The 70,911-nt window shown below is 39.5% G+C and overlaps 2 long non-coding RNA genes and 1 pseudogene across 2 annotated transcripts; 2 read left to right on the plus strand and 1 right to left on the minus strand.

The window, feature by feature from the left end:
- The first annotated feature begins 14,296 nt into the window (after positions 1 to 14,296).
- On the plus strand, positions 14,297 to 20,642 carry LOC146385878 (uncharacterized; annotated as a pseudogene).
- A 3,476-nt stretch (positions 20,643 to 24,118) lies between these two features.
- LOC146385879 (uncharacterized) lies at positions 24,119 to 25,399 on the minus strand. The gene is made up of 3 exons (XR_014800534.1): positions 25,046 to 25,399; positions 24,750 to 24,890; positions 24,119 to 24,614 (listed from the first exon to the last, which is right to left on the minus strand). It is a non-coding gene; the product is annotated as an uncharacterized LOC146385879 (long non-coding RNA).
- Positions 25,400 to 25,636: 237 nt separating this feature from the next.
- Positions 25,637 to 37,417, plus strand: LOC146385880 (uncharacterized). Its single transcript, XR_014800533.1, has 2 exons — positions 25,637 to 26,166; positions 27,251 to 37,417. It is a non-coding gene; the product is annotated as an uncharacterized LOC146385880 (long non-coding RNA).
- The last annotated feature ends 33,494 nt before the right edge of the window (positions 37,418 to 70,911 follow it).

Here is a 70,911-nt window from a genome sequence, read left to right on the forward strand (position 1 = left end):
TGCCTGCGTGTCACAAAGTCTACTTCTGCATGCGTGTCACAAAGTCTTTTTCTGCCTGCGTGTCACAAAGTCTACTTCTGCATGCGTGTCACAAAGTCTTGTTCTGCATGCGTGTCACAAAGTCTAGTTCTGCATGCGTGTCACAAAGTCTTTTTCTGCATGCGTGTCACAAAGTCTAGTTCTGCCTGCGTGTCACAAAGTCTTTTTCCCACGCGCGTGTCACAAAGTCTTTGTTGTGCCTCCCTGTCACAAAGTCTTTTTCCCACGCGCGTGTCACAAAGTCTAGTTCTGCCTGCGTGTCACAAAGTCTTTTTCCCACGCGCGTGTCACAAAGTCTAGTTCTGCCTGCGTGTCACAAAGTATTGTTCTGCCTGCGTGTCACAAAGTCTTTTTCCCACGCGCGTGTCACAAAGTCTAGTTCTGCCTGCGTGTCACAAAGTATTGTTCTGCATGCGTGTCACAAAGTCTAGTTCTGCCTGCGTGTCACAAAGCCTTTTTCGGCCTGCCTGTCACAAAGTCTAGTTCTGCATGCGTGTCACAAAGGCTGTTCTGCCTGCGTGTCACAAAGTCTTTTTCCCACGCGCGTGTCACAAAGTCTAGTTCTGCCTGCGTGTCACAAAGTATTGTTCTGCCTGCGTGTCACAAAGTCTTTTTCCCACGCGCGTGTCACAAAGTCTATTTCTATGGAACGCCAGGACTGCCATAATGAATTAATTAAATGTGTCAATAATTAATTAATTAATTAAATGTGTCAATAATTAATTAATTAAATGTGTCAATAATTAATTAAAATGTGAAATACATAAATAATTAAATAAATGTGGCAATAATTAATTAATTACATGTGTCATAACTATTTATTTCATTAATTAATTCCAATTTTAATTAATTATTGCCACATTTAATTAATTATTTAATGGTGTATTTAATTAATTCATTATGGCAATCCTGGCGTTCCATATATTTCTGCCTGCGTGTCACAAAGTCTAGTTCTGCCTGCGTGTCACAAAGTCTAGTTCTGCATACGTGTCACAAAGTCTTGTTCTGCCTGTGTGTCACAAAGTCTTTTTCTGCCTGCCTGTCACAAAGTCTAGTTCTGCATGCGTGTCACAAAGTCTTGTTCTGCATGCGTGTCACAAAGTCTTTTTCTGCCTTCGTGTCACAAAGTCTTTTTCTACCTGCCTGTCACAAAGTCTAGTTCTGCATGCGTGTCACAAAGTCTTGTTCTGCATGCGTGTCACAAAGTCTTTTTCTGCCTGCGTGTCACAAAGTGTTTTTCTATCTGCGTGTCACAGAGTCTTTTTCTGCCTGCGTGTCACAAAGTCTTGTTCTGCCTGCGTGTCACAAAGTCTAGTTCTGCCTGCGTGTCACAAAGTCTTTTTCTTCCTGTGTGTCATAAAGTCTTTTTCTGCCTGCGTGTCACAAAGTCTTGTTCTGCCTGCGTGTCACAAAGTCTAGTTCTGCCTGCGTGTCACAAAGTCTTTTTCTTCCTGCGTGTCACAAAGTCTTTTTCTGCCTGCGTGTCACAAAGTCTTTTTCTGCCTGCGTGTCACAAACTCTTTTTCCCACGCGCGTGTCACAAAGTCTTTTTCTGCCTGCGTGTCACAAAGTCTTTTTCTGCCTGCGTGTCACAAAGTCTACTCCTGCATGCGTGTCACAAAGTCTTGTTCTGCATGCGTGTCACAAAGTCTAGTTCTGCATGCGTGTCACAAAGTCTTTTTCTGCATGCGTGTCACAAAGTCTAGTTCTGCCTGCGTGTCACAAAGTCTTTTTCCCACGCGCGTGTCACAAAGTCTTTGTTGTGCCTCCCTGTCACAAAGTCTTTTTCCCACGCGCGTGTCACAAAGTCTTTGTTGTGCCTGCATGTCACAAAGTCTTGTTCTGCCTGCGTGTCACAAAGTCTTTTTCTGCCTCCGTGTCACAAAGTCTTTGTTGTGCCTGCGTGTCACAAAGTCTTTTTCCCGCGCCCGTGTCACAAAGTCTTTGTTGTGCCTGCGTGTCACAAAGTCTTGTTCTGCCTGCGTGTCACAAAGTCTTGTTCTGCCTGCGTGTCACAAAGTCTTGTTCTGCCTGCGTGTCACAAAGTCTTGTTCTGCCTGCGTGTCACAAAGTCTTTGTTGTGCCTGCGTGTCACAAAGTCTTTTTCCCACGCGCGTGTCACAAAGTCTTTGTTGTGCCTGCGTGTCACAAAGTCTTTGTTGTGCCTGCGTGTCACAAAGTCTTGTTCTGCCTGCATGTCACAAAGTCTCGTTCTGCCTGCGTGTCACAAAGTCTTTGTTGTGCCTGCGTGTCACAAAGTCTTTTTCCCACGCGCGTGTCACAAAGTCTTTGTTGTGCCTGCGTGTCACAAAGTCTTGTTCTGCCTGCGTGTCACAAAGTCTTGTTCTGCCTGCGTGTCACAAAGTCTTTGTTGTGCCTGCGTGTCACAAAGTCTTTTTCCCACGCGCGTGTCACAAAGTCTTTGTTGTGCCTGCGTGTCACAAAGTCTTTGTTGTGCCTGCGTGTCACAAAGTCTTGTTCTGCCTGAGTGTTACAAAGTCTTGTTCTGCCTGCGTGTCACAAAGTCTTGTTCTGCCTGCGTGTCACAAAGTCTTTGTTGTGCCTGCGTGTCACAAAGTCTTTTTCCCACGCGCGTGTCACAAAGTCTTTGTTGTGCCTGCGTGTCACAAAGTCTTTGTTGTGCCTGCGTGTCACAAAGTCTTGTTCTGCCTGCGTGTCACAAAGTCTAGTTCTGCATGCGTGTCACAAAGTCTTGTTCTGCCTGCGTGTCACAAAGTCTAGTTCTGCATGCGTGTCACAAAGTCTTTTTCTGCATGCGTGTCACAAAGTCTTTTTCTGCCTGCGTGTCACAGTCTACTACTGCCTGCGTGTCACAAAGTGTTTTTCTGCCTGCATGTCACAGAGTCTTTTTCTGCCTGCGTGTCACAAAGTCTTTTTCTGCCTGCGTGTCACAAAGTCTTTTTCTGCCTGCGTGTCACAAACTCTTTTTCCCACGCGCGTGTCACAAAGTCTGTTCTGCCTGCGTGTCACAGAGTCTTTTTCTGCCTGCGTGTCACAAAGTCTTTTTCTGCCTGCGTGTCACAAAGTCTTTTTCGCACGCGCGTGTCACAAAGTCTAGTTCTGCCTGCGTGTCACAAAGTCTTTTTCCCACGCGCGTATCACAAAGTCTGTTCTGCCTGCGTGTCACAAAGTCTATTTCTATGGAACGCCAGGACTGCCATAATGAATTAATTAAATACACCATTAAATAATTAATTAAATGTGTCAATAATTAATTAAATAAATGTGTCAATAATTAATTAAAATGTGAAATACATAAATAATTAAATAAATGTGGCAATAATTAATTAAAATTGGAATTAATCTTAGATGAACCTTGGATAGATGTAGAACAGGCACTATGTAATAACCTAGAAATTTCAGACCTCCCATTTATCAGCTCAAACATCAAACGACATGAATGCTTTAAAAGCATCAATATTAGCTCTTCTCTGACAGCATGGTGGGAGTTTCTAAAAATGACAGAGTCTTCATTAATCCCATGCAAACGTACACCTATCTGGAACAACCCGGACATATTACAAAACAATAATATGATAAACTTTTCAGATTGGAGTTGCAAAGGAATTAAATACTTGGAACATATATTGGAAGGAACAGACTTTATTTCGTTTGACAGACTAGTTATACAATATGGGATCAACAAGAAACGATTTTTGGAATATCAACAAATTAAATCCATAGTAAAAAAGAAATTTAATCCCAGTGAAGCTGAATTACAAACACCACCAAGTGTGGTACAATTTCTTAGTCTAAAACTCCCCAAATTATTGTCTAAAATATACAGAACACTTTCTAAAATAGATGAATCAATATCCCTTCCTATTGCAAAATGGGAAGCAGATTTATCAATCAACTTAGACCCAAACCTTTGGTCTCAGATATGCTTAAAAACCTTTCAATGGATCAGAAATCCCAGTTTGCAATTAATACAATACAAAATATTACACAGAGTGCACTATACTGGTCATAGGATGTTCAAGATGGGCTATACGCCTTCCAACAACTGCTCACACTGCACAGCAAATACACCGGACAATTACATCCACGCTCTTTGGTTCTGTCCACCAGTTCAGAAATTTTGGCGTGAGATATGTGAAGACTTATCAAAGTGTCTGAAATGTAACATTCCAGCCTCCCCTTTAGTATGCTTGCTGGGCAACTTGGATGAGGTCACTGCAGAAATAAACACAGCCCACGTTGTTTTTACGGCCCTATGCATTGCCAAGAAAATGGTCCTCATTAACTGGAAAAATAAAAATAATCTTAATTCTAACCAATATAAAAACCATCTAATAGATCACATTAGTCTTGATACAACCTCTGCCATCACATTTGATCAATCCCTTTGGGCTCCTTTGATCGGCTTCATCACCTAGTGGGGGTGGGGGGTCATGGTTTGGTCCTGCCTTCGCTATTGTGGTTGATGTGGGGGTAGGGACGGCCTTAGGGCGTCTGGGGAGTCCCTAGGGACGTTTCCCTGGAGGGCCTAACCTGGGGGCTGTGGCCATGACCTGGTTAGAAGCTCTGGGGCTCTTGGATGGTGTTTTCCTTGTGGCTGTGTACAGCGGAGATGGGGGAGGGTCTGTGCTGGCGGACGTTGGTTACTGGCCTGGTAGCCTGGCTGCCCCTGGGAGGGTCCAGGACGGGCATGGAGGCTTGGGGGTCTGGGGGTGCTCCGTCCCCCGGTCTGGGGTGCTGGCCGGGCCTTGGGGGCTTGGGTCCTGGCTGTTGTGTCGCCGGAGCAGTGGGCGGGTGGGTGCAGGGGGGCTCAGCCCCAGTGCAGGGGACCTCTGGTGCATCGGCCCAACTAGGGGGCTCTCTAACTGGTGGGGAGGTTGTTACATCTTTGCAGGTGGTCTCCTCACTACAGGAGCTCACTCTGCAGGTGGGGGGAGAGATATAGGAGAGGGGGAGAATGAACTCAACCTGGGTGTCTATTGTCTTGTGTAGTTTGGGAGATGATTGGATGATGGGGTGGGTGCAGTTTTCTCTGGGGTGGAGTCGGGTGGGCTGCCCCGGACTCTGTGGGGCTGGGCAGTGCTGCTGCTGCGGGCCCCGGTCCGGATGGGCCTGGGCCTCCTTGCCCTGGTGGGTTCCAGAGCGTGGGGGTGCCTACTGGGGTCAGCGGGGGAGCTGGCCCCAGGGAGGGGCCGCTTGCCCCTCCCTTTCTTCCCTCCCCATCCTCAGCTGCCTCCCTATTCCCGCTCTACCACACACGCAGGGCTTGGGGTGCAGGTATGTCACCAGGGTGCAGGGGAGGCACTCCCCCTCTGTCCCCTTCTGGCCGCCTGTGCCTCAATTTTATTCTGCAACCTAGACATCCACATTACTCACACTCTCACATAACACATACATATAGGGCCTTGGGGGTGGGCACGTTTTACAGCATCCAGAGGATGGTCGTTGTACTCCAACCCACCTCTGGCGCTGGTGCCCTACCCTCAATTTTAAATGCATTTAGACACTGAGGGTTTTCGGGAGGAGCCGTGCTGCTCTCTGAGAGGAAGCTAGTACCATGCTCTCCTGAGTTTTAAATGCACTTTAGAACAGCACACAACAACATTACATATGAGCGGGCGTAGGGAGGTTTGAGGTCTTCACTCACCCCGGTTCTGTTAGCCGTCAGGGCTGGGGGGCTGGGAGGAGGTGCTGGCCGTCAGACTGGGGTCTGGGATGCGGGGCCTCCCTGCTACTGCAGATAAGGAGGTGGTCCGCTTGCCTCCACCCCAGAGAGAAGGGTTACATCTCCTGGGTCTAGGTGCGGCTTGCCCCTCTGGGGGTGGGGGTACCTGGACCTGGGATATAGAGTATGTTTGGGGAGTGCGACTGTCTGTGCAGTGTCTATTTGTGTCTGTCTACACGTTGGGTGAGTGCCGAGTATTTGGTTGTGCATATGGGGGTGGGAATGCACGTCTGTGTCCGCGTGTGCCTGTTTGTCTGTGTCTATATGTCAGGTTGGGTCTTAGACTCAACCTCTCTGGGTACATCTCAGGCCCTCTAAAGTACGGAGGCCTATCTCCCCTCACCACACTCCCTGCCGGTGGCTGATGCCCTTAGACGTTGGTGTGTTGGTGGTCCTTGTCATCTGGGGCTGGGCGCTCATGCATGTACCGGCTCACTCCTGGTGGCCAATTGGCGGGGCCGGGCGCCTGTGGCCCGGCTGGGCTCCTTCCGGGGGGTGGGATGCCCTCAGGCCTCTGGCCTCTGGGCCTGAAGCTCGGTCCTCTCTGGCACAGCTGGCTGCCGGCGGAGCCCGCGGGCACGCCACTGCAACCCCCTCTGGCCTCTGCTCCGTAGCTGCGGGGTGACCTCTCGTTTGGGGCTCTACTCAGCTCTTCCCAGGAGGGTGGCACGGTTCCCCCCCCCTTTGGTGGTCCTCCTCGGGTCCTTGTACTCTGGGGCCTCTGGATATCTGGGGCCTGGATCTCCTCCATACCTGCTTCATACCCTGGTGGACGGGGCTATGGCTCCCCACACTCCCTAGCAGATCGTTACATGGAGAAACCTTTGGAATACAAGCATGCTGATCCACACAGGTATGCACACAGGTGTACACACGGGTGTTCACAGACGCGGACTACACCTTTCTTGGCTGCTGCCTCAAAGCACATTGTGCGCTGTCTATCTTGCGTGCTGCACAATATCGTTTATTATTTAGTATCTACTGTTATCTACTGCTAGCTAGTTTATTGTGATGGTGCTGTTTTTATTATGTTGCTCTTTGTTGTTTGCTTTCTCTTCTGTTTTTTTGCTCCATACAGGTGATCCAGGCGTTTTGTTTGTTTGTTTGTTTTTTCCTTTCTTCCCCCCCTTCTCACAGTCTCTTCTCCCCTTTGGTTTTCTTTCTCTCCCTCTCTTTCTTTCATTCTTTCTCCCTGTCCTATCCCCCAGTCACGTCTGTCCCGTTTGTAGCAACCGAAAATAAAATAAATACATAATTATAATAAAGGTCAATCAAATGGACCAATATGGCAAGGCCATGATGATCCACTTGGTAAAATAAATCCGCTTGGCATCTTTCTTGGCCTTAAGACAACAATTCTGATGGCTAAAGATCCAAACGGGACACAAAAAAAAAAAAAAAAAAAAAATTGGAATTAATTAATGAAATAAATGGTTATGACACATGTAATTAATTAATTATTAATTAATTAAAATTGGAATTAATTAATGAAATAAATAGTTATGACACATGTAATTAATTAATTATTGCCACATTTAATTAATTATTTAATGGTGTATTTAATTAATTCATTATGGCAATGCTGGCGTTCCTTATAATTCTGCCTGCGTGTCACAAAGTCTTTTTCTGCCTGCGTGTCACAAAGTCTTTTTCTGCCTGCGTGTCACAAAGTCTAGTTCTGCCTGCGTGTCACAAAGTCTTTTTCTGCCTGCGTGTCACAAAGTCTTTTTCTGCCTGCGTGTCACAAAGTCTTTTTCTGCCTGCGTGTCACAAAGTCTTGTTCTGCCTGCGTGTCACAGTCTTTTTCTGCCTGCGTGTCACAAAGTCTGTTCTGCCTGCGTGTCACAAAGTCTATTTCTATGGAACGCCAGGACTGCCATAATGAATTAATTAAATACACCATTAAATAATTAATTAAATGTGTCAATAATTAATTAATTAAATGTGTCAATAATTAATTAAAATTTGAAATACATAAATAATTAATTAAATGTGGCAATAATTAATTAATTACATGTGTCATAACTATTTATTTCATTAATTAATTCCAATTTTAATTAATTATTGCCACATTTAATTAATTATTTAATGGTGTATTTAATTAATTCATTATGGCAATCCTGGCGTTCCATATATTTCTGCCTGCGTGTCACAAAGTCTTTTTCTGCCTGCGAGTCACAAAGTCTTTTTCTGCCTGCGTGTCACAAAGTCTTTTTCTGCCTGCGTGTCACAAAGTCTAGTTCTGCCTGCGAGTCACAAAGTCTTGTTCTGCATGCGTGTCACAAAGTCTTTTTCTGCCTGCGTGTCACAAAGTCTTGTTCTGCCTGCGTGTCACAAAGTCTTTTTCTGCATGCGTGTCAAAAAGTCTTGTTATGCATGCGTGTCACAAAGTCTTGTTCTGCCTGCGTGTCACAAAGTCTTGTTCTGCATGCGTGTCACAAAGTCTTTTTCTGCCTGCGTGTCACAAAGTCTTTTTCTGCTTGCGTGTCACAGTCTAGTTCTGCCTGCGTGTCACAAAGTGTTTTTCTGCCTGCGTGTCACAGAGTCTTTTTCTGCCTGCCTGTCACAAAGTCTAGTTCTGCATGCGTGTCACAAAGTCTAGTTCTGCCTGCGTGTCACAAAGTATTGTTCTGCCTGCGTGTCACAAAGTCTTGTTCTGCCTGCGTGTCACAAAGTCTTTTTCTGCCTGCGTGTCACAAAGTCTTTTTCTGCATGCGTGTCACAAAGTCTTTTTCTGCCTGCGTGTCACAAAGTCTTGTTCTGCATGCGTGTCAAAAAATCTTGTTCTGCCTGCGTGTCACAAAGTCTATTTCTATGGAACGCCAGGACTGCCATAATGAATTGATTAAATACACCATTAAATAATTAATTAAATGTGTCAATAATTAATTAATTGAATGTGTCAATAAGTTATTAATTAAATATGTCAATAAGTAATTAAAATGTGAAATACATAAATAATTAATTAAATGTGTCAATAATTAATTAATTACATGTGTCATAAGTATTTATTTAATTAATTAATTCCAATTTTAATTAATTATTGCCACATTTAATTAATTATTTAATGGTGTATTTAATTAATTCATAATGGCAATCCTGGCGTTCCCTATATTTCTGCCTGCGTGTCACAAAGTCTTTTTCTGCCTGCGTGTCACAAAGTCTAGTTCTGCCTGCGTGTCACAAAGTCTTGTTCTGCATGCGTGTCACAAAGTCTTTTTCTGCCTGCGTGTCACAAAGTCTAGTTCTGCCTGCCTGTCACAAAGTCTTGTTCTGCATGCGTGTCACAAAGTCTTTTTCCCACGCGCGTGTCACAAAGTCTAGTTCTGCCTGCATGTCACAAAGTCTTTTTCTGCCTGCGTGTCACAAAGTCTATATCTATGGAACGCCAGGACTGCCATAATGAATTAATTAAATACACCATTAAATAATTAATTAAATGTGTCAATAATTAATTGATTAAATGTGTCAATAATTAATTAATTAAATATGTCAATAAGTAATTAAAATGTGAAATACATAAACAATTAATTAAATGTGTCAATAATTATTTAATTACATGTGTCATAAGTATTTATTTAATTAATTAATTCCAATTTTAATTAATTATTGCCACATATAATTAATTATCTAATGGTGTATTTAATTAATTTATTATGGCAGTCCTGGCGTTCCATATATTTCTGCCTGCGTGTCACAAAGTCTTTTTCTGCCTGCGTGTCACAAAGTCTTTCTTCTGCCTGCGTGTCACAAAGTCTTTTTCCCGCCCGCGTGTCACAAAGTCTTTTTCCCACGCGCGTGTCACAAAGTGTTTGTTCAGCATCAGCCAGCAACACAAGCCCTTGTGAAATGTGGATGGTATCAACGAGTAGCACAGGCCCTGGTGTAATGTGGATGGCCTCAGCCAGCACCACAGGCCCTGGTGTGGTGATGATGGCCTCACAGGAAGCACTGGCAGTGGTGTAATGTGTATGGCCTCAGCCAACACCACTGGCCCTGGTGTAATGTGGATGGCATCAGCCAGTATCACAGATACAGACGTGAGTTTACCGACCAAAAAACCCCCCAGGACTACATTCTGTCTTTACCTTAACCTCCTAAGACCCGAACTCTTCCATGGCAGCATTTTTAATTTCTCTTTGATATTTGGTCACATTGGGGCCCGATGAATGTAAAAACAAAGAATTGCCAGATTTTTTTTTACCTTATTTTTGTTTTTAAGAAAAATAAGAGCCACATATGAGGATATTCGTTTAAAATTTCGATAGAACAGTAGCAGTATAATGTCCTCGTAAGTGGATATCAGGCCCTTGTAGACCAAAATTGAGTATTTTGGTCTAAATAACCCAAAATGTGATGTCCACATATGTGGACGCCAGGTCCTAGGAGGTTAAGGGAGTTATTTACAGTCAAAGGCTTGGATTTAAACACTACCCTTTTTTGCCCTAGCATTAATTAACATGCTATCCACGATATACTTTGCACCTCCTGTTTAGTTTCAATATTATAGGGCTTCGCGGTTTGAGTTGATTTATTCAGTTGTGCTACTTTTGAGAATACGACAATCTGCTTGGTAGAGAAGCTCACTAAGATTATTAAATTCCTCTTTTAGTAATTCAGTTGTCATAGGGACAGTTCTAACCAGCCTGCATAGAGGTGTGTTCAGGTAGCTAAGTCCCAGAATGACTGCTCTCCTCATATAACATTGACTTGTTATGCTGCTGCTGCTGGTGACGGGTCCTGTTTATGACTGTTCGACTGGTCACTGAGTCACGGACTATAAACTTTATGTTTTCTTTCTGGGGCTCATAGCCCACCTGAGGGTGACTAGTGTTCTTGGTCACCCCAGACGTATTTGTTTAAATGTTTATCGGCTGTTATTTTTATTTACTTCCATACTCCCCTATTTTACTTACAGCCAGCCTTCCAAATATTGTCCACTCGGTATTGAACTCCTGGTTTTAATAATAAGTTACCCCACTGTTATATGTCTGATACATACTGCATGATGGCGAATAAGTACCAAAGGGCCCTTACCTTAATGACCTGGAACGTAAAGGGCCTTAATTATCCAATTAAAAAGAAGAAGATCATGACATTTATCAAATCAAAAAAAGCTGACATTGTCTTTCTTCAAGAGACTCACTTGTCTCCCCAAGAGTCAGAAATACTTTGCCGTGATTGGGTGGGTCAGGTATTTTTTCTGTGTGGCAGCAGTCAGAGTAGGGGTGTAACAATTTTAATTCATAAGCAGCTACAGTTTAAATGCATCCGGATGGTTAAGGACGAAGATGGGCGGACATTCACTCAATCTTTATTTATAACGCACTTTTCATACAAAAATGTAGCACAAAGTGCTTTACATGGTTAAAAGCAGCCCACCCGACCCCGCCCTCCAACTCACTCCCCACACTCTCATTAACATAAACGATCATGGATACATACCCCCCCCCCGCACACACACACACTTAAAGAGTAAAATTGGGCTGGGCACACATGAGCCAGGTGAGGAAACACTATCACAGGGAGCCGTCTGCACCGGGAGCCGGTCACAGACCGCAGCCACCAGGCTGGGCACACAGCAGGAGGGAGGCAAAGAAGTCCCCCCCCCACATTGCTACTCTTGGCTGAGATTCAAGGCCATAGGATGATTTTAAGCAACATCTATGCACCAAACATTGACGACCCCCCCTTTTTTGGAAACTTGGAATGCAAAATTAGTGATATTGGCGACTACCCAATCCTGATAGTGTCATGGTTCTGGATCGGTTCGACCCAGCATTTTGAGTTCCTTATGTTTTGGTTTATTTTTGAATGATGGATTGTTCTTTATGTTTCTCTGGTGCTTTGATTTTTATTATTATGAATCTGTGTTTCTGTATTAGGATTAATGTTCGGGTTGTATTTCGTTGTTATTGCAGGTTTAGTTCAGTGTCTTGTCTGTCTCACTCTGTCGAGTCCGTGTCCTAGTAAAGTGTGTCTGGTTTCCTGCTTTACTTTGGAGGTTCATGTTCCTGTCTTATGTCTGTGTGTCTAGCTTTGCTCCCCGTGTCTCGTTAAGTGTAATTTCTCCCGGCTGTGTTCCCACATGTTCCTCGTTCCCTCTTATTCCTGCCTCAGTATTTATAGTGCGTGTCCTCCAGTGTTCAGCGTCGCGTCGTTAACGTCTTCTGCCCTCACTCCCTCTGTGTGTTCTGTTTGCCAGCCTGCCAACCTGTCTAGTTATTCGGTACTCCCAGTTTAGTTAGTGTTTTTCTGTTCTGCTTCATCCCAGCAATAAAGCTGTGTATTTTGAGTTTCTTCCACCTCCTTGAGTCCTGTATTTTGGGTCCTCTCTTCCTGCCTACCTACACGCAGGCATGACAGAATGACGCGACCACAAAATGGATCCAGCGGACTCAGTGAGGAGGCGCCGCTCGGCTTTTGATGGGACCCGGCTGGTTCTTGGGGGTCCTCCGTGTAGCCGGTCGCCTTCATTTGCCACTAACCCTTCTACTCACTCTTCCGTTTCCTCCCCACTGTCGACGCCTGCAACCCGGACCCAAGGAAAGCGCCCGAGGCGGCACCGGGAGGAATACTATGAACCTGCGAGCAGCTCACACCAGCACAGGCGTTTTATAAGATGCTGGGGATTATCATTGTTCCCCCCAGTGTATCCAACATTTCCACACTGCAGCAGGAGCAACCGCAGCAGAGTTTGTCCACGCCACCGCAGCAGCCGGGTTTTTTCACATCACCTTCAGCCTGCCCTGCTCCCTCTTCAACAGGGAAGCGGCAGACGCCCCGCCAGCATTCACAGCTCCAGCGGGAGCCTGGATTTCTTTCTGTACAGCCGGCTAGGGTGAGTGGTGGGGCTACTCTTTTGGCTCCTGCTGAAATAAAAACTATTAATTCCGGGCCGGCTTGTTGTGTAAGCGGCACTGGAGATGAAAGGACTGCTTGTTATAAGGACAATTATACCGACTCATTGAGCCATACAAACTGTGTCACTCCTGCTCCTTTTGAGCCTATCAATGAAACCAGGAAGATGGGTGTCTCTGTGCTCAATAACTCCAAAGATCCAAAGACTGTTTTTGTATCAGATGATTGTGAGCTACTAACTGAAACGAAGGGTCCTGAGGGTTCTGTTAAAAATGAACTGTGTTCCCCAGCCCTCAGCTCAGTCAGCAACCCAGTTAGCTACTCAGCCACCATCAGCCCAGTTAGCCGCCCAGCCTGAAGCCCAGTCGCCACCTCCACCACATTCAGCCTCACTACCCATAGCTCAGTCACTACCACAGCCAGACTTACTACAAACTTTGTTACAGTCCATGGCCCAGGCAGTAGCTCAGTTTGTAGAAGAATCATTAACTTTATCATCAGTTCAGCCTCCAGTGTCCTCATTACCTGTAGCTCAACCATCTTCTCCACCACCAGTTTCATTCTCACTTCAACCGCCACCTCAGTCTTTAGCAGCTCCGTCTCTTGTTGAGCCGCCCCCTTTTCTCACTCATGTTAAACAGGAAGACACACTCATAAAGACTGCTACTCTCTCCAGGGCCTCCCCAGAGGCTGAGCTCCAACCCTCAGCTGACTCTGGACCCCTGGAAACCAAGAAGCTGGCAAATCTCATGTTACCTGAAAACTCTGAGACCTCTCAGCCATCATTCTCCGCTGAGAGCCTGGGAGAGTTAATCCTGCCAGAGGTCTGTGCACCTGCTGGTTCTGTTCTGTCCCTGCCAGGGCCCCCCGTGCCTGCTGATTCAGCCCTGTGTGTGCCAGGGGCCCTGGTGCCCACTGGTTCTGTGACTGTTTTCGCTGGGGGGCCTGAGGAGCCTGAGGAGCCTGAGGAGCCCGTCCAGCAACCTTCCTCGTCAGCTGGGGGGCCCGAGGAGCCCGTCCAGCCACCAGCTGCTCCACCACCTGCATCATCCACGCCGCCTGCAGCAGCAGCAGCTTCATCCACGCCGCCTGCAGCAGCTTCTGCATCGGCTTTAGCTTCGCCTGGTCCAGCCTCTGCATCGGCTTCAGCGTTGCCTGCAGCAACCTGGTCAGCCTCACCTGCATCGGCTTCAGCTTCGCCTGGCCCAACCTCTGCTTCGTCTGTCCAAGCCTCTGCCTCGCCTGGTGCTGCGGGGGCCACGCCGTCTTCAGGTCCCAAACTGCCACCTCAGCGTCGCCGGCCACTTTCCGGGCCGTCCGCACGGTCGGCCCCCGGAACTGTTTCCACGCCGCCGCCGTTGCCGTCTGCACGGTCGGCCTCCGGAACTGAACTGTTTTGGCCCCGTGCTGTCTACCTTCGGGTCGACCCCCCGAACTTTTTCGTGGACTCATGGTTTGGCCCAGTCTAGTTTTGTTTTGTATATCTGGACTTGTGCTCCTGGTGTTTTGTTTTGTTTCGCCAGCCTGCCAACCTGTCTAGTTATTCGGTACTCCCAGTTTAGTTAGTGTTTTTCTGTTCTGCTTCATCCCAGCTAAAAAGCTGTGTATTTTGAGTTTCTTCCACCTCCTTGAGTCCTGCATTTTGGGTCCTCGCTTCCTGCCTACCTACACACAGCCATGACAGCTATCATGGTCAGGTTAAGAAACAATTAAATCTTGCCATGTCTCCATGTTTGCTTTCGTTCACAAGTGGTCTCTGCTGGTGTGGGCAGGCCAGGAGTAATTGTTGGCACCAGTGGTGAGTATTACATCCTGTCCTCACGACTCTGCTGCAGGGCTTGTCGCAGGAACTGGTTTGCTGACAATCCACGATGGCTGGAGAAACTGCCCAAAAGGTTTACCAACCTTCTCCCTGCTTTTCTTACATACAAAAAGGCCATCTGCAAGTCTGTTATAAATGAGCTCAGGAGGACTGGCAAATCTCCAGCAGACATGGCAAACCAAATAAATGAACTCATGCACCTCAAGTACGAGCGAGCTCCCCTGGCGTACCTCCATGCCACAGAATCGGTCTGGGAATCTGAGGCAGGAGCCCATGGACAGAGGACCATTGGGAAGTTCCTGAGGAAGGAAAATAAGCCACCGGATTTCAGGTCTTAGGAAGACCCACATGCCTGGTGTGGCATCTCTGTGTCCAGCCATTACTTGACTGACTGCCTGCTCGACGAATTCCGACGTCAACATCCAGCCATATCCAAACTCCTCCAAGGCACTTTTGGGCACATCCACAGGTCTGACCACACCAGGAAGGTGGCACGAAAAGTCATGCTGGCATCTGGGGTCATGTCCAGATTTTCCATAATGAATGAAAACTGGCTGATTGTTTCATGGGTCATGGTTCAGTCTGAGACGGAAAGGTCCTTGGAGCCCATGTACCAGGGAATGGCCAAGAGGTACAGTGATGCAGGAGTGGAAAAGGTCGGCTACATGTATGTATGTATGTATGTGTGTGTATGTTTGTATGGGTGTATCGCTGATTGGTTATGTCACAGACACAAACTGAAAATGGCGATCGCTCAAAAGACATATCACAGACACGACCTGAGATACCTGATTCGTCATGTCACACACACACCCTGCGATTCATGTCTTTTGATCGGTGATCACTCATATGTCACATTAAACCCACGCCCTGCTGTCACTAATACGTCACGTCAAACCCACGCCCAGCGATCGGCGATCGCTGATAAGTTACGTCACAGAAACGCCTTGCAATCAGCGATCACTCATAAGCCATGTCACACACACATCCTGAGATCGGTGATATGTCCCGTCAAACACTTACCCTGCAATGAAACTGACCAATAAGACAAAAAAGGTTCACAAGAAAGGTTCTGCAGATGATCTGTTAGCCGTTTGACAACTACTCTTTCAAGGATGTTTGATATGAAAGGAAGGTTGGAGATTGGCCTATAATTAGCTAAGACTTCTGGGTCTAGAGATGCTTTTTAAGTGACAGTTTATCTACAGCCAGCTTGAAGGCCTGTGGATCATTAGAGAGGGTTTGATCATATTTAAGATTGAAGCATTAAATAATAGCAGGACTTCTTTGAGCAGTTTTGTAGGAATGGGGTCTAAAAGACACGTTGATGGTTTGGGGGAAGTAATTACTGATGTTAACTCAGAAAGATCAATTGGAGAAAGATCTCTAAATGAATATCAATGAATGAAAGTGGCTGTAGATAATGTTACATCTGTTACATGATTATGAGTGTTTTTTTCCTCTAATGGTTAAAATTGTATTTGTGAGGAATTTCATAAAGTCATTACTATCCAGCTATCCTTTTCATGGTCGCGGGGGGTGTTGGAGCCTATCCCAGGTGTCATAAGGCAAGAGGTAGGGTACACCCTGGACAGGTCACCTGTCTGTCACAGGGCCAACACACAGGGACAGACAACCACTTGCACTCACATTCACACCTATGGGCAATTTAGATTTTTCAATTAACCTTTCCCCACAAAGTGCATGTCTTTGGACTGTGGGAGGAAGCCGGAGTACCCAGGGAGAACCCACGCAAACACTCGGAGAACATGCAAACCCTGGCCTGATGGTGGAATTGAACTCAGGCCCTTCTTGCTGCAAGACAACAATGCTAACCACCGTGCCACCGTGCTGCCCGGTCTACTTAACGTTAAAGGAATGGTTGGCTGTGCTGAAGTGCAGTGTAGTGCTGAAGAGAAACCTAGGGTTGTTCTCATTTTCTTCAGTCAGTAATGAATAGTAAGATGTTCGAGCTGTACGGTTCGCTTTCTAAATCTGTGATCCTCAATTTCCTCTCCAGCTTACGAGTTATCTGCTTTAAGCTACATGTTTGAGAGTTATACCAGGGAGTTAAGTACTTCTGTTTTGAAGCTCTCTTTTTCACAGGAGCTACAGTATCCAGTGTCATATGTAGTAAGGAGGTAAAATTTTAAACAAGTTAATCGACCTCTGGTGGAGTAGCGTTCAGGTAGCTGCTCTGCTCTTTGTTGGTACAAAGCATTGAAGATGATAACAGTGGGTGAATTATATTCTTAAACTCAGTTACAGCACTTTCAGAAAGACATATGAAGACATTCACTGTGATGAAATCTCCCCACTGCTGTGTAATCATTTATTGTATATTAAACTGTTATTAGAAAATGATCAGATAAGAGAGGGATTTCAGGAAAGACTGTTAAATGTTCAGTTTGCATTAAGACTTATGGCACAAAGTGAAAAGATTTTCTCTTAGAGGTTAGCTTCGAATGTCTATTCAGTTTAAATTGATGGTGAACTGTGGCTGGGCTGTTGCATAATGGCTAAAACTGTTCTCCAGTGGTGTTAGTGTCAGTCATTATGGAAATGTACTCTTGTATAAGTTTGATTAAACCTGCAGTCAGCTGAGGTTGAAGATGTCACTCGGATGAGCGATAAAACGTTTCTCCCACTGAAAACCCTACATCCAGATGCACAGAGCCAACTTTTTGGGATTCCTTTGGTTTAGTGTAGCAGGCCATGTATGTCAGTTTAGGACACATAATATAGAAGATGTTCACACTCAGTCTCATTAACTGTTTTCAGTAATACAGATGGAGGTTTATCAGAAGAGGAGACTTGATTATTCTACACTCACACTGCCGGGGCTCCTAAGCTTGTTAAATAAAAAAGTGTAAAATTAAATTTCAATAAACTAACCATAATGCCAGCTCATAAGCTCTTAACGCTGCATCTTTAACTCTTTTATAGGATTTGCAGTCTTCTGATTCCTGATGAGTTCCGTAAGTGACAAACTTACTGACTGTGTTTACTCTTCTGTGTATTAGGAGTAGGTACGGGTGCAGAGGAAGGCTGTGTCCTGGCTGACTCTATTCATGAAAACTATAATCTGTGTTACAACAAGATTGAAAGTGAGACTCGGCATTGTTTCCCAATCTTCCAAGCCCATATGAACTGTAGCCTCAGCTTTCTGTTCTTAGCTGACAGGAGTGATAGCAGAACAGATGTGTTATAAAATTTTGAGCAATGTCCTTGTATGATATTTAAGCTGCTTGTAAAGTGAAGAAAGTAGACACTTTAATCAGCCCACTCCTACAACCAGAAATGTGTGAAAGTCTAAATATTTATCAGAGGGGCTCACTAAAGATCAGCTGATTTCAACAGGACAAAACTGCTTAAATTACTTCAATCTCCCACTGTGACCACTGGTGCAGGGCAGGATGAGGGTTTGAAGGTCAGTTCCTGCTATTGCAGCATCACTGAGTGTCTATCTTAAGATAAACATCATTTATCTTTGAGGTCGGTTTTGATCAAGAACATAAGTATAGCCTGCATGAAACAACCAGACCAGGAGGTTCAATCAAGAACACATATGACATGACACATATCTACTTGACACGAAAGCAGTACACACTGAACTCAGGTAACATTTGTTATTAGAGGAGGTCAAAAAGTGTGTCAGTGAGAAATATCCATCAAAAGCATGATTTACACTAGCTGCAGCTCACAGTCAGCAACTCATCAGTTTTGTTGTTCAAACCAAACAAGAATTTTTCACATCATGTTGTCCTGCAGGAACTCACCGGATCACCTCTCCAGCACTTTGATCCCAAGACAGGAATACAATATGCAGAGTTAGTTTAATTGATTGGAATTCAGCTGTCATCTTCAGAGTATTTCATTTGATAAAGTTAATAGCGAGAAATCAAGTGGTCAGAGCTATCATGGTGATATTCAGGGTCAGATTCTGTGCTAGTGCAAAACCTTCTTTTGGCCTGAAAAAGCTGCTGTGGGGTTTACAACAGAGGAGCAATTGAAAGCCTGCAGGTCACATTAGCGTCAGGATGCATTTGCAAAAAATGTTTCATGTGAGTGGAAAGTTCTCTGGGTGATCCAACAGTGTGTTAGTTGATATACAAACATGCAGTGAGAACATTTCAGTAATTCGCTGTTAAGTGTCACCCAAACATGAGGAGGCCAGTGAAGGAGCCAGTGACGGTTTAACAAAAAGAATACAGTGTGAGTGCAGGTTTACATGTTTCTCTCTGGAAAAAAGAGAAGTTGATGTGTTTCTATTAGTGTGAAATCCTTTTTAGAAATTAGGCACTGTGTGAGGTCATTTAGTAAGAGTCAGTGAATCTTTCACAGTTGTAAAAAACATAAAAAGAAACAACATAAGTAACGTATGTTTTTTTCCGAGGGTGGTGGGGTAGAGGACTTCATGTGTGGGTGACTGAGAATGTCCATTTTATTAGATATGTTGTTGTAACTGTTTCAAAGTCAGTAATGCATGAATCTGCAATGATTTTTCTTCCTTACAAGAGGACTGTGTACAGTATCCACTTGTGTCTGTCTCCACATTGGGTGATTGTGGAGTATTTGAATATGTGTGCATGAGGGTGGGAATGCCCGTTGGTGGCTGCGTGCGCCTGTTCGACTGTGTCTGTATGTCAGGGTGGGTCTTACACTCCACCTCTCTGGGAATATCTCAGGCCCTCCAAGGTATGGAGGCCTATCTCGATTCACTACACTCCTTGCCGTTGGCTGATGCCCTCAGGCGTCGGTATGTGGGTGGTTCTGGTGTCCGGGGCTGGGCGCTCAGGTATGTACCGGCTCACTCCCAGTGACTGCTTGGCGGGGCCTGGCACCCGTGGCTCCGTCAGGCCACTTCCGGGGGGTGGGGGGCTCTCAGTCCTCTGGCCTCTGGGCCTGTGGCTCAGGTCACTCTGGTGCAGCTGTCTGCCGGCAGAGCCCACGGCCACATCACGGGCCCCCTGTGGCTTCTGCTCCGTGGCTGCTGGGTGACCTCTAATCTGGGGCTCTCCTCAGCGCTTCACAGGAGGGTGGCATGGCTGCAACTCCGATGGTCCTCCTTGGGCTCTCACATTCTGGGAGCCTCTGGGTGTCTGGGGCCTGGATCTCCTCCATGCCTGCTACATGCACTGGGGGACAGACTATGGCTCCCTGTTAAATCCAGAATTGAATTCAAAATCCTGCTCCTCACATACAAGGTCTTAAATAATCAGGCCCCATCTTATCTTAATGACCTTGTAGTACCATATCACCCTATTAGAGCACTTTGCTCTCACACTGCAGGCCTACTTGTTGTTCCTAGAGTATTTAAAAGTAGAATGGGAGGCAGAGCCTTCAGTTTTCAGGCCCCTCTTCTGTGGAACCAGCTTCCAGTTTGGATTCAGGAGACAGACACTATCTCTGCTTTTAAGATTAGGCTTCAAACTTTCCTTTTTGCTAAAGCACATAGTTAGGGCTGGACCAGGTGACTCTGAATTCTCCCTTAGTTATACTACAATAGGCGTAGGCTGGTGGCGGATTCCCATGATACACTGAGTATTTCTTCTTCAGTCACCTTTCTAACTCACTATGTGTTTATACACCTCTCTGCATTGAATCATTACTTATCATCAATCTCTGGCTCTCCTCCACAGCTTATCTTTTGTCCTGTCTTCCTCTGCTCATCCCAACAGGTTGTGGCAGATGGCTATCCCTTCCTCAGCCTGGTGCTACTGGAGGATTCTTTCTTTTAAAATGGAGTTTTTCCTTCCCACTGTTGCCAAAGCGCATGCTCATTAGAAATCATATGATTATTGGGTTTTTTCTGTATTTTTCTCTCATCCACATCAAAAGGAGCAGGTTAAAGTGGTTCTGGCATCTGACAAGGATTCCTCCTGGGCGTCTCCTAGGTGAGGTGTACTGGCCAAGCTCCCACCAGGAGGAGGCCCTGAATCAGACCCAAGACATGATGGAGTTCCCCTAGATAAGCTGGAGGAGGTGGGTGTGGAAAAGGAGGTCTGGAGTTCTCTGCTTAGGCTGCTGCCCCCACAACCCGGCCACAGATAAATGAAATAAGTAGATCAAATATAACTTGGTGTTCTAAAGAATATTGTTGTTTCCTTGCAGGACACCAGGAGAGATGAGCCCTACATCACAGATGGTGTGGTCACCTGCAGGTTCAAGGTCATTGCATCTCCAGCCCACATCTACTGCCTCTGTACTTAAGGGAAGTTGGGACAATGTTAAAGACTTTCTTCAGACAATTGCATTTGGATGAGCTAAATTCATGACAGGCACTCAAGCAGTAATGCCTCGACTGACAAACGAACATACCAAGCTTCTGTGTTGTTCAAGCCAGAGACTGCACTTGTGGATGAACAATAAAAACATTTTACATTTATTATATTAGTAATGTAACTTGCAATAAAGAGTTATGGGAAGCTTAAACTTAGTTTCAGAATAATTAAATCTGAGACTTTGTTTTATTGAAAAGTTATTAAAGTTTTAAAGTGTGTGACAAATAAAATAATAAATTATTAAGTAACACCAGCTACAATATTGGAAATATGTGTGTTGTTCAGCAGAACAGTGTCCAGTATGTTGGCTGAAATGCTTTAAATTTGAAAATAAAAGTTGGGCTGATTTTAACGCATTACAAGGAGTGTTTTAATTATTATTTTTTAAATAAGCAGTGTTTATATTATGTGTTGAATTAGAAATAAGTTCAATTATAATAAAAGGTAATGAGATTTAATTGCATTCAACTTATGTGCAGCAAAACTAAAAATAAGTTATGGAAGTGTTCAAATAATATGTGTGCTTTTAAAAATGCTCGTCTATTTAAAGACTACACAATCTGTGTTAATTATAATTATACCACAATCCCTTGCCTGTTGTGTTAAATATACATAAACAGTATGCGTTATCAGATGAAAGTACAAAACTCTCAAGAACCCACCTCCTAAATTTCAGGTGGCATTTTTAAAACATGCCATGACATAACATAACACACAGCTGCTATAATCATACAGTGAGGTCAAATGTCAATTATCGGTATAGGTTCTTGCTATAGGGCTTTGGAGTTGACATCACGCCGCAGTGCATTGTGGGATCGCGGCGCCATGTCAGTAGGCCAGGAAGCAGAACAAGCGCACAGTGTTGGAGTGTTGGAATCGGGACTGCCAGAACCATGCTCAAAATCAGCGCAAAAGACAAAGGGCTGTATCGCGACCGATTGCGCCCAGACGCCAAGAGACGGTACTTTGAAAAAATTGCGTGCATCGGTAATGTGGACCCGTATGAAATAAGGAAGTGGAGTGGAAACCCAGACGACCACTGTGACCTCGTTGTGTGGACACAGAGAGACCTTGCTGTGATACGCATCTTCCCTGATGTGGATTTCTGGGAACCGCGTTTAAACCAAGCACAAGACTTCTTTCTTAAAGTGTGCCTTCCTGAACTTGTTGGGAAATACTTCTCCAAACAACGTGCTGCTCTAAATAGCCTGTAATGTTTCATTTTGTGGTTCAAGATTAATGCCAGCTGTGTGTTGCCATGTAAATAGTTTGCATTTCATTTTTATGTACTTGCTAAGTACATGTGAACAGATCAAGAATAAAAAAAAACAAACAAATATACTATTCTTTTCTGTTTTATTGAAACCACTTCACACAAAGTACAATTATTTACAATGAACTACACATGCAACACAACAGCTTTATGAATACTCAACAAGAGCAGGTTTCATTTTGCACTGGTTTGACAACCACACTGGGGCACATATTCACCAAAACACAGCAAACCTTAACAATCTTATCAAGCAGTGTTGTGTCTTCACCCTCACATGATATGAGTAATTGGATTGGCATTGTAGTGTGTAGCATTTTGAACTTGTTGCGCAAACTACCTATTACTCGCTCAACATGAATTCTCAGGTGGGCAATTGCTCTCGTTTGTTCAAAGTCCCTTGCATCAAGTTGACAGTAGCCTTTTGTGAAAGCTGGAATCTTGACCTCCGCACACATCATTCCTACAGCATCTCTGATGTCAAAGCCTCTGTCAGCCAATACTACGTCCCCTGGTAACAGCTTTTGAAGAATGCCACATTTCTCTGTGATGTGTTTATCTGATGCACGCCTATGGGCTCAAAATGTGGTCATAAATATTTTGTACTTGTAAAAAAGATTTGTGTGTGCGTAAAAAAGATTTGTATGTGTAAAAAGAATTTGTGTGTGCGTAAAAAAGATTTGTATGTGTAAAAAAGATTTGTGTGTGCGTAAAAAAGATTTGTATGTGTAAAAAAGATTTGTGTGTGCGTAAAAAAGATTTGTGTGTGCGTAATAAAGATTTGTATGTGTAAAAAAGATTTGTGTGTGCGTAAAAAAGATTTGTATGTGTAAAAAGAATTTGTGTGTGCGTAAAAAAGATTTGTATGTGTAAAAAAGATTTGTGTGTGCGTAAAAAAGATTTGTATGTGTAAAAAAGATTTGTGTGTGCGTAAAAAAGATTTGTGTGTGGACTTAGAAAAAAAACCCCTGCAAGTTACAAGTACGAATTTTGACCCCATTTTTCTTCCTTTCATCTGATTGGTCAATGTCATGTCAATCACAAATGTAACAATCCAATCAGAGAACAGATGGGTTTGGCTGTCGGAGGGGCGCTTTTTTGAACTGCAGGTCCTTGAAGGGTGATACAGTTTGAAGCTGGAGGATCTCTATATAAATATCCGATAGCAGCTAGGTCCCCTAACTTTCAGTAGCTGTTGAAAGGAAAAAGTTGTGGTATATCAGTGGTTAGAAATACCATTATTACTTTAGGATTAGTTTAACACAAAGTCAGGGCTGACCCAGGACCATTGCTGTGAGTCACAGTGCGCAGCATAAAAGTCCTTTCACATCAGACGCAGGATGTGCTGCTAATGCTAACTGCTAACTAAAAGCAAAGGATCCAGAATTTGTTACGCTGGCTGCTGGGCTCTGTGGGTTTTTGCAGCAGCTCTACCTGTACTAGATGCACCTGCTCCTTGTCTTTTCTATCTCTGACTTTATGTCCTCTACAAGAGTTTCTGTTTTTTTTGCTGGTTCTTCAAATGTTCAATAAAAACATGTATGCTAATTCATAACGAAGAAAGCTTTGTAATGAAGACTGTCATTTCCAAAACACTGCCCGCCCCCACCCCGCGGTCCGCAGCGCTGTTGAAAAGGCTGTGGAAGTCCCTATATTAAACACGTAGACCTGTGACACAAAAATCACCAAACTCGGATGACCACAGACTGTTTTCCTTCGTGGTGATGAAGGAAAACGCTGGGTTGGCATGTAAAAGGGCATTTATTCCCTTCAAAGACCTGCAGTTCAAAAAAAGCGCCCCTCCAACAGCCAAACCCATCTGTTCTCTGATTGGATTGTTACATTTGTGATTGACATGACATTGACCAATCAGGTGAAAGGAAGAAAAATAGGGTCAAAATTCGTACTTGTAACTTGCAGGGGTTTTTTTTCTAAGTCCACACACAAATCTTTTTTATGCACACACAAATCTTTTTTACACATACAAATCTTTTTTACACATACAAATCTTTTTTACGCACACACAAATTCTTTTTACACATACAAATCTTTTTTACGCACACACAAATCTTTTTTACACATACAAATCTTTTTTACACATACAAATCTTTTTTACAAGTACAAAATATTTATGACCACATTTTGAGCCCATACACGCCCCCCCTCTCAGACGCATTAGTGTGAGTAAGAGCATTTGGAAACCTGTCAGTTTCTTCGATATTGGCAGGAAATCTTTGACAGTGTTGAAGAGGGACATTAAGACAGCATAACAATGTAGTCCAGTGTAATATCTTACTTTTTCAGTATCATCCTTTAAGAAATGTTCATTCAGCTCTGTCTTTTGCAACTGTGATTGAAGCAGTCTGTTCTCCTCCAACAGCCGGTTTATTTCTGCTCTGCCCTGTTCATTGCACACACAATCCTTCGTCTGCCCTTTAGCTTCCGTGACGCTGTCTGTCCGATCACCACTGTCCACATTTGCAGCTGGTACCTCAACCTCCACTTGTCCAACACAACTGCTGTCCACTGCCTCCATGACATTGTGATTTTGTTGTTGGTCTTCTGTCAGATCTTCATCGATCACTTCTGCACGGGGCACACCTTCAGACTCTGCAGCTGCATAACGAAAGCCTGTAAGATAAAATTAGACATAAGGTAAATGTACACCAATATTCCAATGACAGGTGTGTGATTCATCTGGAAGTTATGTGCGGATTAGTGTACAGTGATAGCAATTTAGTATGTTTTTAGAGGGGGGGTGTTTACCTCCGATGGGTGCTCTTTTTCGCTTCAGTTGCGTATGCCTTGAGTGCCCATCCGAGTCTGTTACAGGTATGTCGTCGTGCCCCATGTGCAGTGTTGGTGCCCAGTCTGGATTTGTTACATCCATTTCATATGCTGGTTTGCCTGCAATAATGCCAAATCATAAGCTACTCAGTCGACATGACGTGGTTCTGCAGCATCACACATTAGCATGTTTTATCTCATTATCTATGACCTCAGCACATTGAAAATAACACTAAAAGCCTTTCAAGAGTGAAATTAATTAATTTAGAACTCACCGGAAAGAAAATGCCGTGAGCAAACCAAAAAAAGCTGGGGATTGCAGAGAACTCGATATCCGCTCATCTCACCGCTGCAATCCAAGCCTGACGTCTTTGTTTAGTAATATCGGATACATGGGATCCCTCACGTTGCCTCCAGGATGGAAAACGATTAAAAGAGAGCCCATTATCCAGCTTCTTGCCTTCACGATCGTGTGATCTAACGTTGCAACCGACAACACAACACGTAGGATCCATAGCTGAAATGGTATCGTTTGTCTGGCCTACTGTCATGGCGGAAGGGGGCGTGGCCCATCTCCCGTGACATCACGCTCCAAAGCCCTATATATGTTATAACATAAACACAGCACAGTTGTAAGAATAATAGTTTCTAGGTTCTAAGGCTTTTTGTCAGTTTAATAGTGAGCTTTACGAGACTCATTTTCGTGCCAAAGGCTCGCACAGGCCTAAGTTCCCTTATGACAACTAGAGCTGGAAACAAGACCTCAAGCAATCCTAAGGCTAATTAGCACGGCTAGCATTTTAAAAAACATTTGTTAAATGTTGTCATTGCTAGCATATACCTGTATTACAGCATGGTAAGTAGCGAGAACGCTAAGTTTTTGTTACCTTTGAAAAGAAGAATGTGAAGCTGTAATATTAGCATGAGCTATGCTAATGTTATTCACTCAAACAAACATCTCAGGTACTGACTTACTGCTTTCTAATATCTGTGTTTATTTCTGGATATACCTACATGGTTATTAGACATCCCACATAAAGGGTGACAAAGGCAGTAACTATAAATGACCATAACTTTACTGTAAATTACACTGATGGGCTCAGTTCATATAGTTCTATCACGTGCACATGCATGTTAGCAACCGTAACCACGGCCCGCTGTTGGTATATGAATGCTGCACAAGGTTCCAGCCGTTCCTTTACACTTGCTCTTGGACTTGTCTTGACCTGCTCCAAGCTCAGCTTGTGGAAAGATAACGTTTGGAGAATATTTCTACAGAAAGCGGATTTTACTACAAAGCGACAACAACTACTGCATCTTTGGATCTTTTGTACTTGTGTTTCATCATAACAGCAAAGCTTGAAGATCGTGGACCCCGACTGTCGACAGACACCTGGTACATTTCAAAATTTCTTCAATTATTTCAAGAGTCACTAGATGAATATAATAATTTTACAGGTTCCAGTGTGAATATCACGTTTTAATGTGATCAAAATAAGTGTGTTCCAAGACTTTTCCTGGCAAATTGCTTTTATGCTTTAAATTTTCCAGGAGAGGTGTAGAATTTATTACGACTGGTGTATGAATGTGAAAAAAGGTTTTAGTTTGATTTGAAGCCTTCAAATTTGACACTTTTTTCCAATGAAATGGTTAAAATTAGCTTAAAATTCGTAAAATGCCCCCGTCCCCCAAATATACATATGTATATGTGTATATCGGTTTCTATGGTAACAGAATCTCCTCACAATGGTAGAACATATAGGAGTAAACACACCAGATCCCCTGTAGGTCCTGACATCATTTTCTTCTCTGGATCAAAGGCTTCATTTAAATAAACTATAACTTTTTCCCAGCTACATATGTGATGATAAAAAAAATAAAAAAATAAAATGAAATAATATAAAAAAGAATATTGAAAACATCAATCATAGTCAAAAATAATCATGAAGTCAAACTGTTACAAAAATGTGTTTTATTTTTAAAATTGTGCTTGGAGTTCTACTGCCTTTTTTGTATTAGCAATATTTAGGACATGGAATTGGTACATGGGGAGATTAAATGTTGCGTTATATTTTACATTGTTAATGAAAGAATAAAAAGAAGTACGGGAATGAGCTGTGAAGTTATTTATGAATTTACTGTAGTATGCTATTCATGTCCAGTTCTTTACACATCAGTACCTATTATCCATTAGCTACTCCAACGTAGTGTTTGCATAAAGGTTTAAAAAGAACAAATAAACAAAATGAATGTATACAAAATACAATACTGTTACCTTAAAAGTGTAGTGTGCACAGAGTGAGCTGCCTTAGCAGAGATTTGCATGCTTCACTTAATGATTGTGGACATAGTTGAAATCTTGTTTTCTTCTCACATGAACAAGTAAAGTGTCATTCAGTCTGATATGAATGTAGCCTGTAGCTTTAGCACTGGGTGTTTACTACATTCCTACTGTTATTTTAAACTTTGTTTCCTTACAGGCTGTCTTGACTACATTGTTGAACGTCCCAAGAATGAGACCTTTCTGAAGTCATCAGGATCCTTGATGACAGTCTCCTGAGCGCCATCTCTTCTGATGAAGCGTGGGACACTGATACCGAGCGTGTCAGTAAAGGTGAGTACATCGCCCTCTCATCCTACCCCTCTTCTCATGAAGAACTGGATGCTGATGCGTGTCAGTGAAGTGGAAGGTGAGTACCCCCTCCCCACCTCGCTTTCTCGCACTGAGGTCTGCTTATTGTAAATATCTTGTACTTGTTTTAATGTCAAAGTTGGCCTCTGTGCTTTTTCAGTGGTGGAAAGACTCTTTCTTGCACTGCGGTCTGATTATTTTAAATATCTTGTACTTGTTTTTACACCTTTTCATGTCAAAGTTGGCCTCTGTGCTTTTTCAGTGGTGGAAAGACTCTTTCTTGCACTGAGGTCAGCTTATTGTAAATATCCTGTACTTGTTTTTACACCTTTTCATGTCAAAGTTGGCCTCTGTGCTTTTTCAGTGTTGTAAAGACTCTTTCTTGCACTGAGGTCTGCTTATTGTAAATATCTTGTACTTGTTTTAATGTCAAAGTTGGCCTTTGTGCTTTTTCAGTGGTGGAAAGACTCTTTCTTGCACTGAGGTCTGCTTATTGTAAATATCTTGTACTTGTTTTTACACCTTTTAATGTCAAAGTTGGCCTTTGTGCTTTTTCAGTGGTGGAAAGACACTTTCTTGCACTGAGGTCTGCTTATTGTAAATATCTTGTACTTGTTTTTACACCTTTTCATGTCAAAGTTGGCCTCTGTGCTTTTTCAGTGGTGGAAAGACACTTTCTTGCACTGAGGTCTGCTTACTGTAAATATCTTGTACTTGTTTTTACACCTTTTAATGTCAAAGTTGGCCTCTGTGCTTTTTCAGTGGTGGAAAGACTCTTTCTTGCACTGAGGTCTGCTTACTGTAAATATCTTGTACTTGTTTTTACACCTTTTAATGTCAAAGTTGGCCTCTGTGCTTTTTCAGTGGTGGAAAGACTCTTTCTTGCACTGAGGTCTGCTTACTGTAAATATCTTGTACTTGTTTTTACACCTTTTAATGTCAAAGTTGGCCTTTGTGCTTTTTCAGTGTTGGAAAGACACTTTCTTGCACTGAGGTCTGCTTATTGTAAATATCTTGTACTTGTTTTTATGTCAAAGTTGGCCTTTGTGCTTTTTCAGTGGTGGAAAGACTCTTTCTTGCACTGAGGTCAGCTTATTGTAAATATCTTGTACTTGTTTTTACACCTTTTCATGTCAAAGTTGGCCTCTGTGCTTTTTCAGTGTTGGAAAGACTCTTTCTTGCACTGAGGTCAGCTTATTGTAAATATCCTGTACTTGTTTTTACACCTTTTAATGTCAAAGTTGGCCTCTGTGCTTTTTCAGTGTTGTAAAGACTCTTTCTTGCACTGAGGTCTGCTTATTGTAAATATCTTGTACTTGTTTTAATGTCAAAGTTGGCCTTTGTGCTTTTTCAGTGGTGGAAAGACTCTTTCTTGCACTGAGGTCTGCTTATTGTAAATATCTTGTACTTGTTTTAATGTCAAAGTTGGCCTTTGTGCTTTTTCAGTGGTGGAAAGACTCTTTCTTGCACTGAGGTCTGCTTATTGTAAATATCTTGTACTTGTTTGAACACCTTTTAATGTCAAAGTTGGCCTCTGTGCTTTTTCAGTGGTGGAAAGACTCTTTCTTGCACTGAGGTCTGCTTATTGTAAATAACTTGTACTTGTTTTTACACCTTTTAATGTCAAAGTTGGCCTCTGTGCTTTTTCAGTGGTGGAAAGACTCTTTCTTGCACTGAGGTCTGCTTATTGTAAATATCTTGTACTTGTTTTTACACCTTTTAATGTCAAAGTTGGCCTCTGTGCTTTTTCAGTGGTGGAAAGACTCTTTCTTGCACTGAGGTCTGCTTATTGTAAATATCTTGTACTTGTTTTTACACCTTTTAATGTCAAAGTTGGCCTCTGTGCTTTTTCAGTGGTGGAAAGACACTTTCTTGCACTGAGGTCTGCTTATTGTAAATATCTTGTACTTGTTTTAATGTCAAAGTTGGCCTTTGTGCTTTTTCAGTGGTGGAAAGACTCTTTCTTGCACTGAGGTCTGCTTATTGTAAATATCTTGTACTTGTTTTAATGTCAAAGTTGGCCTTTGTGCTTTTTCAGTGGTGGAAAGACTCTTTCTTGCACTGAGGTCTGCTTATTGTAAATATCTTGTACTTGTTTTTACACCTTTTAATGTCAAAGTTGGCCTTTGTGCTTTTTCAGTGGTGGAAAGACTCTTTCTTGCACTGAGGTCTGCTTATTGTAAATATCTTGTACTTGTTTTTACACCTTTTCATGTGAAATTTGGCCTCTGTGCTTTTTCAGTGGTGGAAAGACTCTTTCTTGCACTGAGGTCTGCTTATTGTAAATATCTTGTACTTGTTTTTACACCTTTTCATGTCAAATTTGGCCTTTGTGCTTTTTCAGTGGTGGAAAGACTCTTTCTTGCACTGAGGTCTGCTTATTGTAAATATCTTGTACTTGTTTTTACACCTTTTCATGTCAAATTTGGCCTCTGTGCTTTTTCAGTGGTGGAAAGACTCTTTCTTGCACTGAGGTCTGCTTATTGTAAATATCTTGTACTTGTTTTTACACCTTTTCATGTCAAAGTTGGCCTTTGTGCTTTTTCACTGTTGGAAAGACACTTTCTTGCACTGAGGTCTGCTTATTGTAAATATCTTGTACTTGTTTTTACACCTTTTCATGTCAAAGTTGGCCTTTGTGCTTTTTCAGTGTTGGAAAGACTCTTTCTTGCACTGAGGTCTGCTTATTGTAAATATCTTGTACTTGTTTTAATGTCAAATTTGGCCTTTGTGCTTTTTCAGTGGTGGAAAGACTCTTTCTTGCACTGAGGTCTGCTTATTGTAAATATCTTGTACTTGTTTTTACAGCTTTTCATGTCAAAGTTGGCCTTTGTGCTTTTTCAGTGTTGGAAAGACTCTTTCTTGCACTGAGGTCTGCTTATTGTAAATATCTTGTACTTGTTTTAATGTCAAAGTTGGCCTCTGTGCTTTTTCACTGTTGGAAAGACACTTTCTTGCACTGAGGTCTGCTTATTGTAAATATCTTGTACTTGTTTTTACACCTTTTCATGTCAAAGTTGGCCTTTGTGCTTTTTCAGTGGTGGAAAGACTCTTTCTTGCACTGAGGTCTGCTTATTGTAAATATCTTGTACTTGTTTTTACACCTTTTCATGTCAAAGTTGGCCTTTGTGCTTTTTCAGTGTTGGAAAGACTCTTTCTTGCACTGAGGTCTGCTTATTGTAAATATCTTGTACTTGTTTTAATGTCAAAGTTGGCCTTTGTGCTTTTTCAGTGGTGGAAAGACTCTTTCTTGCACTGAGGTCTGCTTATTGTAAATATCTTGTACTTGTTTGAACACCTTTTAATGTCAAAGTTGGCCTCTGTGCTTTTTCAGTGGTGGAAAGACTCTTTCTTGCACTGAGGTCTGCTTATTGTAAATATCTTGTACTTGTTTTTACACCTTTTAATGTCAAAGTTGGCCTCTGTGCTTTTTCAGTGGTGGAAAGACTCTTTCTTGCACTGAGGTCTGCTTATTGTAAATATCTTGTACTTGTTTTTACACCTTTTAATGTCAAAGTTGGCCTCTGTGCTTTTTCAGTGGTGGAAAGACTCTTTCTTGCACTGAGGTCTGCTTATTGTAAATATCTTGTACTTGTTTTTACACCTTTTAATGTCAAAGTTGGCCTCTGTGCTTTTTCAGTGGTGGAAAGACACTTTCTTGCACTGAGGTCTGCTTATTGTAAATATCTTGTACTTGTTTTAATGTCAAAATTGGCCTTTGTGCTTTTTCAGTGGTGGAAAGACTCTTTCTTGCACTGAGGTCTGCTTATTGTAAATATCTTGTACTTGTTTTAATGTCAAAGTTGGCCTTTGTGCTTTTTCAGTGGTGGAAAGACTCTTTCTTGCACTGAGGTCTGCTTATTGTAAATATCTTGTACTTGTTTTTACACCTTTTAATGTCAAAGTTGGCCTTTGTGCTTTTTCAGTGGTGGAAAGACTCTTTCTTGCACTGAGGTCTGCTTATTGTAAATATCTTGTACTTGTTTTTACACCTTTTCATGTCAAATTTGGCCTCTGTGCTTTTTCAGTGGTGGAAAGACTCTTTCTTGCACTGAGGTCTGCTTATTGTAAATATCTTGTACTTGTTTTAATGTCAAAGTTGGCCTTTGTGCTTTTTCAGTGGTGGAAAGACTCTTTCTTGCACTGAGGTGTGCTTATTGTAAATATGTTGTACTTGTTTTAATGTCAAAGTTGGCCTCTGTGCTTTTTCACTGTTGGAAAGACACTTTCTTGCACTGAGGTCTGCTTATTGTAAATATCTTGTACTTGTTTTTACACCTTTTCATGTCAAAGTTGGCCTTTGTGCTTTTTCACTGTTGGAAAGACACTTTCTTGCACTGAGGTCTGCTTATTGTAAATATCTTGTACTTGTTTTTACACCTTTTCATGTCAAAGTTGGCCTTTGTGCTTTTTCAGTGTTGGAAAGAGTCTTTCTTGCACTGAGGTCTGCTTATTGTAAATATCTTGTACTTGTTTTAATGTCAAATTTGGCCTTTGTGCTTTTTCAGTGGTGGAAAGACTCTTTCTTGCACTGAGGTCTGCTTATTGTAAATATCTTGTACTTGTTTTTACACGTTTTAATGTCAAAGTTGGCCTCTGTGCTTTTTCAGTGGTGGAAAGACTCTTTCTTGCACTGAGGTCTGCTTATTGTAAATATCTTGTACTTGTTTTTACACCTTTTCATGTCAAAGTTGGCCTCTGTGCTTTTTCAGTGTTGTAAAGACTCTTTCTTGCACTGAGGTCTGCTTATTGTAAATATCTTGTACTTGTTTTTACACCTTTTCATGTCAAAGTTGGCCTCTGTGCTTTTTCAGTGTTGTAAAGACTCTTTCTTGCACTGAGGTCTGCTTATTGTAAATATCTTGTACTTGTTTTAATGTCAAATTTGGCCTTTGTGCTTTTTCAGTGGTGGAAAGACTCTTTCTTGCACTGAGGTCTGCTTATTGTAAATAACTTGTACTTGTTTTTACACCTTTTCATGTCAAATTTGGCCTCTGTGCTTTTTCAGTGGTGGAAAGACTCTTTCCTGCACTGAGGTCTGCTTACTGTAAATATCTTGTACTTGTTTCAATGTCAAAGTTGGCCTCTGTGCTTTTTCAGTGGTGGAAAGACACTTTCTTGCACTGAGGTCTGCTTATTGTAAATATCTTGTACTTGTTTTAATGTCAAAGTTGGCCTTTGTGCTTTTTCAGTGGTGGAAAGACTCTTTCTTGCACTGAGGTCTGCTTATTGTAAATATCTTGTACTTGTTTTAATGTCAAAGTTGGCCTTTGTGCTTTTTCAGTGGTGGAAAGACACTTTCTTGCACTGAGGTCTGCTTATTGTAAATATCTTGTACTTGTTTCAATGTCAAAGTTGGCCTTTGTGCCTTTTCAGTGGTGGAAAGACACTTTCTTGCACTGAGGTCTGCTTATTGTAAATATCTTGTACTTGTTTTAATGTCAAAGTTGGCCTTTGTGCTTTTTCAGTGGTGGAAAGACTCTTTCTTGCACTGAGGTCTGCTTATTGTAAATATCTTGTACTTGTTTTTACACCTTTTAATGTCAAAGTTGGCCTCTGTGCTTTTTCAGTGGTGGAAAGACTCTTTCTTGCACTCAGGTCTGCTTATTGTAAATATCTTGTACTTGTTTTAATGTCAAATTTTGCCTTTGTGCTTTTTCAGTGGTGGAAAGACTCTTTCTTGCACTGAGGTCTGCTTATTGTAAATATCTTCTACTTGTTTTTACACCTTTTAATGTCAAAGTTGGCCTCTGTGCTTTTTCAGTGGTGGAAAGACACTTTCTTGCACTGAGGTCTGCTTATTGTAAATATCTTGTACTTGTTTCAATGTCAAAGTTGGCCTTTGTGCTTTTTCAGTGGTGGAAAGACACTTTCTTGCACTGAGGTCTGCTTACTGTTAATATCTTGTACTTGTTTCAATGTCAAAGTTGGCCTTTGTGCCTTTTCAGTGGTGGAAAGACACTTTCTTGCACTGAGGTCTGCTTATTGTAAATATCTTGTACTTGTTTTAATGTCAAAGTTGGCCTTTGTGCTTTTTCAGTGGTGGAAAGACTCTTTCTTGCACTGAGGTCTGCTTATTGTAAATAACTTGTACTTGTTTTTACACCTTTTCATGTCAAATTTGGCCTCTGTGCTTTTTCAGTGGTGGAAAGACTCTTTCCTGCACTGAGGTCTGCTTACTGTAAATATCTTGTACTTGTTTCAATGTCAAAGTTGGCCTTTGTGCTTTTTCAGTGGTGGAAAGACACTTTCTTGGACTGAGGTCTGCTTATTGTAAATATCTTGTACTTGTTTCAATGTCAAAGTTGGCCTTTGTGCCTTTTCAGTGGTGGAAAGACACTTTCTTGCACTGAGGTCTGCTTATTGTAAATATCTTGTACTTGTTTTAATGTCAAAGTTGGCCTTTGTGCTTTTTCAGTGGTGGAAAGACTCTTTCTTGCACTGAGGTCTGCTTATTGTAAATATCTTGTACTTGTTTTTACACCTTTTCATGTCAAAGTTGGCCTCTGTGCTTTTTCAGTGTTGTAAAGACTCTTTCTTGCACTGAGGTCTGCTTATTGTAAATATCTTGTACTTGTTTTAATGTCAAAGTTGGCCTCTGTGCTTTTTCAGTGGTGGAAAGACTCTTTCTTGCACTCAGGTCTGCTTATTGTAAATATCTTTTACTTGTTTTAATGTCAAATTTTGCCTTTGTGCTTTTTCAGTGGTGGAAAGACTCTTTCTTGCACTGAGGTCTGCTTATTGTAAATATCTTGTACTTGTTTTAATGTCAAATTTTGCCTTTGTGCTTTTTCAGTCGTGGAAAGACTCTTTCTTGCACTGAGGTCTGCTTATTGTAAATATCTTCTACTTGTTTTTACACCTTTTAATGTCAAAGTTGGCCTCTGTGCTTTTTCAGTGGTGGAAAGACACTTTCTTGCACTGAGGTCTGCTTATTGTAAATATCTTGTACTTGTTTCAATGTCAAAGTTGGCCTTTGTGCTTTTTCAGTGGTGGAAAGACACTTTCTTGCACTGAGGTCTGCTTACTGTTAATATCTTGTACTTGTTTCAATGTCAAAGTTGGCCTTTGTGCTTTTTCAGTGGTGGAAAGACTCTTTCTTGCACTGAGGTCTGCTTATTGTAAATATCTTGTACTTGTTTTAATGTCAAAGTTGGCCTTTGTGCTTTTTCAGTGGTGGAAAGACTCTTTCTTGCACTGAGGTCTGCTTATTGTAAATATCTTGTACTTGTTTTAATGTCAAATTTTGCCTTTGTGCTTTTTCAGTGGTGGAAAGACTCTTTCTTGCACTGAGGTCTGCTTATTGTAAATATCTTGTACTTGTTTTAATGTCAAATTTGGCCTCTGTGCTTTTTCAGTGTTGTAAAGACTCTTTCTTGCACTGAGGTCTGCTTATTGTAAATATCTTGTACTTGTTTTTACACCTTTTCATGTCAAAGTTGGCCTTTGTGCTTTTTCAGTGTTGTAAAGACTCTTTCTTGCACTGAGGTCTGCTTATTGTAAATATCTTGTACTTGTTTTAATGTCAAATTTGGCCTTTGTGCTTTTTCAGTGGTGGAAAGACTCTTTCTTGCACTGAGGTCTGCTTACTGTAAATATCTTGTACTTGTTTTTACACATTTTAATGTCAAAGTTGGCCTTCGTGCTTTTTCAGTGTTGGAAAGACTCTTTCTTGCACTGAGGTCTGCTTATTGTAAATATCTTGTACTTGTTTTAATGTCAAAGTTGGCCTTTGTGCTTTTTCAGTGGTGGAAAGACACTTTCTTGCACTGAGGTCTGCTTATTGTAAATATCTTGTACTTGTTTTAATGTCAAAGTTGGCCTTTGTGCTTTTTCAGTGGTGGAAAGACTCTTTCTTGCACTGAGGTCTGCTCATTGTAAATATCTTGTACTTGTTTGAACACCTTTTAATGTCAAAGTTGGCCTCTGTGCTTTTTCAGTGGTGGAAAGACTCTTTCTTGCACTGAGGTCTGCTTATTGTAAATATCTTGTACTTGTTTTTACACCTTTTAATGTCAAAGTTGGCCTCTGTGCTTTTTCAGTGGTGGAAAGACACTTTCTTGCACTGAGGTCTGCTTACTGTAAATATCTTGTACTTGTTTTAATGCCAAAGTTGGCCTTTGTGCTTTTTCAGTGGTGGAAAGACTCTTTCTTGCACTGAGGTCTGCTTATTGTAAATATCTTGTACTTGTTTTTACACCTTTTAATGTCAAAGTTGGCCTCTGTGCTTTTTCAGTGGTGGAAAGACTCTTTCTTGCACTGAGGTCTGCTTATTGTAAATATCTTGTACTTGTTTTTACACCTTTTAATGTCAAAGTTGGCCTCTGTGCTTTTTCAGTGGTGGAAAGACACTTTCTTGCACTGAGGTCTGCTTATTGTAAATATCTTGTACTTGTTTTAATGTCAAAGTTGGCCTTTGTGCTTTTTCAGTGGTGGAAAGACTCTTTCTTGCACTGAGGTCTGCTTATTGTAAATATCTTGTACTTGTTTTAATGTCAAAGTTGGCCTTTGTGCTTTTTCAGTGGTGGAAAGACTCTTTCTTGCACTGAGGTCTGCTTATTGTAAATATCTTGTACTTGTTTTTACACCTTTTCATGTCAAATTTGGCCTCTGTGCTTTTTCAGTGGTGGAAAGACTCTTTCTTGCACTGAGGTCTGCTTATTGTAAATATCTTGTACTGGTTTTAAGGTCAAAGTTGGCCTCTGTGCTTTTTCAGTGGTGGAAAGAGTCTTTCTTGCACTGAGGTCTGCTTATTGTAAATATCTTGTACTTGTTTTAATGTCAAAGTTGGCCTTTGTGCTTTTTCAGTGGTGGAAAGACTCTTTCTTGCACTGAGGTCTGCTCATTGTAAATATCTTGTACTTGTTTGAACACCTTTTAATGTCAAAGTTGGCCTCTGTGCTTTTTCAGTGGTGGAAAGACTCTTTCTTGCACTGAGGTCTGCTTATTGTAAATATCTTGTACTTGTTTTTACACCTTTTAATGTCAAAGTTGGCCTCTGTGCTTTTTCAGTGGTGGAAAGACACTTTCTTGCACTGAGGTCTGCTTATTGTAAATATCTTGTACTTGTTTTAATGCCAAAGTTGGCCTTTGTGCTTTTTCAGTGGTGGAAAGACTCTTTCTTGCACTGAGGTCTGCTTATTGTAAATATCTTGTATTTGTTTTTACACCTTTTAATGTCAAAGTTGGCCTCTGTGCTTTTTCAGTGGTGGAAAGACTCTTTCTTGCACTGAGGTCTGCTTATTGTACATATCTTGTACTTGTTTTTAAACCTTTTAATGTCAAAGTTGGCCTCTGTGCTTTTTCAGTGGTGGAAAGACACTTTCTTGCACTGAGGTCTGCTTATTGTAAATATCTTGTACTTGTTTTAATGTCAAAGTTGGCCTTTGTGCTTTTTCAGTGGTGGAAAGACTCTTTCTTGCACTGAGGTGTGCTTATTGTAAATATCTTGTACTTGTTTTAATGTCAAAGTTGGCCTTTGTGCTTTTTCAGTGGTGGAAAGACTCTTTCTTGCACTGAGGTCTGCTTATTGTAAATATCTTGTACTTGTTTTTACACCTTTTCATGTCAAATTTGGCCTCTGTGCTTTTTCAGTGGTGGAAAGACTCTTTCTTGCACTGAGGTCTGCTTATTGTAAATATCTTGTACTGGTTTTAAGGTCAAAGTTGGCCTCTGTGCTTTTTCAGTGGTGGAAAGAGTCTTTCTTGCACTGAGGTCTGCTTATTGTAAATATCTTGTACTTGTTTTAATGTCAAAGTTGGCCTTTGTGCTTTTTCAGTGGTGGAAAGACTCTTTCTTGCACTGAGGTCTGCTCATTGTAAATATCTTGTACTTGTTTGAACACCTTTTAATGTCAAAGTTGGCCTCTGTGCTTTTTCAGTGGTGGAAAGACTCTTTCTTGCACTGAGGTCTGCTTATTGTAAATATCTTGTACTTGTTTTTACACCTTTTAATGTCAAAGTTGGCCTCTGTGCTTTTTCAGTGGTGGAAAGACACTTTCTTGCACTGAGGTCTGCTTATTGTAAATATCTTGTACTTGTTTTAATGCCAAAGTTGGCCTTTGTGCTTTTTCAGTGGTGGAAAGACTCTTTCTTGCACTGAGGTCTGCTTATTGTAAATATCTTGTATTTGTTTTTACACCTTTTAATGTCAAAGTTGGCCTCTGTGCTTTTTCAGTGGTGGAAAGACTCTTTCTTGCACTGAGGTCTGCTTATTGTACATATCTTGTACTTGTTTTTAAACCTTTTAATGTCAAAGTTGGCCTCTGTGCTTTTTCAGTGGTGGAAAGACACTTTCTTGCACTGAGGTCTGCTTATTGTAAATATCTTGTACTTGTTTTAATGTCAAAGTTGGCCTTTGTGCTTTTTCAGTGGTGGAAAGACTCTTTCTTGCACTGAGGTCTGCTTATTGTAAATATCTTGTACTTGTTTTAATGTCAAAGTTGGCCTTTGTGCTTTTTCAGTGGTGGAAAGACTCTTTCTTGCACTGAGGTCTGCTTATTGTAAATATCTTGTACTTGTTTTTACACCTTTTCATGTCAAATTTGGCCTCTGTGCTTTTTCAGTGGTGGAAAGACTCTTTCTTGCACTGAGGTCTGCTTATTGTAAATATCTTGTACTGGTTTTAAGGTCAAAGTTGGCCTCTGTGCTTTTTCAGTGGTGGAAAGAGTCTTTCTTGCACTGAGGTCTGCTTATTGTAAATATCTTGTACTTGTTTTAATGTCAAAGTTGGCCTTTGTGCTTTTTCAGTGGTGGAAAGACTCTTTCTTGCACTGAGGTCTGCTTATTGTAAATATCTTGTACTTGTTTTAATTTCAAAGTTGGCCTTTGTGCTTTTTCAGTGGTGGAAAGACACTTTCTTGCACTGAGGTCTGCTTATTGTAAATATCTTGTACTTGTTTTTACACCTTTTCATGTCAAAGTTGGCCTTTGTGCTTTTTCAGTGTTGGAAAGACACTTTCTTGCACTGAGGTCTGCTTATTGTAAATATCTTGTACTTGTTTTTACACCTTTTCATGTCAAAGTTGGCCTTTGTGCTTTTTCAGTGTTGGAAAGACTCTTTCTTGCACTGAGGTCTGCTTATTGTAAATATCTTGTACTTGTTTTAATGTCAAATTTGGCCTTTGTGCTTTTTCAGTGGTGGAAAGACTCTTTCTTGCACTGAGGTCTGCTTATTGTAAATATCTTGTACTTGTTTTAATGTCAAAGTTGGCCTTTGTGCTTTTTCAGTGGTGGAAAGACTCTTTCTTGCACTGAGGTCTGCTTATTGTAAATATCTTGTACTTGTTTTAATGTCAAAGTTGGCCTTTGTGCTTTTTCAGTGGTGGAAAGACTCTTTCTTGCACTGAGGTCTGCTTATTGTAAATATCTTGTACTTGTTTTTACACCTTTTCATGTCAAAGTTGGCCTCTGTGCTTTTTCAGTGTTGTAAAGACTTTCTTGCACTGAGGTCTGCTTATTGTAAATATCTTGTACTTGTTTTTACACCTTTTCATGTCAAAGTTGGCCTCTGTGCTTTTTCAGTGTTGTAAAGACTCTTTCTTGCACTGAGGTCTGCTTATTGTAAATATCTTGTACTTGTTTTAATGTCAAATTTGGCCTTTGTGCTTTTTCAGTGGTGGAAAGACTCTTTCTTGCACTGAGGTCTGCTTATTGTAAATAACTTGTACTTGTTTTTACACCTTTTAATGTCAAAGTTGGCCTCTGTGCTTTTTCAGTGGTGGAAAGACTCTTTCCTGCACTGAGGTCTGCTTACTGTAAATATCTTGTACTTGTTTCAATGTCAAAGTTGGCCTTTGTGCTTTTTCAGTGGTGGAAAGACACTTTCTTGCACTGAGGTCTGCTTATTGTAAATATCTTGTACTTGTTTTAATGTCAAAGTTGGCCTTTGTGCTTTTTCAGTGGTGGAAAGACACTTTCTTGCACTGAGGTCTGCTTATTGTAAATATCTTGTACTTGTTTCAATGTCAAAGTTGGCCTTTGTGCCTTTTCAGTGGTGGAAAGACACTTTCTTGCACTGAGGTCTGCTTATTGTAAATATCTTGTACTTGTTTTAATGTCAAAGTTGGCCTTTGTGCTTTTTCAGTGGTGGAAAGACTCTTTCTTGCACTGAGGTCTGCTTATTGTAAATATCTTGTACTTGTTTTTACACCTTTTAATGTCAAAGTTGGCCTCTGTGCTTTTTCAGTGGTGGAAAGACTCTTTCTTGCACTCAGGTCTGCTTATTGTAAATATCTTGTACTTGTTTTAATGTCAAATTTTGCCTTTGTGCGTTTTCAGTGGTGGAAAGACTCTTTCTTGCACTGAGGTCTGCTTATTGTAAATATCTTCTACTTGTTTTTACACCTTTTAATGTCAAAGTTGGCCTTTGTGCTTTTTCAGTGGTGGAAAGACACTTTCTTGCACTGAGGTCTGCTTACTGTTAATATCTTGTACTTGTTTCAATGTCAAAGTTGGCCTTTGTGCTTTTTCAGTGGTGGAAAGACACTTTCTTGCACTGAGGTCTGCTTATTGTAAATATCTTGTACTTGTTTTAATGTCAAAGTTGGCCTTTGTGCTTTTTCAGTGGTGGAAAGACTCTTTCTTGCACTGAGGTCTGCTTATTGTAAATATCTTGTACTTGTTTTTAGACCTTTTCATGTCAAAGTTGGCCTCTGTGCTTTTTCAGTGGTGGAAAGACTCTTTCTTGCACTCAGGTCTGCTTATTGTAAATATCTTGTACTTGTTTTAATGTCAAATTTTGCCTTTGTGCTTTTTCAGTGGTGGAAAGACTCTTTCTTGCACTGAGGTCTGCTTATTGTAAATATCTTGTACTTGTTTTTAGACCTTTTCATGTCAAAGTTGGCCTCTGTGCTTTTTCAGTGGTGGAAAGACTCTTTCTTGCACTGAGGTCTGCTTATTGTAAATATCTTCTACTTGTTTTTACACCTTTTAATGTCAAAGTTGGCCTTTGTGCTTTTTCAGTGGTGGAAAGACACTTTCTTGCACTGAGGTCTGCTTACTGTTAATATCTTGTACTTGTTTCAATGTCAAAGTTGGCCTTTGTGCTTTTTCAGTGGTGGAAAGACACTTTCTTGCACTGAGGTCTGCTTATTGTAAATATCTTGTACTTGTTTTAATGTCAAAGTTGGCCTTTGTGCTTTTTCAGTGGTGGAAAGACTCTTTCTTGCACTGAGGTCTGCTTATTGTAAATATCTTGTACTTGTTTTTACACCTTTTCATGTCAAAGTTGGCCTTTGTGCTTTTTCAGTGTTGTAAAGACTCTTTCTTGGACTGAGGTCTGCTTATTGTAAATATCTTGTACTTGTTTTAATGTCAAATTTGGCCTTTGTGCTTTTTCAGTGGTGGAAAGACTCTTTCTTGCACTGAGGTCTGCTTACTGTAAATATCTTGTACTTGTTTTTACACCTTTTAATGTCAAAGTTGGCCTTTGTGCTTTTTCAGTGTTGGAAAGACTCTTTCTTGCACTGAGGTCTGCTTATTGTAAATATCTTGTACTTGTTTTTACACCTTTTCATGTCAAAGTTGGCCTCTGTGCTTTTTCAGTGGTGGAAAGACTCTTTCTTGCACTGAGGTCTGCTTATTGTAAATATCTTGTACTTGTTTTTACACCTTTTCATGTCAAAGTTGGCCTTTGTGCTTTTTCAGTGGTGGAAAGACTCTTTCTTGCACTGAGGTCTGCTTATTGTAAATATCTTGTACTTGTTTTTACACCTTTTCATGTCAAATTTGGCCTCTGTGCTTTTTCAGTGGTGGAAAGACTCTTTCTTGCACTGAGGTCTGCTTATTGTAAATATCTTGTACTTGTTTTTACACCTTTTCATGTCAAAGTTGGCCTCTGTGCTTTTTCAGTGGTGGAAAGACTCTTTCTTGCACTGAGGTCTGCTTATTGTAAATATCTTGTACTTGTTTTTACACGTTTTAATGTTAAAGTTGGCCTTTGTGCTTTTTCAGTGGTGGAAAGACTCTTTCTTGCACTGAGGTCTGCTTATTGTAAATATCTTGTACTTGTTTTAATGTCAAAGTTGGCCTTTGTGCTTTTTCAGTGGTGGAAAGACTCTTTCTTGCACTGAGGTCTGCTTATTGTAAATATCTTGTACTTGTTTTTACACATTTTAATGTCAAAGTTGGCCTTTGTGCTTTTTCAGTGTTGGAAAGACTCTTTCTTGCACTGAGGTCTGCTTATTGTAAATATCTTGTACTTGTTTTTACACCTTTTAATGTCAAAGTTGGCCTTTGTGCTTTTTCAGTGTTGGAAAGACTCTTTCTTGCACCGAGGTCTGCTTATTGTAAATATCTTGTACTTGTTTTTACACCTTTTCATGTCAAAGTTGGCCTCGGTGCTTTTTCAGTGGTGGAAAGACTCTTTCTTGCACTGAGGTCTGCTTATTGTAAATATCTTGTACTTGTTTTTACACGTTTTAATGTCAAAGTTGGCCTCTGTGGTTTTTCAGTGGTGGAAAGACTCTTTCTTGCACTGAGGTCTGCTTATTGTAAATATCTTGTACTTGTTTTTACACGTTTTAATGTCAAAGTTGGCCTTTGTGCTTTTTCAGTGGTGGAAAGACTCTTTCTTGCACTGAGGTCTGCTTATTGTAAATATCTTGTACTCGTTTTTACACGTTTTAATGTCAAAGTTGGCCTTTGTGCTTTTTCAGTGTTGTAAAGACTCTTTCTTGCACTGAGGTCTGCTTATTGTAAATATCTTGTACTTGTTTTAATGTCAAATTTGGCCTTTGTGCTTTTTCAGTGGTGGAAAGACTCTTTCTTGCACTGAGGTCTGCTTATTGTAAATATCTTGTACTTGTTTTTACACCTTTTCATGTCAAAGTTGGCCTCTGTGCTTTTTCAGTGTTGTAAAGACTCTTTCTTGCACTGAGGTCTGCTTATTGTAAATATTTTGTACTTGTTTTAATGTCAAATTTGGCCTTTGTGCTTTTTCAGTGGTGGAAAGACTCTTTCTTGCACTGAGGTCTGCTTATTGTAAATATCTTGTACTTGTTTTAATGTCAAATTTGGCCTCTGTGCTTTTTCAGTGTTGTAAAGACTCTTTCTTGCACTGAGGTCTGCTTATTGTAAATATCTTGTACTTGTTTTTACACCTTTTAATGTCAAAGTTGGCCTCTGTGCTTTTTCAGTGGTGGAAAGACTCTTTCTTGCACTGAGGTCTGCTTATTGTAAATATCTTGTACTTGTTTTTACACCTTTTAATGTCAAAGTTGGCCTCTGTGCTTTTTCAGTGTTGGAAAGACTCTTTCTTGCACCGAGGTCTGCTTATTGTAAATATCTTGTACTTGTTTTTACACCTTTTAATGTCAAAGTTGGCCTTTGTGCTTTTTCAGTGTTGGAAAGACTCTTTCTTGCACCGAGGTCTGCTTATTGTAAATATCTTGTACTTGTTTTTACACCTTTTAATGTCAAAGTTGGCCTTTGTGCTTTTTCAGTGTTGGAAAGACTCTTTCTTGCACTGAGGTCTGCTTATTGTTAAAATCTTGTACTTGTTTTTACACCTTTTCATGTCAAAGTTGGCCTCTGTGCTTTTTCAGTGGTGGAAAGACTCTTTCTTGCACTGAGGTCTGCTTATTGTAAATATCTTGTACTTGTTTTTACACGTTTTAATGTTAAAGTTGGCCTCTGTGCTTTTTCAGTGGTGGAAAGACTCTTTCTTGCACTGAGGTCTGCTTATTGTTAAAATCTTGTACTTGTTTTTACACCTTTTCATGTCAAAGTTGGCCTTTGTGCTTTTTCAGTGGTGGAAAGACTCTTTCTTGCACTGAGGTCTGCTTATTGTAAATATCTTGTACTTGTTTTTACACCTTTTCATGTCAAAGTTGGCCTCTGTGCTTTTTCAGTGGTGGAAAGACTCTTTCTTGCACTGAGGTCTGCTTACTGTAAATATCTTGTACTTGTTTCAATGTCAAAGTTGGCCTTTGTGCTTTTTCAGTGTTGTAAAGACTCTTTCTTGCACTGAGGTCTGCTTATTGTAAATATCTTGTACTTGTTTTAATGTCAAATTTTGCCTTTGTGCTTTTTCAGTGGTGGAAAGACTCTTTCTTGCACTGAGGTCTGCTTATTGTAAATATCTTGTACTTGTTTTAATGTCAAATTTTGCCTCTGTGCTTTTTCAGTGTTGTAAAGACTCTTTCTTGCACTGAGGTCTGCTTATTGTAAATATCTTGTACTTGTTTTTACACCTTTTCATGTCAAAGTTGGCCTTTGTGCTTTTTCAGTGTTGTAAAGACTCTTTCTTGCACTGAGGTCTGCTTATTGTAAATATCTTGTACTTGTTTTAATGTCAAATTTGGCCTTTGTGCTTTTTCAGTGGTGGAAAGACTCTTTCTTGCACTGAGGTCTGCTTAATGTAAATATCTTGTACTTGTTTTTACACCTTTTAATGTCAAAGTTGGCCTTTGTGCTTTTTCAGTGGTGGAAAGACTCTTTCTTGCACTGAGGTCTGCTTATTGTAAATATCTTGTACTTGTTTCAATGTCAAAGTTGGCCTTTGTGCTTTTTCAGTGGTGGAAAGACTCTTTCTTGCACTGAGGTCTGCTTATTGTAAATATCTTGTACTTGTTTTTACACCTTTTCATGTCAAAGTTGGCCTCTGTGCTTTTTCAGTGGTGGAAAGACTCTTTCTTGCACTGAGGTCTGCTTATTGTAAATATCTTGTACTTGTTTTTACACCTTTTCATGTCAAAGTTGGCCTTTGTGCTTTTTCAGTGGTGGAAAGACTCTTTCTTGCACTGAGGTCTGCTTATTGTAAATATCTTGTACTGGTTTTAAGGTCAAAGTTGGCCTCTGTGCTTTTTCAGTGGTGGAAAGACTCTTTCTTGCACTGAGGTCTGCTTATTGTAAATATCTTGTACTTGTTTTTACACCTTTTCATGTCAAAGTTGGCCTTTGTGCTTTTTCAGTGTTGGAAAGACTCTTTCTTGCACCGAGGTCTGCTTATTGTAAATATCTTGTACTTGTTTTTACACCTTTTAATGTCAAAGTTGGCCTCTGTGCTTTTTCAGTGGTGGAAAGACTCTTTCTTGCACTGAGGTCTGCTTATTGTAAATATCTTGTACTTGTTTTTACACGTTTTAATGTCAAAGTTGGCCTTTGTGCTTTTTCAGTGGTGGAAAGACTCTTTCTTGCACTGAGGTCTGCTTATTGTAAATATCTTGTACTTGTTTTTACACGTTTTAATGTCAAAGTTGGCCTTTGTGCTTTTTCAGTGGTGGAAAGACTCTTTCTTGCACTGAGGTCTGCTTATTGTAAATATCTTGTACTCGTTTTTACACGTTTTAATGTCAAAGTTGGCCTTTGTGCTTTTTCAGTGGTGGAAAGACTCTTTCTTGCACTGAGGTCTGCTTACTGTAAATATCTTGTACTTGTTTTTACACCTTTTAATGTCAAAGTTGGCCTTTGTGCTTTTTCAGTGTTGGAAAGACTCTTTCTTGCAGTGAGGTCTGCTTACTGTAAATATCTTGTACTTGTTTCAATGTCAAAGTTGGCCTTTGTGCTTTTTCAGTGGTGGAAAGACTCTTTCTTGCACTGAGGTCTGCTTATTGTAAATATCTTGTACTTGTTTTTACACATTTTAATGTCAAAGTTGGCCTTTGTCCTTTTTCAGTGGTGAAAAGACTCTTTCTTGCACTGAGGTCTGCTTATTGTAAATATCTTGTACTTGTTTTTACACCTTTTAATGTCAAAGTTGGCCTTTGTGCTTTTTCAGTGTTGGAAAGACTCTTTCTTGCACCGAGGTCTGCTTATTGTAAATATCTTGTACTTGTTTTTACACCTTTTCATGTCAAAGTTGGCCTTTGTGCTTTTTCAGTGGTGGAAAGACTCTTTCTTGCACTGAGGTCTGCTTATTGTAAATATCTTGTACTCGTTTTTACACGTTTTAATGTCAAAGTTGGCCTTTGTGCTTTTTCAGTGTTGTAAAGACTCTTTCTTGCACCGAGGTCTGCTTATTGTAAATATCTTGTACTTGTTTTAATGTCAAATTTGGCCTTTGTGCTTTTTCAGTGGTGGAAAGACTCTTTCTTGCACTGAGGTCTGCTTACTGTAAATATCTTGTACTTGTTTTTACACCTTTTCATGTCAAAGTTGGCCTCTGTGCTTTTTCAGTGGTGGAAAGACTCTTTCTTGCACTGAGGTCTGCTTATTGTAAATATCTTGTACTTGTTTTTACACGTTTTAATGTCAAAGTTGGCCTTTGTGCTTTTTCAGTGGTGGAAAGACTCTTTCTTGCACTGAGGTCTGCTTATTGTAAATATCTTGTACTCGTTTTTACACGTTTTAATGTCAAAGTTGGCCTTTGTGCTTTTTCAGTGTTGTAAAGACTCTTTCTTGCACCGAGGTCTGCTTATTGTAAATATCTTGTACTTGTTTTAATGTCAAATTTGGCCTTTGTGCTTTTTCAGTGGTGGAAAGACTCTTTCTTGCACTGAGGTCTGCTTACTGTAAATATCTTGTACTTGTTTTTACACCTTTTAATGTCAAAGTTGGCCTTTGTGCTTTTTCAGTGTTGTAAAGACTCTTTCTTGCACCGAGGTCTGCTTATTGTAAATATCTTGTACTTGTTTTAATGTCAAATTTGGCCTTTGTGCTTTTTCAGTGGTGGAAAGACTCTTTCTTGCACTGAGGTCTGCTTACTGTAAATATCTTGTACTTGTTTTTACACCTTTTAATGTCAAAGTTGGCCTTTGTGCTTTTTCAGTGTTGGAAAGACTCTTTCTTGCACTGAGGTCTGCTTACTGTAAATATCTTGTACTTGTTTCAATGTCAAAGTTGGCCTTTGTGCTTTTTCAGTGGTGGAAAGACTCTTTCTTGCACTGAGGTCTGCTTATTGTAAATATCTTGTACTTGTTTTTACACCTTTTAATGTCAAAGTTGGCCTTTGTGCTTTTTCAGTGTTGGAAAGACTCTTTCTTGCACCGAGGTCTGCTTATTGTAAATATCTTGTACTTGTTTTTACACCTTTTCATGTCAAAGTTGGCCTCTGTGCTTTTTCAGTGGTGGAAAGACTCTTTCTTGCACTGAGGTCTGCTTATTGTAAATATCTTGTACTTGTTTTTACACGTTTTAATGTCAAAGTTGGCCTTTGTGCTTTTTCAGTGGTGGAAAGACTCTTTCTTGCACTGAGGTCTGCTTATTGTAAATATCTTGTACTTGTTTTTACACGTTTTAATGTCAAAGTTGGCCTTTGTGCTTTTTCAGTGGTGGAAAGACTCTTTCTTGCACTGAGGTCTGCTTATTGTAAATATCTTGTACTCGTTTTTACACGTTTTAATGTCAAAGTTGGCCTTTGTGCTTTTTCAGTGTTGTAAAGACTCTTTCTTGCACCGAGGTCTGCTTATTGTAAATATCTTGTACTTGTTTTAATGTCAAATTTGGCCTTTGTGCTTTTTCAGTGGTGGAAAGACTCTTTCTTGCACTGAGGTCTGCTTATTGTAAATATCTTGTACTTGTTTTTACACCTTTTCATGTCAAAGTTGGCCTCTGTGCTTTTTCAGTGTTGTAAAGACTCTTTCTTGCACTGAGGTCTGCTTATTGTAAATATCTTGTACTTGTTTTAATGTCAAATTTGGCCTTTGTGCTTTTTCAGTGGTGGAAAGACTCTTTCTTGCACTGAGGTCTGCTTATTGTAAATATCTTGTACTCGTTTTTACACGTTTTAATGTCAAAGTTGGCCTTTGTGCTTTTTCAGTGTTGTAAAGACTCTTTCTTGCACTGAGGTCTGCTTATTGTAAATATCTTGTACTTGTTTTAATGTCAAATTTGGCCTTTGTGCTTTTTCAGTGGTGGAAAGACTCTTTCTTGCACTGAGGTCTGCTTATTGTAAATATCTTGTACTTGTTTTAATGTCAAATTTGGCCTCTGTGCTTTTTCAGTGTTGTAAAGACTCTTTCTTGCACTGAGGTCTGCTTATTGTAAATATCTTGTACTTGTTTTTACACCTTTTAATGTCAAAGTTGGCCTCTGTGCTTTTTCAGTGGTGGAAAGACTCTTTCTTGCACTGAGGTCTGCTTATTGTAAATATCTTGTACTTGTTTTTACACCTTTTAAAGTCAAAGTTGGCCTCTGTGCTTTTTCAGTGTTGGAAAGACTCTTTCTTGCACTGAGGTCTGCTTATTGTAAATATCTTGTACTTGTTTTTACACCTTTTAATGTCAAAGTTGGCCTTTGTGCTTTTTCAGTGTTGGAAAGACTCTTTCTTGCACCGAGGTCTGCTTATTGTAAATATCTTGTACTTGTTTTTACACCTTTTAATGTCAAAGTTGGCCTTTGTGCTTTTTCAGTGTTGGAAAGACTCTTTCTTGCACCGAGGTCTGCTTATTGTTAAAATCTTGTACTTGTTTTTATACCTTTTAATGTCAAAGTTGGCCTCTGTGCTTTTTCAGTGGTGGAAAGACTCTTTCTTGCACTGAGGTCTGCTTATTGTAAATATCTTGTACTTGTTTTAATGTCAAAGTTGGCCTTTGTGCTTTTTCAGTGGTGGAAAGACACTTTCTTGCACTGAGGTCTGCTTACTGTAAATATCTTGTACTTGTTTCAATGTCAAAGTTGGCCTTTGTGCTTTTTCAGTGGTGGAAAGACACTTTCTTGCACTGAGGTCTGCTTATTGTAAATATCTTGTACTTGTTTTAATGTCAAAGTTGGCCTTTGTGCTTTTTCAGTGGTGGAAAGACTCTTTCTTGCACTGAGGTCTGCTTATTGTAAATATCTTGTACTTGTTTTAATGTCAAAGTTGGCCTTTGTGCTTTTTCAGTGTTGTAAAGACTCTTTCTTGCACTGAGGTCTGCTTATTGTAAATATCTTGTACTTGTTTTAATGTCAAATTTGGCCTTTGTGCTTTTTCAGTGTTGTAAAGACTCTTTCTTGCACTGAGGTCTGCTTATTGTAAATATCTTGTACTTGTTTTTACACCTTTTAATGTCAAAGTTGGCCTCTGTGCTTTTTCAGTGTTGGAAAGACTCTTTCTTGCACTGAGGTCTGCTTATTGTAAATATCTTGTACTTGTTTTTACACCTTTTCATGTCAAAGTTGGCCTCTGTGCTTTTTCGGTGTTGTAAAGACTCTTTCTTGCACTGAGGTCTGCTTATTGTAAATATCTTGTACTTGTTTTTACACCTTTTAATGTCAAAGTTGGCCTCTGTGCTTTTTCGGTGTTGTAAAGACTCTTTCTTGCACTGAGGTCTGCTTATTGTAAATATCTTGTACTTGTTTTAATGTCAAAGTTGGCCTTTGTGCTTTTTCAGTGGTGGAAAGACTCTTTCTTGCACTGAGGTCTACTTATTGTAAATATCTTGTACTTGTTTTTACACATTTTAATGTCAAAGTTGGCCTTTGTGCTTTTTCAGTGGTGGAAAGACTCTTTCTTGCACTGAGGTCTGCTTATTGTAAATATCTTGTACTTGTTTTAATGTCAAAGTTGGCCTCTGTGCTTTTTCAGTGGTGGAAAGACTCTTTCTTGCACTGAGGTCTGCTTATTGTAAATATCTTGTACTTGTTTTAATGTCAAAGTTGGCTTTTTTGCTTTTTCAGTGGTGGAAAGACTCTTTCTTGCACTGAGGTCTGCTTATTGTAAATATCTTGTACTTGTTTTTACACCTTTTCATGTCAAAGTTGGCCTCTGTGCTTTTTCAGTGGTGGAAAGACTCTTTCTTGCACTGAGGTCTGCTTATTGTAAGTATCTTGTACTTGTTTTTACACCTTTTAATGTCAAAGTTGGCCTCTGTGGTTTTTCAGTGGTGGAAAGACTCTTTCTTGCACTGAGGTCTGCTTATTGTAAATATCTTGTACTTGTTTTAATGTCAAAGTTGGCCTTTGTGCTTTTTCAGTGGTGGAAAGACTCTTTCTTGCACTGAGGTCTGCTTATTGTAAATATCTTGTACTTGTTTTTACACCTTTTAATGTCAAAGTTGGCCTTTGTGCTTTTTCAGTGGTGGAAAGACTCTTTCTTGCACTGAGGTCTGCTTATTGTAAATATCTTGTACTTGTTTTTACACCTTTTAATGTCAAAGTTGGCCTTTGTGCTTTTTCAGTGTTGTAAAGACTCTTTCTTGCACTGAGGTCTGCTTACTGTAAATATCTTGTACTTGTTTCAATGTCAAAGTTGGCCTTTTTGTGCTTTTTCAGTGGTGGAAAGACTCTTTCTTGCACTGAGGTCTGCTTATTGTAAATATCTTGTACTTGTTTTAATGTCAAAGTTGGCTTTTGTGCTTTTTCAGTGGTGGAAAGACTCTTTCTTGCACTGAGGTCTGCTTATTGTAAATATCTTGTACTTGTTTTTACACCTTTTAATGTCAAAGTTGGCCTCTGTGCTTTTTCAGTGGTGGAAAGACTCTTTCTTGCACTGAGGTCTGCTTATTGTAAATATCTTGTATTTGTTTTTACACCTTTTAATGTCAAAGTTGGCCTCTGTGCTTTTTCAGTGGTGGAAAGACTCTTTCTTGCACTGAGGTCTGCTTACTGTAAATATCTTGTACTTGTTTCAATGTCAAAGTTGGCCTTTGTGCTTTTTCAGTGGTGGAAAGACACTTTCTTGCACTGAGGTCTGCTTATTGTAAATATCTTGTACTTGTTTTAATGTCAAAGTTGGCCTTTGTGCTTTTTCAGTGGTGGAAAGACTCTTTCTTGCACTGAGGTCTGCTTATTGTAAATATCTTGTACTTGTTCTTACACCTTTTAATGTCAAAGTTGGCCTTTGTGCTTTTTCAGTGGTGGAAAGAGTCTTTCTTGCACTGAGGTCTGCTTACTGTAAATATCTTGTACTTGTTTCAATGTCAAAGTTGGCCTTTTTGTGGTTTTTCAGTGGTGGAAAGACTCTTTCTTGCACTGAGGTCTGCTTATTGTAAATATCTTGTACTTGTTTTAATGTCAAAGTTGGCTTTTGTGCTTTTTCAGTGGTGGAAAGACTCTTTCTTGCACTGAGGTCTGCTTATTGTAAATATCTTGTACTTGTTTTTACACCTTTTAATGTCAAAGTTGGCCTCTGTGCTTTTTCAGTGGTGGAAAGACTCTTTCTTGCACTGAGGTCTGCTTATTGTAAATATCTTGTACTTGTTTTTACACCTTTTAATGTCAAAGTTGGCCTCTGTGCTTTTTCAGTGTTGGAAAGACTCTTTCTTGCACTGAGGTCTGCTTATTGTAAATATCTTGTACTTGTTTTTACACCTTTTCATGTCAAAGTTGGCCTCTGTGCTTTTTCAGTGGTGTAAAGACTCTTTCTTGCACTGAGGTCTGCTTATTGTAAATATCTTGTACTTGTTTTTACACGTTTTAATGTCAAAGTTGGCCTTTGTGCTTTTTCAGTGGTGGAAAGACTCTTTCTTGCACTGAGGTCTGCTTATTGTAAATATCTTGTACTTGTTTTTACACCTTTTAATGTCAAAGTTGGCCTCTGTGCTTTTTCAGTGGTGGAAAGACTCTTTCTTGCACTGAGGTCTGCTTATTGTAAATATCTTGTACTTGTTTTTACACCTTTTAATGTCAAAGTTGGCCTTTGTGCTTTTTCAGTGTTGGAAAGACTCTTTCTTGCACTGAGGTCTGCTTATTGTAAATATCTTGTACTTGTTTTTACACCTTTTAATGTCAAAGTTGGCCTCTGTGCTTTTTCAGTGGTGGAAAGACTCTTTCTTGCACTGAGGTCTGCTTATTGTAAATATCTTGTACTTGTTTTTACACCTTTTAATGTCAAAGTTGGCCTCTGTGGTTTTTCAGTGTTGGAAAGACTCTTTCTTGCACTGAGGTCTGCTTATTGTAAATATCTTGTACTTGTTTTTACACCTTTTAATGTCAAAGTTGGCCTTTGTGCTTTTTCAGTGTTGGAAAGACTCTTTCTTGCACTGAGGTCTGCTTATTGTAAATATCTTGTACTTGTTTTTACACCTTTTCATGTCAAAGTTGGCCTCTGTGCTTTTTCAGTGGTGGAAAGACTCTTTCTTGCACTGAGGTCTGCTTATTGTAAATATCTTGTACTTGTTTTTACACGTTTTAATGTCAAAGTTGGCCTTTGTGCTTTTTCAGTGGTGGAAAGACTCTTTCTTGCACTGAGGTCTGCTTATTGTAAATATCTTGTACTTGTTTTTACACCTTTCAATGTCAAAGTTGGCCTTTGTGCTTTTTCAGTGGTGGAAAGACTCTTTCTTGCACTGAGGTCTGCTTATTGTAAATATCTTGTACTTGTTTTTACACGTTTCAATGTCAAAGTTGGCCTTTGTGCTTTTTCAGTGGTGGAAAGACTCTTTCTTGCACTGAGGTCTGCTTATTGTAAATATCTTGTACTTTTTTTACACCTTTTAATGTCAAAGTTGGCCTCTGTGCTTTTTCAGTGGTGGAAAGACTCTTTCTTGCACTGAGGTCTGCTTATTGTAAATATCTTGTACTTGTTTCAATGTCAAAGTTGGCCTTTGTGCTTTTTCAGTGGTGGAAAGACACTTTCTTGCACTGAGGTCTGCTTATTGTAAATATCTTGTACTTGTTTCAATGTCAAAGTTGGCCTTTGTGCTTTTTCAGTGGTGGAAAGACACTTTCTTGCACTGAGGTCTGCTTATTGTAAATATCTTGTACTTGTTTTTACACCTTTTAATGTCAAAGTTGGCCTTTGTGCTTTTTCAGTGGTGGAAAGACTCTTTCTTGCACTGAGGTCTGCTTACTGTAAATATCTTGTACTTGTTTCAATGTCAAAGTTGGCCTTTGTGGTTTTTCAGTGGTGGAAAGACTCTTTCTTGCACTGAGGTCTGCTTACTGTAAATATCTTGTACTTGTTTCAATGTCAAAGTTGGCCTTTGTGCTTTTTCAGTGGTGGAAAGACACTTTCTTGCACTGAGGTCTGCTTATTGTAAATATCTTGTACTTGTTTTAATGTCAAAGTTGGCCTTTGTGCTTTTTCAGTGGTGGAAAGACTCTTTCTTGCACTGAGGTCTGCTTACTGTAAATATCTTGTACTTGTTTCAATGTCAAAGTTGGCCTTTGTGCTTTTTCAGTGGTGGAAAGACTCTTTCTTGCACTGAGGTCTGCTTACTGTAAATATCTTGTACTTGTTTCAATGTCAAAGTTGGCCTTTGTGCTTTTTCAGTGGTGGAAAGACACTTTCTTGCACTGAGGTCTGCTTACTGTAAATATCTTGTACTTGTTTCAATGTCAAAGTTGGCCTTTGTGCTTTTTCAGTGGTGGAAAGACTCTTTCTTGCACTGAGGTCTGCTTACTGTAAATATCTTGTACTTGTTTCAATGTCAAAGTTGGCCTTTGTGCTTTTTCAGTGGTGGAAAGACTCTTTCTTGCACTGAGGTCTGCTTACTGTAAATATCTTGTACTTGTTTCAATGTCAAAGTTGGCCTTTGTGCTTTTTCAGTGGTGGAAAGACTCTTTCTTGCACTGAGGTCTGCTTACTGTAAATATCTTGTACTTGTTTCAATGTCAAAGTTGGCCTTTGTGCTTTTTCAGTGGTGGAAAGACTCTTTCTTGCACTGAGGTCTGCTTACTGTAAATATCTTGTACTTGTTTCAATGTCAAAGTTGGCCTTTGTGCTTTTTCAGTGGTGGAAAGACACTTTCTTGCACTGAGGTCTGCTTATTGTAAATATCTTGTACTTGTTTTTACACCTTTTAATGTCAAAGTTGGCCTTTGTGCTTTTTCAGTGGTGGAAAGACTCTTTCTTGCACTGAGGTCTGCTTACTGTAAATATCTTGTACTTGTTTCAATGTCAAAGTTGGCCTTTGTGGTTTTTCAGTGGTGGAAAGACTCTTTCTTGCACTGAGGTCTGCTTATTGTAAATATCTTGTACTTGTTTTAATGTCAAAGTTGGCCTTTGTGCTTTTTCAGTGGTGGAAAGACTCTTTCTTGCACTGAGGTCTGCTTATTGTAAATATCTTGTACTTGTTTTTACACCTTTTAATGTCAAAGTTGGCCTTTGTGCTTTTTCAGTGGTGGAAAGACTCTTTCTTGCACTGAGGTCTGCTTATTGTAAATATCTTGTACTTGTTTTTACACCTTTAATGTCAAAGTTGGCCTTTGTGCTTTTTCAGTGGTGGAAAGACTCTTTCTTGCACTGAGGTCTGCTTACTGTAAATATCTTGTACTTGTTTCAATGTCAAAGTTGGCCTTTTTGTGCTTTTTCAGTGTTGTAAAGACTCTTTCTTGCACTGAGGTCTGCTTATTGTAAATATCTTGTACTTGTTTTAATGTCAAAGTTGGCTTTTGTGCTTTTTCAGTGGTGGAAAGACTCTTTCTTGCACTGAGGTCTGCTTATTGTAAATATCTTGTACTTGTTTTTACACCTTTTAATGTCAAAGTTGGCCTCTGTGCTTTTTCAGTGGTGGAAAGACTCTTTCTTGCACTGAGGTCTGCTTATTGTAAATAACTTGTATTTGTTTTTACACCTTTTAATGTCAAAGTTGGCCTCTGTGCTTTTTCAGTGGTGGAAAGACTCTTTCTTGCACTGAGGTCTGCTTACTGTAAATATCTTGTACTTGTTTCAATGTCAAAGTTGGCCTTTGTGCTTTTTCAGTGGTGGAAAGACACTTTCTTGCACTGAGGTCTGCTTATTGTAAATATCTTGTACTTGTTTTAATGTCAAAGTTGGCCTTTGTGCTTTTTCAGTGGTGGAAAGACTCTTTCTTGCACTGAGGTCTGCTTATTGTAAATATCTTGTACTTGTTTTTACACCTTTTAATGTCAAAGTTGGCCTTTGTGCTTTTTCAGTGGTGGAAAGACTCTTTCTTGCACTGAGGTCTGCTTATTGTAAATATCTTGTACTTGTTTTTACACCTTTAATGTCAAAGTTGGCCTTTGTGCTTTTTCAGTGGTGGAAAGACTCTTTCTTGCACTGAGGTCTGCTTACTGTAAATATCTTGTACTTGTTTCAATGTCAAAGTTGGCCTTTTTGTGCTTTTTCAGTGTTGTAAAGACTCTTTCTTGCACTGAGGTCTGCTTATTGTAAATATCTTGTACTTGTTTTAATGTCAAAGTTGGCTTTTGTGCTTTTTCAGTGGTGGAAAGACTCTTTCTTGCACTGAGGTCTGCTTATTGTAAATATCTTGTACTTGTTTTTACACCTTTTAATGTCAAAGTTGGCCTCTGTGCTTTTTCAGTGGTGGAAAGACTCTTTCTTGCACTGAGGTCTGCTTATTGTAAATAACTTGTATTTGTTTTTACACCTTTTAATGTCAAAGTTGGCCTCTGTGCTTTTTCAGTGGTGGAAAGACTCTTTCTTGCACTGAGGTCTGCTTACTGTAAATATCTTGTACTTGTTTCAATGTCAAAGTTGGCCTTTGTGCTTTTTCAGTGGTGGAAAGACACTTTCTTGCACTGAGGTCTGCTTATTGTAAATATCTTGTACTTGTTTTAATGTCAAAGTTGGCCTTTGTGCTTTTTCAGTGGTGGAAAGACTCTTTCTTGCACTGAGGTCTGCTTATTGTAAATATCTTGTACTTGTTTTTACACCTTTTAATGTCAAAGTTGGCCTTTGTGCTTTTTCAGTGGTGGAAAGAGTCTTTCTTGCACTGAGGTCTGCTTACTGTAAATATCTTGTACTTGTTTCAATGTCAAAGTTGGCCTTTTTGTGGTTTTTCAGTGGTGGAAAGACTCTTTCTTGCACTGAGGTCTGCTTATTGTAAATATCTTGTACTTGTTTTAATGTCAAAGTTGGCTTTTGTGCTTTTTCAGTGGTGGAAAGACTCTTTCTTGCACTGAGGTCTGCTTATTGTAAATATCTTGTACTTGTTTTTACACCTTTTAATGTCAAAGTTGGCCTCTGTGCTTTTTCAGTGGTGGAAAGACTCTTTCTTGCACTGAGGTCTGCTTATTGTAAATATCTTGTACTTGTTTTTACACCTTTTAATGTCAAAGTTGGCCTCTGTGCTTTTTCAGTGTTGGAAAGACTCTTTCTTGCACTGAGGTCTGCTTATTGTAAATATCTTGTACTTGTTTTTACACCTTTTAATGTCAAAGTTGGCCTTTGTGCTTTTTCAGTGTTGGAAAGACTCTTTCTTGCACTGAGGTCTGCTTATTGTAAATATCTTGTACTTGTTTTTACACCTTTTCATGTCAAAGTTGGCCTCTGTGCTTTTTCAGTGGTGTAAAGACTCTTTCTTGCACTGAGGTCTGCTTATTGTAAATATCTTGTACTTGTTTTTACACGTTTTAATGTCAAAGTTGGCCTTTGTGCTTTTTCAGTGGTGGAAAGACTCTTTCTTGCACTGAGGTCTGCTTATTGTAAATATCTTGTACTTGTTTTTACACCTTTTAATGTCAAAGTTGGCCTCTGTGCTTTTTCAGTGGTGGAAAGACTCTTTCTTGCACTGAGGTCTGCTTATTGTAAATATCTTGTACTTGTTTTTACACCTTTTAATGTCAAAGTTGGCCTCTGTGCTTTTTCAGTGTTGGAAAGACTCTTTCTTGCACTGAGGTCTGCTTATTGTAAATATCTTGTACTTGTTTTTACACCTTTTAATGTCAAAGTTGGCCTCTGTGCTTTTTCAGTGGTGGAAAGACTCTTTCTTGCACTGAGGTCTGCTTATTGTAAATATCTTGTACTTGTTTTTACACCTTTTAATGTCAAAGTTGGCCTCTGTGCTTTTTCAGTGTTGGAAAGACTCTTTCTTGCACTGAGGTCTGCTTATTGTAAATATCTTGTACTTGTTTTTACACCTTTTAATGTCAAAGTTGGCCTTTGTGCTTTTTCAGTGTTGGAAAGACTCTTTCTTGCACTGAGGTCTGCTTATTGTAAATATCTTGTACTTGTTTTTACACCTTTTCATGTCAAAGTTGGCCTCTGTGCTTTTTCAGTGGTGGAAAGACTCTTTCTTGCACTGAGGTCTGCTTATTGTAAATATCTTGTACTTGTTTTTACACGTTTTAATGTCAAAGTTGGCCTTTGTGCTTTTTCAGTGGTGGAAAGACTCTTTCTTGCACTGAGGTCTGCTTATTGTAAATATCTTGTACTTGTTTTTACACGTTTCAATGTCAAAGTTGGCCTTTGTGCTTTTTCAGTGGTGGAAAGACTCTTTCTTGCACTGAGGTCTGCTTATTGTAAATATCTTGTACTCGTTTTTACACGTTTTAATGTCAAAGTTGGCCTTTGTGCTTTTTCAGTGTTGTAAAGACTCTTTCTTGCACTGAGGTCTGCTTATTGTAAATATCTTGTACTTGTTTTAATGTCAAATTTGGCCTTTGTGCTTTTTCAGTGGTGGAAAGACTCTTTCTTGCACTGAGGTCTGCTTATTGTAAATATCTTGTACTTGTTTTTACACCTTTTCATGTCAAAGTTGGCCTCTGTGCTTTTTCAGTGTTGTAAAGACTCTTTCTTGCACTGAGGTCTGCTTATTGTAAATATCTTGTACTTGTTTTAATGTCAAATTTGGCCTTTGTGCTTTTTCAGTGGTGGAAAGACTCTTTCTTGCACTGAGGTCTGCTTATTGTAAATATCTTGTACTTGTTTTAATGTCAAATTTGGCCTCTGTGCTTTTTCAGTGGTGGAAAGACTCTTTCTTGCACTGAGGTCTGCTTATTGTAAATATCTTGTACTCGTTTTTACACGTTTTAATGTCAAAGTTGGCCTTTGTGCTTTTTCAGTGTTGTAAAGACTCTTTCTTGCACTGAGGTCTGCTTATTGTAAATATCTTGTACTTGTTTTAATGTCAAATTTGGCCTTTGTGCTTTTTCAGTGGTGGAAAGACTCTTTCTTGCACTGAGGTCTGCTTATTGTAAATATCTTGTACTTGTTTTAATGTCAAATTTGGCCTCTGTGCTTTTTCAGTGGTGGAAAGACTCTTTCTTGCACTGAGGTCTGCTTATTGTAAATATCTTGTACTCGTTTTTACACGTTTTAATGTCAAAGTTGGCCTTTGTGCTTTTTCAGTGTTGTAAAGACTCTTTCTTGCACTGAGGTCTGCTTATTGTAAATATCTTGTACTTGTTTTAATGTCAAATTTGGCCTTTGTGCTTTTTCAGTGGTGGAAAGACTCTTTCTTGCACTGAGGTCTGCTTATTGTAAATATCTTGTACTTGTTTTTACACCTTTTCATGTCAAAGTTGGCCTCTGTGCTTTTTCAGTGTTGTAAAGACTCTTTCTTGCACTGAGGTCTGCTTATTGTAAATATCTTGTACTTGTTTTAATGTCAAATTTGGCCTTTGTGCTTTTTCAGTGGTGGAAAGACTCTTTCTTGCACTGAGGTCTGCTTATTGTAAATATCTTGTACTTGTTTTAATGTCAAATTTGGCCTCTGTGCTTTTTCAGTGTTGTAAAGACTCTTTCTTGCACTGAGGTCTGCTTATTGTAAATATCTTGTACTTGTTTTTACACCTTTTAATGTCAAAGTTGGCCTCTGTGCTTCTTCAGTGGTGGAAAGACTCTTTCTTGCACTGAGGTCTGCTTATTGTAAATATCTTGTACTTGTTTTAATGTCAAATTTGGCCTTTGTGCTTTTTCAGTGTTGTAAAGACTCTTTCTTGCACTGAGGTCTGCTTATTGTAAATATCTTGTACTTGTTTTTACACCTTTTAATGTCAAAGTTGGCCTCTGTGCTTCTTCAGTGGTGGAAAGACTCTTTCTTGCACTGAGGTCTGCTTATTGTAAATATCTTGTACTTGTTTTTACACCTTTTAATGTCAAAGTTGGCCTCTGTGCTTTTTCAGTGTTGGAAAGACTCTTTCTTGCACTGAGGTCTGCTTATTGTAAATATCTTGTACTTGTTTTTACACCTTTTAATGTCAAAGTTGGCCTCTGTGCTTTTTCAGTGTTGGAAAGACTCTTTCTTGCACCGAGGTCTGCTTATTGTAAATATCTTGTACTTGTTTTTACACGTTTTAATGTCAAAGTTGGCCTTTGTGCTTTTTCAGTGGTGGAAAGACTCTTTCTTGCACTGAGGTCTGCTTATTGTAAATATCTTGTACTTGTTTTTACACGTTTTAATGTCAAAGTTGGCCTTTGTGCTTTTTCAGTGTTGGAAAGACTCTTTCTTGCACTGAGGTCTGCTTATTGTAAATATCTTGTACTTGTTTTAATGTCAAATTTGGCCTTTGTGCTTTTTCAGTGGTGGAAAGACTCTTTCTTGCACTGAGGTCTGCTTATTGTAAATATCTTGTACTTGTTTTTACACCTTTTCATGTCAAAGTTGGCCTCTGTGCTTTTTCAGTGTTGTAAAGACTCTTTCTTGCACTGAGGTCTGCTTATTGTAAATATCTTGTACTTGTTTTAATGTCAAATTTGGCCTTTGTGCTTTTTCAGTGGTGGAAAGACTCTTTCTTGCACTGAGGTCTGCTTATTGTAAATATCTTGTACTTGTTTTAATGTCAAATTTGGCCTCTGTGCTTTTTCAGTGGTGGAAAGACTCTTTCTTGCACTGAGGTCTGCTTATTGTAAATATCTTGTACTCGTTTTTACACGTTTTAATGTCAAAGTTGGCCTCTGTGCTTTTTCAGTGTTGTAAAGACTCTTTCTTGCACTGAGGTCTGCTTATTGTAAATATCTTGTACTTGTTTTAATGTCAAATTTGGCCTTTGTGCTTTTTCAGTGGTGGAAAGACTCTTTCTTGCACTGAGGTCTGCTTATTGTAAATATCTTGTACTTGTTTTTACACCTTTTCATGTCAAAGTTGGCCTCTGTGCTTTTTCAGTGTTGTAAAGACTCTTTCTTGCACTGAGGTCTGCTTATTGTAAATATCTTGTACTTGTTTTAATGTCAAATTTGGCCTTTGTGCTTTTTCAGTGGTGGAAAGACTCTTTCTTGCACTGAGGTCTGCTTATTGTAAATATCTTGTACTTGTTTTAATGTCAAATTTGGCCTCTGTGCTTTTTCAGTGTTGTAAAGACTCTTTCTTGCACTGAGGTCTGCTTATTGTAAATATCTTGTACTTGTTTTTACACCTTTTAATGTCAAAGTTGGCCTCTGTGCTTCTTCAGTGGTGGAAAGACTCTTTCTTGCACTGAGGTCTGCTTATTGTAAATATCTTGTACTTGTTTTTACACCTTTTCATGTCAAAGTTGGCCTCTGTGCTTTTTCAGTGGTGTAAAGACTCTTTCTTGCACTGAGGTCTGCTTATTGTAAATATCTTGTACTTGTTTTTACACGTTTTAATGTCAAAGTTGGCCTTTGTGCTTTTTCAGTGGTGGAAAGACTCTTTCTTGCACTGAGGTCTGCTTATTGTAAATATCTTGTACTTGTTTTTACACCTTTTAATGTCAAAGTTGGCCTCTGTGCTTTTTCAGTGGTGGAAAGACTCTTTCTTGCACTGAGGTCTGCTTATTGTAAATATCTTGTACTTGTTTTTACACCTTTTAATGTCAAAGTTGGCCTCTGTGCTTTTTCAGTGGTGGAAAGACTCTTTCTTGCACTGAGGTCTGCTTATTGTAAATATCTTGTACTTGTTTTTACACCTTTTAATGTCAAAGTTGGCCTCTGTGCTTTTTCAGTGTTGGAAAGACTCTTTCTTGCACTGAGGTCTGCTTATTGTAAATATCTTGTACTTGTTTTTACACCTTTTAATGTCAAAGTTGGCCTTTGTGCTTTTTCAGTGTTGGAAAGACTCTTTCTTGCACTGAGGTCTGCTTATTGTAAATATCTTGTACTTGTTTTTACACGTTTTAATGTCAAAGTTGGCCTTTGTGCTTTTTCAGTGGTGGAAAGACTCTTTCTTGCACTGAGGTCTGCTTATTGTAAATATCTTGTACTTGTTTTTACACGTTTCAATGTCAAAGTTGGCCTTTGTGCTTTTTCAGTGGTGGAAAGACTCTTTCTTGCACTGAGGTCTGCTTATTGTAAATATCTTGTACTCGTTTTTACACGTTTTAATGTCAAAGTTGGCCTTTGTGCTTTTTCAGTGTTGTAAAGACTCTTTCTTGCACTGAGGTCTGCTTATTGTAAATATCTTGTACTTGTTTTAATGTCAAATTTGGCCTTTGTGCTTTTTCAGTGGTGGAAAGACTCTTTCTTGCACTGAGGTCTGCTTATTGTAAATATCTTGTACTTGTTTTTACACCTTTTCATGTCAAAGTTGGCCTCTGTGCTTTTTCAGTGTTGTAAAGACTCTTTCTTGCACTGAGGTCTGCTTATTGTAAATATCTTGTACTTGTTTTAATGTCAAATTTGGCCTTTGTGCTTTTTCAGTGGTGGAAAGACTCTTTCTTGCACTGAGGTCTGCTTATTGTAAATATCTTGTACTTGTTTTAATGTCAAATTTGGCCTCTGTGCTTTTTCAGTGGTGGAAAGACTCTTTCTTGCACTGAGGTCTGCTTATTGTAAATATCTTGTACGCGTTTTTACACGTTTTAATGTCAAAGTTGGCCTTTGTGCTTTTTCAGTGTTGTAAAGACTCTTTCTTGCACTGAGATCTGCTTATTGTAAATATCTTGTACTTGTTTTAATGTCAAATTTGGCCTTTGTGCTTTTTCAGTGGTGGAAAGACTCTTTCTTGCACTGAGGTCTGCTTATTGTAAATATCTTGTACTCGTTTTTACACGTTTTAATGTCAAAGTTGGCCTTTGTGCTTTTTCAGTGTTGTAAAGACTCTTTCTTGCACTGAGATCTGCTTATTGTAAATATCTTGTACTTGTTTTAATGTCAAATTTGGCCTTTGTGCTTTTTCAGTGGTGGAAAGACTCTTTCTTGCACTGAGGTCTGCTTATTGTAAATATCTTGTACTTGTTTTAATGTCAAATTTGGCCTCTGTGCTTTTTCAGTGGTGGAAAGACTCTTTCTTGCACTGAGGTCTGCTTATTGTAAATATCTTGTACTCGTTTTTACACGTTTTAATGTCAAAGTTGGCCTTTGTGCTTTTTCAGTGTTGTAAAGACTCTTTCTTGCACTGAGGTCTGCTTATTGTAAATATCTTGTACTTGTTTTAATGTCAAATTTGGCCTTTGTGCTTTTTCAGTGGTGGAAAGACTCTTTCTTGCACTGAGGTCTGCTTATTGTAAATATCTTGTACTTGTTTTTAAACCTTTTCATGTCAAAGTTGGCCTCTGTGCTTTTTCAGTGTTGTAAAGACTCTTTCTTGCACTGAGGTCTGCTTATTGTAAATATCTTGTACTTGTTTTAATGTCAAATTTGGCCTTTGTGCTTTTTCAGTGGTGGAAAGACTCTTTCTTGCACTGAGGTCTGCTTATTGTAAATATCTTGTACTTGTTTTAATGTCAAATTTGGCCTCTGTGCTTTTTCAGTGTTGTAAAGACTCTTTCTTGCACTGAGGTCTGCTTATTGTAAATATCTTGTACTTGTTTTTACACCTTTTAATGTCAAAGTTGGCCTCTGTGCTTCTTCAGTGGTGGAAAGACTCTTTCTTGCACTGAGGTCTGCTTATTGTAAATATCTTGTACTTGTTTTTACACCTTTTAATGTCAAAGTTGGCCTCTGTGCTTTTTCAGTGTTGGAAAGACTCTTTCTTGCACTGAGGTCTGCTTATTGTAAATATCTTGTACTTGTTTTTACACCTTTTAATGTCAAAGTTGGCCTCTGTGCTTTTTCAGTGTTGGAAAGACTCTTTCTTGCACCGAGGTCTGCTTATTGTTAAAATCTTGTACTTGTTTTTACACCTTTTCATGTCAAAGTTGGCCTCTGTGCTTTTTCAGTGGTGGAAAGACTCTTTCTTGCACTGAGGTCTGCTTATTGTAAATATCTTGTACTTGTTTTTACACGTTTTAATGTCAAAGTTGGCCTTTGTGCTTTTTCAGTGTTGGAAAGACTCTTTCTTGCACTGAGGTCTGCTTATTGTAAATATCTTGTACTTGTTTTAATGTCAAATTTGGCCTTTGTGCTTTTTCAGTGGTGGAAAGACTCTTTCTTGCACTGAGGTCTGCTTATTGTAAATATCTTGTACTTGTTTTTACACCTTTTCATGTCAAAGTTGGCCTCTGTGCTTTTTCAGTGTTGTAAAGACTCTTTCTTGCACTGAGGTCTGCTTATTGTAAATATCTTGTACTTGTTTTTACACGTTTCAATGTCAAAGTTGGCCTTTGTGCTTTTTCAGTGGTGGAAAGACTCTTTCTTGCACTGAGGTCTGCTTATTGTAAATATCTTGTACTCGTTTTTACACGTTTTAATGTCAAAGTTGGCCTTTGTGCTTTTTCAGTGTTGTAAAGACTCTTTCTTGCACTGAGGTCTGCTTATTGTAAATATCTTGTACTTGTTTTAATGTCAAATTTGGCCTTTGTGCTTTTTCAGTGGTGGAAAGACTCTTTCTTGCACTGAGGTCTGCTTATTGTAAATATCTTGTACTTGTTTTTACACCTTTTCATGTCAAAGTTGGCCTCTGTGCTTTTTCAGTGTTGTAAAGACTCTTTCTTGCACTGAGGTCTGCTTATTGTAAATATCTTGTACTTGTTTTAATGTCAAATTTGGCCTCTGTGCTTTTTCAGTGTTGGAAAGACTCTTTCTTGCACTGAGGTCTGCTTATTGTAAATATCTTGTACTTGTTTTTACACCTTTTAATGTCAAAGTTGGCCTTTGTGCTTTTTCAGTGTTGGAAAGACTCTTTCTTGCACTGAGGTCTGCTTATTGTAAATATCTTGTACTTGTTTTTACACGTTTTAATGTCAAAGTTGGCCTTTGTGCTTTTTCAGTGGTGGAAAGACTCTTTCTTGCACTGAGGTCTGCTTATTGTAAATATCTTGTACTTGTTTTTACACGTTTCAATGTCAAAGTTGGCCTTTGTGCTTTTTCAGTGGTGGAAAGACTCTTTCTTGCACTGAGGTCTGCTTATTGTAAATATCTTGTACTCGTTTTTACACGTTTTAATGTCAAAGTTGGCCTTTGTGCTTTTTCAGTGTTGTAAAGACTCTTTCTTGCACTGAGGTCTGCTTATTGTAAATATCTTGTACTTGTTTTAATGTCAAATTTGGCCTTTGTGCTTTTTCAGTGGTGGAAAGACTCTTTCTTGCACTGAGGTCTGCTTATTGTAAATATCTTGTACTTGTTTTTACACCTTTTCATGTCAAAGTTGGCCTCTGTGCTTTTTCAGTGTTGTAAAGACTCTTTCTTGCACTGAGGTCTGCTTATTGTAAATATCTTGTACTTGTTTTAATGTCAAATTTGGCCTCTGTGCTTTTTCAGTGTTGGAAAGACTCTTTCTTGCACTGAGGTCTGCTTATTGTAAATATCTTGTACTTGTTTTTACACCTTTTAATGTCAAAGTTGGCCTTTGTGCTTTTTCAGTGTTGGAAAGACTCTTTCTTGCACTGAGGTCTGCTTATTGTAAATATCTTGTACTTGTTTTTACACGTTTTAATGTCAAAGTTGGCCTTTGTGCTTTTTCAGTGGTGGAAAGACTCTTTCTTGCACTGAGGTCTGCTTATTGTAAATATCTTGTACTTGTTTTTACACGTTTCAATGTCAAAGTTGGCCTTTGTGCTTTTTCAGTGGTGGAAAGACTCTTTCTTGCACTGAGGTCTGCTTATTGTAAATATCTTGTACTCGTTTTTACACGTTTTAATGTCAAAGTTGGCCTTTGTGCTTTTTCAGTGTTGTAAAGACTCTTTCTTGCACTGAGGTCTGCTTATTGTAAATATCTTGTACTTGTTTTAATGTCAAATTTGGCCTTTGTGCTTTTTCAGTGGTGGAAAGACTCTTTCTTGCACTGAGGTCTGCTTATTGTAAATATCTTGTACTTGTTTTTACACCTTTTCATGTCAAAGTTGGCCTCTGTGCTTTTTCAGTGTTGTAAAGACTCTTTCTTGCACTGAGGTCTGCTTATTGTAAATATCTTGTACTTGTTTTAATGTCAAATTTGGCCTTTGTGCTTTTTCAGTGGTGGAAAGACTCTTTCTTGCACTGAGGTCTGCTTATTGTAAATATCTTGTACTTGTTTTAATGTCAAATTTGGCCTCTGTGCTTTTTCAGTGGTGGAAAGACTCTTTCTTGCACTGAGGTCTGCTTATTGTAAATATCTTGTACTCGTTTTTACACGTTTTAATGTCAAAGTTGGCCTTTGTGCTTTTTCAGTGTTGTAAAGACTCTTTCTTGCACTGAGATCTGCTTATTGTAAATATCTTGTACTTGTTTTAATGTCAAATTTGGCCTTTGTGCTTTTTCAGTGGTGGAAAGACTCTTTCTTGCACTGAGGTCTGCTTATTGTAAATATCTTGTACTTGTTTTAATGTCAAATTTGGCCTCTGTGCTTTTTCAGTGGTGGAAAGACTCTTTCTTGCACTGAGGTCTGCTTATTGTAAATATCTTGTACTCGTTTTTACACGTTTTAATGTCAAAGTTGGCCTTTGTGCTTTTTCAGTGTTGTAAAGACTCTTTCTTGCACTGAGGTCTGCTTATTGTAAATATCTTGTACTTGTTTTAATGTCAAATTTGGCCTTTGTGCTTTTTCAGTGGTGGAAAGACTCTTTCTTGCACTGAGGTCTGCTTATTGTAAATATCTTGTACTTGTTTTTACACCTTTTCATGTCAAAGTTGGCCTCTGTGCTTTTTCAGTGTTGTAAAGACTCTTTCTTGCACTGAGGTCTGCTTATTGTAAATATCTTGTACTTGTTTTAATGTCAAATTTGGCCTTTGTGCTTTTTCAGTGGTGGAAAGACTCTTTCTTGCACTGAGGTCTGCTTATTGTAAATATCTTGTACTTGTTTTAATGTCAAATTTGGCCTTTGTGCTTTTTCAGTGGTGGAAAGACTCTTTCTTGCACTGAGGTCTGCTTATTGTAAATATCTTGTACTTGTTTTAATGTCAAATTTGGCCTCTGTGCTTTTTCAGTGGTGGAAAGACTCTTTCTTGCACTGAGGTCTGCTTATTGTAAATATCTTGTACTCGTTTTTACACGTTTTAATGTCAAAGTTGGCCTTTGTGCTTTTTCAGTGTTGTAAAGACTCTTTCTTGCACTGAGGTCTGCTTATTGTAAATATCTTGTACTTGTTTTAATGTCAAATTTGGCCTTTGTGCTTTTTCAGTGGTGGAAAGACTCTTTCTTGCACTGAGGTCTGCTTATTGTAAATATCTTGTACTTGTTTTTACACCTTTTCATGTCAAAGTTGGCCTCTGTGCTTTTTCAGTGTTGTAAAGACTCTTTCTTGCACTGAGGTCTGCTTATTGTAAATATCTTGTACTTGTTTTAATGTCAAATTTGGCCTTTGTGCTTTTTCAGTGGTGGAAAGACTCTTTCTTGCACTGAGGTCTGCTTATTGTAAATATCTTGTACTCGTTTTTACACGTTTTAATGTCAAAGTTGGCCTTTGTGCTTTTTCAGTGTTGTAAAGACTCTTTCTTGCACTGAGGTCTGCTTATTGTAAATATCTTGTACTTGTTTTAATGTCAAATTTGGCCTTTGTGCTTTTTCAGTGGTGGAAAGACTCTTTCTTGCACTGAGGTCTGCTTATTGTAAATATCTTGTACTTGTTTTTACACCTTTTCATGTCAAAGTTGGCCTCTGTGCTTTTTCAGTGTTGTAAAGACTCTTTCTTGCACTGAGGTCTGCTTATTGTAAATATCTTGTACTTGTTTTAATGTCAAATTTGGCCTTTGTGCTTTTTCAGTGGTGGAAAGACTCTTTCTTGCACTGAGGTCTGCTTATTGTAAATATCTTGTACTTGTTTTAATGTCAAATTTGGCCTCTGTGCTTTTTCAGTGGTGGAAAGACTCTTTCTTGCACTGAGGTCTGCTTATTGTAAATATCTTGTACTCGTTTTTACACGTTTTAATGTCAAAGTTGGCCTTTGTGCTTTTTCAGTGTTGTAAAGACTCTTTCTTGCACTGAGATCTGCTTATTGTAAATATCTTGTACTTGTTTTAATGTCAAATTTGGCCTTTGTGCTTTTTCAGTGGTGGAAAGACTCTTTCTTGCACTGAGGTCTGCTTATTGTAAATATCTTGTACTTGTTTTAATGTCAAATTTGGCCTCTGTGCTTTTTCAGTGGTGGAAAGACTCTTTCTTGCACTGAGGTCTGCTTATTGTAAATATCTTGTACTCGTTTTTACACGTTTTAATGTCAAAGTTGGCCTTTGTGCTTTTTCAGTGTTGTAAAGACTCTTTCTTGCACTGAGGTCTGCTTATTGTAAATATCTTGTACTTGTTTTAATGTCAAATTTGGCCTTTGTGCTTTTTCAGTGGTGGAAAGACTCTTTCTTGCACTGAGGTCTGCTTATTGTAAATATCTTGTACTTGTTTTTACACCTTTTCATGTCAAAGTTGGCCTCTGTGCTTTTTCAGTGTTGTAAAGACTCTTTCTTGCACTGAGGTCTGCTTATTGTAAATATCTTGTACTTGTTTTAATGTCAAATTTGGCCTTTGTGCTTTTTCAGTGGTGGAAAGACTCTTTCTTGCACTGAGGTCTGCTTATTGTAAATATCTTGTACTTGTTTTAATGTCAAATTTGGCCTTTGTGCTTTTTCAGTGGTGGAAAGACTCTTTCTTGCACTGAGGTCTGCTTATTGTAAATATCTTGTACTTGTTTTAATGTCAAATTTGGCCTCTGTGCTTTTTCAGTGGTGGAAAGACTCTTTCTTGCACTGAGGTCTGCTTATTGTAAATATCTTGTACTCGTTTTTACACGTTTTAATGTCAAAGTTGGCCTTTGTGCTTTTTCAGTGTTGTAAAGACTCTTTCTTGCACTGAGGTCTGCTTATTGTAAATATCTTGTACTTGTTTTAATGTCAAATTTGGCCTTTGTGCTTTTTCAGTGGTGGAAAGACTCTTTCTTGCACTGAGGTCTGCTTATTGTAAATATCTTGTACTTGTTTTTACACCTTTTCATGTCAAAGTTGGCCTCTGTGCTTTTTCAGTGTTGTAAAGACTCTTTCTTGCACTGAGGTCTGCTTATTGTAAATATCTTGTACTTGTTTTAATGTCAAATTTGGCCTTTGTGCTTTTTCAGTGGTGGAAAGACTCTTTCTTGCACTGAGGTCTGCTTATTGTAAATATCTTGTACTCGTTTTTACACGTTTTAATGTCAAAGTTGGCCTTTGTGCTTTTTCAGTGTTGTAAAGACTCTTTCTTGCACTGAGGTCTGCTTATTGTAAATATCTTGTACTTGTTTTAATGTCAAATTTGGCCTTTGTGCTTTTTCAGTGGTGGAAAGACTCTTTCTTGCACTGAGGTCTGCTTATTGTAAATATCTTGTACTTGTTTTTACACCTTTTAATGTCAAAGTTGGCCTCTGTGCTTTTTCAGTGGTGGAAAGACACTTTCTTGCACTGAGGTCTGCTTATTGTAAATATCTTGTACTTGTTTTAATGTCAAAGTTGGCCTTTGTGCTTTTTCAGTGGTGGAAAGACTCTTTCTTGCACTGAGGTCTGCTTATTGTAAATATCTTGTACTTGTTTTAATGTCAAAGTTGGCCTTTGTGCTTTTTCAGTGGTGGAAAGACTCTTTCTTGCACTGAGGTCTGCTTATTGTAAATATCTTGTACTCGTTTTTACACGTTTTAATGTCAAAGTTGGCCTTTGTGCTTTTTCAGTGGTGGAAAGACTCTTTCTTGCACTGAGGTCTGCTTATTGTAAATATCTTGTACTTGTTTTAATGTCAAAGTTGGCCTTTGTGCTTTTTCAGTGGTGGAAAGACTCTTTCTTGCACTGAGGTCTGCTTATTGTAAATATCTTGTACTTGTTTTAATGTCAAATTTGGCCTCTGTGCTTTTTCAGTGGTGGAAAGACTCTTTCTTGCACTGAGGTCTGCTTATTGTAAATATCTTGTACTCGTTTTTACACGTTTTAATGTCAAAGTTGGCCTTTGTGCTTTTTCAGTGTTGTAAAGACTCTTTCTTGCACTGAGATCTGCTTATTGTAAATATCTTGTACTTGTTTTAATGTCAAATTTGGCCTTTGTGCTTTTTCAGTGGTGGAAAGACTCTTTCTTGCACTGAGGTCTGCTTATTGTAAATATCTTGTACTTGTTTTAATGTCAAATTTGGCCTCTGTGCTTTTTCAGTGGTGGAAAGACTCTTTCTTGCACTGAGGTCTGCTTATTGTAAATATCTTGTACTCGTTTTTACACGTTTTAATGTCAAAGTTGGCCTTTGTGCTTTTTCAGTGTTGTAAAGACTCTTTCTTGCACTGAGGTCTGCTTATTGTAAATATCTTGTACTTGTTTTAATGTCAAATTTGGCCTTTGTGCTTTTTCAGTGGTGGAAAGACTCTTTCTTGCACTGAGGTCTGCTTATTGTAAATATCTTGTACTTGTTTTTACACCTTTTCATGTCAAAGTTGGCCTCTGTGCTTTTTCAGTGTTGTAAAGACTCTTTCTTGCACTGAGGTCTGCTTATTGTAAATATCTTGTACTTGTTTTAATGTCAAATTTGGCCTTTGTGCTTTTTCAGTGGTGGAAAGACTCTTTCTTGCACTGAGGTCTGCTTATTGTAAATATCTTGTACTTGTTTTAATGTCAAATTTGGCCTCTGTGCTTTTTCAGTGTTGTAAAGACTCTTTCTTGCACTGAGGTCTGCTTATTGTAAATATCTTGTACTTGTTTTTACACCTTTTAATGTCAAAGTTGGCCTCTGTGCTTCTTCAGTGGTGGAAAGACTCTTTCTTGCACTGAGGTCTGCTTATTGTAAATATCTTGTACTTGTTTTTACACCTTTTAATGTCAAAGTTGGCCTCTGTGCTTTTTCAGTGTTGGAAAGACTCTTTCTTGCACTGAGGTCTGCTTATTGTAAATATCTTGTACTTGTTTTTACACCTTTTAATGTCAAAGTTGGCCTCTGTGCTTTTTCAGTGTTGGAAAGACTCTTTCTTGCACCGAGGTCTGCTTATTGTTAAAATCTTGTACTTGTTTTTACACCTTTTCATGTCAAAGTTGGCCTCTGTGCTTTTTCAGTGGTGGAAAGACTCTTTCTTGCACTGAGGTCTGCTTATTGTAAATATCTTGTACTTGTTTTTACACGTTTTAATGTCAAAGTTGGCCTTTGTGCTTTTTCAGTGTTGGAAAGACTCTTTCTTGCACTGAGGTCTGCTTATTGTAAATATCTTGTACTTGTTTTAATGTCAAATTTGGCCTTTGTGCTTTTTCAGTGGTGGAAAGACTCTTTCTTGCACTGAGGTCTGCTTATTGTAAATATCTTGTACTTGTTTTTACACCTTTTCATGTCAAAGTTGGCCTCTGTGCTTTTTCAGTGTTGTAAAGACTCTTTCTTGCACTGAGGTCTGCTTATTGTAAATATCTTGTACTTGTTTTTACACGTTTCAATGTCAAAGTTGGCCTTTATGCTTTTTCAGTGGTGGAAAGACTCTTTCTTGCACTGAGGTCTGCTTATTGTAAATATCTTGTACTCGTTTTTACACGTTTTAATGTCAAAGTTGGCCTTTGTGCTTTTTCAGTGTTGTAAAGACTCTTTCTTGCACTGAGGTCTGCTTATTGTAAATATCTTGTACTTGTTTTAATGTCAAATTTGGCCTTTGTGCTTTTTCAGTGGTGGAAAGACTCTTTCTTGCACTGAGGTCTGCTTATTGTAAATATCTTGTACTTGTTTTAATGTCAAATTTGGCCTCTGTGCTTTTTCAGTGGTGGAAAGACTCTTTCTTGCACTGAGGTCTGCTTATTGTAAATATCTTGTACTCGTTTTTACACGTTTTAATGTCAAAGTTGGCCTTTGTGCTTTTTCAGTGTTGTAAAGACTCTTTCTTGCACTGAGGTCTGCTTATTGTAAATATCTTGTACTTGTTTTAATGTCAAATTTGGCCTTTGTGCTTTTTCAGTGGTGGAAAGACTCTTTCTTGCACTGAGGTCTGCTTATTGTAAATATCTTGTACTTGTTTTTACACCTTTTCATGTCAAAGTTGGCCTCTGTGCTTTTTCAGTGTTGTAAAGACTCTTTCTTGCACTGAGGTCTGCTTATTGTAAATATCTTGTACTTGTTTTAATGTCAAATTTGGCCTTTGTGCTTTTTCAGTGGTGGAAAGACTCTTTCTTGCACTGAGGTCTGCTTATTGTAAATATCTTGTACTTGTTTTAATGTCAAATTTGGCCTCTGTGCTTTTTCAGTGTTGTAAAGACTCTTTCTTGCACTGAGGTCTGCTTATTGTAAATATCTTGTACTTGTTTTTACACCTTTTAATGTCAAAGTTGGCCTCTGTGCTTCTTCAGTGGTGGAAAGACTCTTTCTTGCACTGAGGTCTGCTTATTGTAAATATCTTGTACTTGTTTTTACACCTTTTAATGTCAAAGTTGGCCTCTGTGCTTTTTCAGTGTTGGAAAGACTCTTTCTTGCACTGAGGTCTGCTTATTGTAAATATCTTGTACTTGTTTTTACACCTTTTAATGTCAAAGTTGGCCTCTGTGCTTTTTCAGTGTTGGAAAGACTCTTTCTTGCACCGAGGTCTGCTTATTGTTAAAATCTTGTACTTGTTTTTACACCTTTTCATGTCAAAGTTGGCCTCTGTGCTTTTTCAGTGGTGGAAAGACTCTTTCTTGCACTGAGGTCTGCTTATTGTAAATATCTTGTACTTGTTTTTACACGTTTTAATGTCAAAGTTGGCCTTTGTGCTTTTTCAGTGTTGGAAAGACTCTTTCTTGCACTGAGGTCTGCTTATTGTAAATATCTTGTACTTGTTTTAATGTCAAATTTGGCCTTTGTGCTTTTTCAGTGGTGG

The sequence above is a fragment of the Perissodus microlepis genome, chromosome 6, assembly GCF_051167445.1.
Source record: "Perissodus microlepis isolate ML-2025 ecotype Zambia chromosome 6, ASM5116744v1, whole genome shotgun sequence".
Lineage (NCBI taxonomy): Eukaryota > Metazoa > Chordata > Actinopteri > Cichliformes > Cichlidae > Perissodus > Perissodus microlepis.